The sequence below is a fragment of a genome, unplaced genomic scaffold (assembly GCF_019419815.1).
Source record: "Pyrus x bretschneideri cultivar Hongxiangsu unplaced genomic scaffold, Pyrus_bretschneideri_v1 Contig14, whole genome shotgun sequence".
Classification (NCBI taxonomy): domain Eukaryota; kingdom Viridiplantae; phylum Streptophyta; class Magnoliopsida; order Rosales; family Rosaceae; genus Pyrus; species Pyrus x bretschneideri.
The window spans coordinates 4915216-4967060 of record NW_025999435.1 but is presented as its reverse complement, the minus strand read 5'-3'; the positions used below and the strand labels follow the sequence as shown (position 1 = coordinate 4967060).

Sequence of the window (51845 nt, the reverse complement as noted above, 5' to 3'; positions counted from 1 at the left end):
TAGACATAGGAACAACCAAGCATGTGACGCGAGATAAAAAGGGGTTCGAAAATTATCAATGTTTTCCAGCAAAGTCACACTGGGTGTACATGGGTAAAGGAAGTCGTACAAAAGCTTTGGGAGTTGGTTCATATCAACTTCAACTAAGCATTAGGTGTCAACTACCCCTGCATGATGTCTTGCACACCTCTGGAATGCAATTTAATTTACTTTCAGTTACTGTACTTTTATATGAAGGAAATTGTTTTTACTTAAGCCCATCTAAACTTGTGATCTATTTGAATCAAGTTGAAATTGGATGTGGTTCAATAAAGAACGATTTTGTTTGCTTGGATTTGATGGATTCTTGTTCTTCTACTTATTTAGTAACTGTTATTAAACACGTTAATTCTGAAACATGGCATGCTAGATTAGGGAAGATTGTAAAAGCTTTTCGCACTAATGGTGGATGCAAGTATTTGTATGACCAATTCAAGTTTTTTTTTCTTCTGAAAATAAGGGGATACACATACAACTTTTTGTTCCTTACATGCCACAACAAAATGGTGTTGCTGAAAGGAGAACAGAACTTTATTAGACATGGTCAGGCCTATGATGGCATAGGTAATCTCCCCATATCTTTCTGGGGTGATGCATTATTGACTGCGTCGTATATACTTAACCGTGTGCCTTCAAAGACGGTTCCCTCAACCCCATATGAACTTTGGAATGATGTAAAACCCAATTTGGGTAATTTGCATCCTCGGGGTTGTGCTAGATTTGTTCCAAATCAATCACATAAGTTTGGAAAGTTGGGTCCTAGAGCAAATAAACATATCTTTATAAGATATTGTGAAAACTCGAAATGTTATGTGATGTATGGTGAACATCCAGATTGAGGGAGAACCGAGATTGATTCACGTGATGTGGAATTCATAGAGAATGACTTCCCAAAACTTGACGATACTGTCCAATACCTTGATCTCCATGAATTGGAAAAAGATGAAGAACTTGTAACATCTTCAAGTGAAGAAGGGGAATTAATTTCCAATCTGATGGTCGCTAAATATGATGTAAGAGGACTTGATCCGAGTGGTAGTACATAACCCAGTGGGACTAATGTATCCAAAAATACTCAAGAGAATACGCTCAATGATGGGAGAGTACCCTCTGAAATTCAAGGTCACAGAGTTCAAAGAAGCAAGAGAGGCCACATTCCTAAACGTCATTTTGAGGTTGATGGGGAGGCCTACTTTTGGATACCTTCAGAGGAAGATGAACCTTCTTCTTACAAAGAAGTGTTGTCTTCAACGGCCAAAGAAAAGTGGATAACTACAATGGAGGAAGAGATGAGCTCCATGGACAAAAATACTGTTTGGGAGTTAGTTGACTTTTCGCTTGGGCATAAAACCATTGGAAACAATTGGGTTTTAAAAATCAAATGCAAGGCGGATGGTTCAATTAACAAATATAACGCATGCCTTGTGGCGAAAGGATACACTCAGCAATTAGGAGTAAACTATGAAGAGACATTCTCCCCTGTGGTGAGGTTTGCCTTTATTGACCTCATTTTAGCTATTGTTGCTCAACTAGATTTGGAACTTTACCAAATGGATGTTAAGACATCATTTCTCAATTGAGAACTAAACGAGGAGATATACATGGATTAACCTCTAGGCTTCGAGGCCAAGGGACAAGAGTGCAAAGTTTGCCGCCAAAAACGTTCCATATATGACCTCAAGCAAGCGTCTAGACAGTGGAACATTAGATTCCATAATTCAATCACTTCATCTGGTTTTGAGATGATTGAGGAAGACCAATGTGTGTATCTTAAGAAATCTGGGAAAAGTATTCTCATACTTTCTCTGTATATTGACGACATCCTAATAGCAGGAAATGACAAAACCTCTATAGAAACCACGAAAGCGTGGTTGTCATCCCATTTTGAGATGACAGATATGGGTGAAGCACATTATGTGCTTAGAGTTAAGATCACGAGAGATCGCTCAAGGAACTTCTAAGTTTGTCTCAAGAGACTTACATTAAGAAGGTACTTGAACAATTTAAGATTGAGAACTCCAAACCTATAGACACTTCTATGGAAAGATGCGCGATATTGTCCTTAGAACAGTGTCCAAAGACTAAGAAAGAGAAAAAAAACAAATGGCAAACATCCCCTATGCCTCTGCAAGAGGAAGTCTGATGTACGTGATGCTTTGCACGCGTCCAGACATTTGCCATGTCGTGGGCATAGTAAGCCACTATTAAAGTAATCCTAGACAAGCTCATTAGCAAGCCGTCAAGAGGATTATGAGATACCTGCAAGGAACAAAAGATTTAACCCTATGTTACCAAGGATGGGATCTAAAGTTGAAAGGATATAGTGATGCAAACTTAGCAAGTGATAGAGATGAACGCAAGTCCACCTCAGGTTATGCTTTTGTCCTTGGAAGTGGAATTGTTTCTTGGTGTAGCAAAAAGCAAACTTGTATTGCTCTGTCCACAATGGAGTTAGAATATGTTGCCATTGGATTAGCTGTTCAAGAAGCTGTTTGGCTTAGGAGGTTTAAACGACGGATGGGAGTTACGGCTTATGCTCAAGAATTTGTACTTGTTTACTGTGTTAGTACTTCAGCCTTGGCATACACTAAAGATCCTAAGTATCATGGCAAATCTAAGCACATAGATACATGATATCATTTCTTTAGGAACAAGGTTACCAAGGGTGAAGTAGTGTTGAAACATATCTCGACCAGCAATTATGAGTAAACCCATAATTAGAAACTCGTTTTTGACTCATGTAAAGAATATAGGTTTATGGAGGGTTAGATGTGTTTTTCTTTGTATTTGACATTATTATTGAATAAAAAGGCATTGAAGTTTTTCATTTCATATTTATTTTTGAAATGATTGTTTACACATCTTAACAAGTGTCACCAAGCTAGAATCGATTTTTCACACGAATGATTCACCCTAGCGCTGAGATAGCGAGTAAGATGAGACATTTGTGTCCTCGATCCATTGGACTGGGAGACCGGACACGTGTATGTTAAACGTACCAATACACACAAGGTAAACGTCGCCTTAGAAATGTCTAAGATGAGACTTAACAGAAGTTGAACATGAGATTTGTTTCATGTTGAAGCTTGTAAAGCTAGATATGAGTATCTAGGTGGGCGCCAAGAAGGGGACTAGGCTAGAAGACTCAAGTTAGGCGCTTGTGTAGCGACTAGACTAAGATTCGTATGGTGTATGTCCAATGGACATATGATAGGCTCATTGAAATGAGGATACACCATAGCATACAAATCATACTGTATGTGCTATAACTGACTGATAGTGGGAGTGATGAATTGATCCTTGTTTTAATCACTGTGTGAACCACAAGGAATCTATACAATTCCACCCTTATGCCCTTTGAACTAAAGTCTACGTTAGAAAGATGAGGTATAATGATCGCTAATTTAACATGTTTATCTAAGATGGTCAAGTTAGCTATTGTCCCAAGAGGCATGTTTAGGCAAGCAGTTAAATCAAATTAGACTAACATGAGAGCTTAAGGAAGACAGTTTGAAGATAACACCACGTCATGTGATTCATTAGATGCGTGGCGTCTTTTGATATTTGTTATCAAACATAAGATATGGATGCATGATACTTGTAAGACATGACATTGTTTTTAGCAGGGGATAAATAATGTCAAGTCTGGTATGTGACGAACAGTCTGGGGCATAAAGCGATGAACTTCCAAGTGATGCACTATTGTTAGTTTAGTGATAGCTTAATGGCAATGCTCCTGGTTATGTAAATTCGTTCTTGCGAGGTCGTGCGTCCCATTTCCTGTATGAGGAGATAGACTAGAATGGATGTGAACTAAGTGTGTTGATTGAGACTATGCCACAACCTATGTGGGTGAGTGGGAGATGTAGGATTTATCTTATGGGATAAATAAATATCAAAGGATATTCCACCCACATGAGGATATTAACCTTCTAATTATCTATGTGATAATTAGATGAAAATCAAGAGATATTCATATTAGAATATACTTGGGATTTTCATGGGCTTTTCAGTCTTTGTACACTCTTCCCAACCATTATATAAGGAGGCTTTGGGGAAGAGAGAAAATATAAGAAACACAAGCTTTTCCACAATTCAAATATTTTAGTTAGGTCTTTAGAGCTACCACTTTCGGCTCTAGGTCTTGGGAGGCGAAAAAGGTACACACGTCCTTTCGAATTTATTTATAGTCTTCCAACAGGAACTAAGATTAAAATGGAATGACACCAAAACACAATTGCAAAATATAGAGTTGGAAGATAAAACAGGAACAACTGATCAATTTCCTTCTCTCGGTACTTCTTACTCACTAAAACCACACACACACACACACACAAAACCACTTCCTCATCCGACACAAAGGCATAAGCTAAATTGTCAATGTGTATGTAATCATCAACAACTCGTTATGTAAACCCATTATGTAAACGTAACACCCTTGTATATGTAATCTCAATTTAAGACGTTTGACCCCTCCCCAACTTTCTTAGTAGCTAAACAAAATCTTTCAAATGTGTTTTTGCAGTTAAGCTTTTATACCAAAACCAGACCTTTTCTGGTGTAACAAGTAATGTCACCTAACCATTCCCATCCAGATGAAATTCATAAAAGAGTGCAAAAGAAAATTGAGCATTTGCTACCCCTAAAAGTGCCTTCATTTCGCTGCTGGATTGTTCCTAGTACTTTTTTTGTACCCGAGAAATGCAAGGACAAAAAAGGCTGTAAATGTAACCGCATCAAACAGACCATAATCGAGAACATCTGCCAACCCAAGTTTTGCAAGTTTTGAACTCATTTTAGCGGAATTTGCCTGATGAAAAATGTCGAATTATGAAGAGGATTATGAAGAGGAAAATCCAATTTATACGACTAGGAGGTTCATATTCTTGTGCATCCAAGAAATTAACAATTCACTTAAAAGGAGAAGTAATATCAGTAAAAGTGTTGAAAATTTGTATATTCATGTGAAAGCAAAGGGAGACATTAGAAAAAGTAGGGCAGAAGCCTTCTACGAACGAAATTCTGGAGATTAACATTCCAAGGACTGCATAGAGTTCCCAAACAACGACTTAGTTAAACGAACTCTTTGATATTCCAATCTGATTTCTTGGTACAACTTACACTTTCTACAAACACGAATTCCTTCTATATGTACTTGATCAATCACCTGTTCCTAAACATTCAGTTTGATACGAAAATTGTCTCTATGCATACATGTATCATTAAGTTCACTCATTATTCATACAATATATCACCAACATTCAACTCACACCTCCAATTAATTAATCTTGCATTCACCAATGTGTTAAGCTTTACGGGAATACAATGTGAGAGGAGGGGATGAAAAGAGGAGGGGAGAGAATCCTACTCCTTGATTTAGAGAGCCAAAGCAACCCAGATAGACAGCCCGCTCAAAACAACCCGACCCGCATTCAAACCCGAAGCAGACGATTCATCGCTTGATGGACCCTAGGCAGCACTATCCGGTGACAGACTTGCCGGTGCCGGAATCGTTGGGCTACCGCTTGATGGGAACATTCCCGGGGATCCTGCCGGTGTTGCAGAACTCGAAGGAATGCCCACTGTTAATGATGGGGTCGCTGCAATCGCCACCCATCATTTCTTAGCATCTGCAATCAATAAGATATTTAGTATGTGAACTTGGTAGAATAGATACATTTGAAATCAAGCGAAACATTCCAGTCAGAACCTTAAAACTTAGAATCTTACGAAACATGCAAAACAGCTTCATGACAAGACAAAATTGAAGCAACGGGATCATAACCATCTCTAAGAGCAGTGTTGCAGTATCCAGCTGTACGTAAGTTCAGCAGGCTGTGCTATCGTCTGGTACCACCAATATATTCCACCAATTTTAGCGGCCAATAGAATAGAAGTTTGCTTATTTTCTTGATATTTCTTCAGACTGTTAACTGCCTTTGCAAGAATATCATCTGCATGATGGAGCGACCTACCACTGTACCATTCATACAACGAGTCAAGCCATGTATTGCATGATAGGGAATTTAGTGCAGTTTCTTAATTGTCCATAGTTTAATTTTCCACTTATGCTCCATAATTGTCCCTAATTTACTAACCAGCACATAGTATGTTGGTTCGGAGACTGCACTGTCCCAAATAGTTCAACTTGTTGAAGCTCCGCAGCTTGCCAGAGCACTTGTTCAAAAACTAGCTGACCAGAGTCAAAGCTGTTTATTCCAACAGTGAGTTTTTTTGTTTAATCATCAAACTTTCTATATCGCATTCCTGCTTCCTATAAGATAAATTAATGAGTACCTTTTTTTAGCGGGTGAAGTTTTTTTTCCCGTCATACTTTCACCAAAAGCAAACTAAAACTGAAAATTGGATATGGACAAGTATTCAATGCACTTAGCTGCATCTGACTGTCAGCAGGAGATCTTTTTCTTAATGAAAATGCCATTCTTGATTTAAAAGCTATATTCTAGGGGTTGCTTTTCTTCTTTTCGTCATTTAAGGTTTCTCGTCATTTCATTTCCTTTATATATATTTGGCTTCTTTCCTATTCTTTTGCTTAGTTTTCCGCTTTTGAGCTTTTTATCCAATAACTTTCGAGCTTTTTCTTTCCCAAAAATCATATTTTGTTTTAAAGTTGAATTTTGTTGCGTGACAAATTGGGTAAATGGTAGCTGGAGGCAAAGTACACCGCGTTCTATGACAATTTTTCAATTGCATAATCAATTACTTTTTCTTACATCAAGTTGTCATTGTAGCATCTTTGACATGGCTTGGATGGTTCATCCCTGGAGAATTTGGTCTTTTCCTCGAAAACTGGATGCCAAAAGGCACGGATAAATTTGAGCTGGCATTACAGTTCAGCATCTTAGCGTCAGCAGTTGCTTGCCCTTGCGCCTTGGGACTAGCAACTCCTACAGCAATAATGGTTGCAACAGAGAACGGTGCTTCGCAAGTGTTCTTATCAAGGGTGGAAATGTACTCGAAAAGGCTTATAAGGTAAGACCACCTTATCATTGGAAACAAATTTCTTTTTTAATTTAGAATCTGGTTTTCATGCATTTTATTTTCATGTTGTTTTTGCTGGTGTGTTTAGTTGCTTCATTATACTTGTTCCTACTTACTTTTCCTTCCGAGGATGTAGAAAACCTGTTTGTTTTGGTATTAGTGAAAAACAATTACTGATTAGATACTATCTATATTTGTCTTGAGGATGCAACTGTAGTTTTTTTCCTTGTCTTTCCTCCGTTACAAAGTTGCTCTCCTCGTAATATTGGTCTGGTCATTTCATATTATCACCTATGCTACCAACATATATTATGTTGATGTTCCGTATTATAACAAGTTATGCACTTCATTTCTGACCAGTAAAACGCTCTGCCTCCCTTCTGTCAACGTTTAGGCTCTTGACATAAAACTAAATGCAATCTATGTCATTGGGTATGGATGATGTTCTTTCTGCATATATTGGGATTGAACATGCAATTAATATTTCACAGTTAGAATCTGTCCCACTGATGACAACTTCCACATGACCCTTTGGTTCTTGACGATTGATGCCTGTATGCACCTTGTCCATGTCACCAAGCCATACGAGCCAAGTTTTAAATACCCATTTCTTTTAGATGACAACTCCCTTTTATAACAAGGCTTATAATTGTTTCGTTCTTTTTGGTTTCTTCTTTCGTTCCAAAATTAAAAGTTGAACAAATGGGTATGGACATTTACGGACGTGTTTGATCCTTGCAGGTGAAAACAGTTGTTTTTGATAAAACAGGGACTCTTCTCCAACTAGTATAAAAGTTTGGATCAACCAAACGTGCGATGGAGACCAAGGACTTTGGGGTGCACACAGGAGGTAACGTTAGTGGAAGTGTTGGTGACAAAATGGTTTTGGTTGGGAACAAGAGGCTCATGCAGGAAAACAATGTCGAGGTTGGTCCCGAGGTTGACAAGTATGTTTCAGAACATGAGAATCTGGTTCGAACGTGTGTGTACGTTCATTGCCATAATAATCAGTGGCGAAGCCAGAATAAGTGAGGGGAGGAGAGAAATTTAAAAGCGTAAATAAAAAAAAAATACGCAACCAAATCCTTTTACATGTTAGACAATATTATTGTCATTTATAATGTATCAATACAAAGAAATATAGTTACAATTCTGCGGGCAAGATTTCAAATCATAAAAATGTGGCATGATAAGTTCATTATTAATAAAAGCAAAAACGTCTCTTTCAATATATAAAAAACCAAGCTACCACTCAACAATGGATTTCCATTTTGCTGTGCAGTGGTGTTTTAGAATATTTATAACACTGTTTCTTATAGTTTTGTTCCATTATGTAACTGTATAATGAAAAAATAATAATAATAATCTTCCATTACGTAACTGTATATTGAATAATAATAATAATAATAATAATCTTAGACTCTTAATATTATAGTATACTCTACTATATGACTAATAACTAATTAAACTAACAATTTAATTAATCAATATCAATAATCACATAAATTATTTATAATCATATAAGCTATTCAATAATCATTAATTCAATTCATCAATAATAAACCATTTCATTCATGATTATAATTCATATCAATAATTAATAATTAATACCATGAGCTATAATTCCATATCAATTAAACACAATTTAATATTAAATTATCAATTAGGAATTTAAATTTAAAAAAAAACTAAAAATTTAACTTAAAAATTGGCTTTAAAATCCGGCTGAGCAGCTTCTTGGTTTGAACTGGAAGCCGCTGGCTAAGGCTTGGCTTGAAGGTTGGAAAGGAAGGGGGTAATCTGGCCAAAATAACAGATTTGGGTGAGGGGATTGGGAATTTGGGACCGAGTATTATTCTCTCTCCTTCTAATCTCTTTCCCCTTCCATCTCATCCTATTTAAATGATTGCGATTACGCCACATCTACATCTACATCTTGTTTTAGATTTTTTATATAGAGACTAAGACAAAAAGAAATATATGAGAGGAGGGGATGTAAATGGATGATAATAGGAGCGGAGAAAATCCTACTCCATTTAGAACTGGGAGAATGAAGCATTAATGGGGCCGAGTGGTCCCCATATTGTATTATACATTTTTTCATTGAAAAAACCACGCTGGGGTTAATGGGGCGGTCCCCATATTGTGTTATATAGTTTTTTTTTCATTAAATCAAATGACGCCGTGTCTTCCTTTCGCTTTGGGCTTGAACATTTCAGAAAAAAGAGCCACCACGCGCAGCAGCAGAAGAAAAAATAACACTCACCTGGAGACTTTCCAATGGATTAGAGGGGCGGCTACTCGCTCATGGGTTTCATTTCTGGCGAGAGGAGGGGCGGCTGCCCCTCCTTGCTCCTATGTAGCTTCACCACTGATAATAATTACGTATCAAATTTGTCATCAAGGGAGTTGAACTTAAAGCCTCTTATCTACAAATAGAGAGGAATGTCATTTGACCATAGTTCTAGTGACTACCATGTTTATACAAATTTACACGCCGTTTGCTAACCATTTTATTTTCAGTTTTCATTTATTAAAGAAAATTGTAAACTTCTTTGGTAACTACTTTCTTGAGTTTTCAAAATTTAGCCTTTAGTTTTCAGTTTTCATTTTTTAGGAAACTGAAAGTACTTAGAAAAAAAGTTTCAGTTTTCAAAAAAAATAAAAGCCGAAAGAAAAAAACTAAAAACGAAATGATTATCAAAAGGCTCCTTAATTACAAAGAAAGTAAGAAATTGTAATAAACTTTTTAAGTGAAGATCACAATTCTCTGTTGTTTGTTTTGATCGAGTGTGAACTGAAGACTACAATTCCACATTTGGGCATCTCCAGCTGTGCAGCACAAACTACCAATATTGTTAAATTTCAATGATGATGTTTCACCAAAAGTAAAGGTGAATGAAGATGACATCCTTACCGCTGATTGCTCCCTTCCAAGTTGCAACTGGGTTGGTGTTACTTATGGTGTACGCCACCTTCTTGTCATGCCCTTGAATCTCACTTACATCGGTCTCACTGCAATCACCGTTCTCCCTCACCTAGCTAAGCTATCAGCACAAAATGAAGGCTTATTTTTAGCCGCACCTCCTTAAATTTGATTTTGATCTCATTTTGCCCTTATTGCTTACGATTTTGATTTCATTTTGCCTCTATAGCTGAACAATAAGAAAAAAATGATTGGTGTTGTTATATGTAAAAATTCCAAATTACAAGTCTTCTAGTCTAAGTTTCGTCACTTCGACGTAGAAGCTGGGCAAGTCGAAGTCGTACACAAGTCTTGGTAAGACCAACTTGTTTCCCTTTTTATGTGATTGTAATGAGTTCAAGTTTTCTATCGAATTAAAACCAAAAGACGAAAACTACTACAATTAAGGAGAGCATATATATACTACGTATGGAGACAAGTCGTTTCCTACTGCTGAGAATGTTGTTGATGATACATTACTTGTGTTGTATCAATATGATGATTATGGCTAATTACTTAAGTGTGTGCATTAGGAATAGCTCATACCATTTTCAGCACAGATCAGTCAGTGCTTCTTGCTCTCAAAGCTCATATCACTAGTGACCTTCAAACATCTTGACCGCCAACTGGTCGTCTGCCTCCAATTCCAACATTTGCAACTGGATTGGCTTTAGCTGTGGTGCTCGCCACCACAAAGTCAGGGCCTTAAATATTTAAATAATAGAAAATGATGTAAAATCGACAATGTGTGTATAGTGGAATAAATAAAACAAGACACAAAATTTACGAGGTTCCTCTACAGTCAGTGTGACTGGAGTACGTCCTCGGGCAGCAATAGTGTTTTCATTATAATTTGGAATAATAGGAGTACAAAGATAACTCTATTTATTCCCTCCTCTCCTCTTCCTCTCTTTCTCTTCCCTCATCTCTTTTTCTCTGTGCTCTATATTGAAAGCATACGGAGTGCTCTATTTATAGAGCAACTCCAAGTACACATCTTTAACAATATAATCTTTCTTCATCTCCCAAGTCAAGATTAATTTTATGGGCATTGAAAATCTACCCAATGTCTTCAGTTTCTATGTGGGCATTCATTACCCACTAGACTTTTCAACACTCCCCCTTGGATGCCCACATATCAACATGAGTTGCCTCGTTAAGATCTTGATCTATTTTTGGATGCTCCCCCTTGAGGAGTATCTCCCCCTGATTTCAAATTATTTAGGTTGATCATTGATCCTGCTGCTTTAGTCTTTTAGCGGTGATAGTTGTCGAATGAGGTGTTTCACTTGTTAACTTTCCACAAACTTGCTCTTGAACTGGGTTGAAGGGCCTTCTGCTAGACTTCCTCCAAAGGTCTGAATTTACCTATTTTATCTGAAGCTGAATTTGATTCAAGGGTGGTGGACCCTTGATCTTGAATCGGACTTGTGATTTCTTCAAAGGCCGTCTAGGCTTTTTCTTGAATGAAATTGGACCATGAGGAGTTTCATGTGACAAGTGATCTTAGACCTTGTCAGGGATGAACTAACATATGTTTGTTGTGCTTGTTTCCACATGCTTCAATGTATCATTTTCACTTGCCTTACTTGCTCCCCTTGCAGAAATGGTATTTTCCTTATGCAGGTTTGGCATCTTCTCTTGTAATATTTGCTCATTGATGCAGGAGTTAAATGCAAACCTTGCATTTGAATGGACCATCACTTCTTGGTGGCAGCGAAAGTTTGAGTGGGGGTTCCGACATATTGCTTTCTTTGTCCTTGTCTTGGCAGGTAAGAACAAGGGCAAAGGAAAGGACAGGGAGATTGCATGATATAAGATACTCTTGCTCTCGTCCCTGATGATATGAGATACTCTTACTCTGGTGTGACTTGTTTGTAGAGGTATTCTCGAAGAGGAAGAAAACTGAGTATTTCGAGATACATTGTGAAAGATGCATTCTCGGAGATGAGGAAGAGTTAGATATTTTTCAGTTCTGCCTTGCCATGGAGGACAGAGGTTGACATATATATGGATTTCCCAATAGCAGGTAGTAGTGATGTGCCTTTACTCTTGTCAACAACTGTGGCGTAATTAGAACAGTAAGATTCACGCGTTTTCAACTTTATCAGAGATCTTTGACAAAGTTGTACGTGATATCCAAGAGCTGAGATTGCGTCTGAGAAATGTTGACAGACGTCATGCAGGGAAATCCAACTTTTGAAATTCGAAAATCGATGTCTCTTCGATTTTTGAATAAGTGGTCCTATTGCCACTCCTTTTATAGAGATATCAATTTTGTTCAGAAACACTCAGAAAATTGTTGCCTGCAGAAATTTCCCTTTCTTGCACTTCTGAGATTTTATCTGACTTCCTTCATCATTTCTGAAAATGGCTTGCCCATCTAACATTTGGTTAGATTTGAGTCTCAAGATTGATACAGACGAGCAGCGTCAAGATAACATATGGCGCCCGTCCTTCTCATCTTCTAATGGTCCTCTTACGGTTGGGGACTCTGTGATGAAGAATAACATAACCGATACAGTGGTAGCCAGGAATCTTCTCACTCCAAAGGACAACAGAATCCTTTCAAACCGGTCTGATGAGGCGGCTGTTCAAGACTCATTGGCTCTCAGTGTTCAATGTACGGGCTCTGTATCCAATATGGGTCAGCGCTTACTTGCTTGAACTCACCAAGTTGACTCATTAATGGCTGAGGTGGCAAGTCTTAAACAAGAGATTAGAGGGCTCAAGCATAAGAATAGAGTGTTACACATGCTTGCAAATAATTACTCTACAAGCATGAAAAGAAAGCCCGACCAGCTACTAGAATCCGAAGGTCGGACTCAAAATGACAATCGGGACTTCGAGTCTTTATTCCAAAGACATCCATTGTCTTAGCTATCTGGAGTTCCACCAAGTATTGAGACTCCAAATAATCAACTTCTGGTGTCTTCCCCTTCTGGGGTACTTCCGAGTACTGAGGCTTCACATGAGTAACCTTTGTGAAGGTTCCCTTCTGTTTGTTTATTTTAACTCATGTGTATGTAATTTCTCGGAGATATTAATATATAAGCTTTATTTCATTCAGTGTATTGTGTTAAATACAATAAAGCATATATTTCACTAAGATGTGGTACTTCTAGACCAAATATCAATTTATCTTTACCCTCGCGAAGATAAATGAACATTCTTAGTGTCTAAATCATTTGAGTATTCAACTCATAATCTTCAATCCATATGATTCTTTAATGTCATAAACATCATGGATAAGATTCGTGTTGGCATATTGTTCGATTCTGCAGTTCGAGACAATATTTCTCTCAATCACTTTATAATCTTTCTTGACTCTTCAGGAGTCCCAATTTAATATCATCAACTCTTGCAAGAGATTTTAGTATGTTGCAACAATACCATAATGAAAGTACTCACTAAGGCAATTTATACCATCCATTGGTATTGAGTACATATTTTATGTTTTACCCTTCGGGGGCTTTCTTCAAGCAATTTGAATCCTTCAGGGATTTTCTACAGTTCATGACACATTTTTCTTTAGAATTTATATAGAGCAATTCGCTTCCATGTATATTTGAGGGATTTACTTATGGAGATATGATGTGGGCGACTCATAACCCTTCGTATATAATTCTCCATTTATACAAACTTGTTTCCAACCTTGTGTCATATCATGTGAGTGTATTTCACGGTATTACAAATGCACATATGTAACCTTCTAGGTTCAACATCTTTTGGCTATTTGTATTGTATCCAAGTATATAGGTCTATTTTTCCACGTTCTTACAAAATTGTAATGGATTTGCCTTTATCCATTTTGGCCCATAATTTTGTTGATGGAAAAAGAACGGGACTCAATATCACCACAGCTCATTGATGAATTTAGTAGCTACTTGTAAAAACCAAAATTACAATTGGTTATCATCAATCTGTGATCTCATATTCTCATGTGCATGCGCATGCATAAAAGCTTTTCATTTCTTTTGGGATATCCATTGCCTCTTCAAGGGCATTATAGAGCTTGGATTTTAATCTCCACTTCGAGAGTTGAGTCATTGGAACCTATACGTCTATCATGCTTCATGCATGAGACATCAATATTCTCATGTCCGCGGATTGACCTTTTCGGGACAAGTATCTTTGCGGCAACTGTCATGCGTCTGGCATGCGACAGTTATGCTTCGAGAATGCAATAGTTCAGTAATGCCATATTCTTCTTCTTTCGAAGGACTAAACCTTTTGAGTTTAAGGGTCTGCCACGCTTCAGGCGTGCAACAGATAAATCATTTGTTGTCATATTATTTTGTCCAACAGGGACATTAATTCTTGTAGGCACATTTGCAACAAGTATATGTGATTTTATCACTTTCGTTGCATCATTAAATGCATCTGGCATTTGATTTGCATATCGTTGCATCATTCAATTATTCTCACTTCGTTTGTATATTGATTGCTTCATGAATCAAAATAAGACAAATTCTCTTCGTTCTTCTGGAACGGATTTTTTTTTTCTCATCATTCTTCTGGAATGATATTTGTTCATCGTTCTTCTGAAACGAAGTTATTTTCTCCCCCTAACGGCGGGAAAATTGTCTTATCAAAATGATAGTCCACAAACCACGCGGTAAATATATCCCCAGTCAAGGGTTTTAAATATTGAATGATAGATGATGTTTAACATCAATGCCTATTCCGCAATGATGCTTCATTTCAGTATGTTGTGGCAGTGCAATAGGCACATAGATAACACAACCAAAAACTTGTAAATGTATAATGTTTGGCTGGTTTCCAAACACGAGTTGTACTGAGAAGTATTGATGGTTATCAACAAGTCTCAACCAAATCAATAATGCATCATGTAAAATGACATGTACCCATGTAAAAATTGGCAATTTTATTTTCGTGAGCAGAGCGCGGATAATCTATTTCATCCGCTTAATAAATGCTTCTGCTAAACCATTTTTGAGTATGGACATAAGGAACTTCTGGTCCTTATTTAATAGTCTATAGACTGAGACTCTTATGGCTTTTATTGCAATTAAGTTGAGGCACTGCAGCGCTTCAAACTTAAGATACTTATCAAGGAACTTCATGTCCTGATCTTGAGGATCAAGGGACTTCATGCCCGATCTTTTTGTTTGATGGAACTTCAGGTCCAATCATTTTTTATATGATGAGGATCAAGAAACTGCAGGTTCTGATCTGATCAAGGAACTTCAGGTCCAGTATGTACTCATCGTAACAAAAGAAAGTACAATAAATAAATTAAAGCAATAGGCGGTAATTCCAGCCATAATGAATAAATTGCATTTATGTAAATAAAGCTTGTGACAAGGGCTTTAATTCAGCACCATTCACATAAATCAAAACTTAAAGCAGTAGGCGGTAAAACCGTTCATGATAAATAAATTGCTTTAAAGTAAATAGAACTTGTGAAAGGGTTTTAAACCAACACCAATTCACATAAATAACAAGAAGTATCATACCTCATTTTATTTATTATTTTTCTTTCTTTTGTCAGCACTTATTCAAACCTTATTATTGTTACTTTTCTTATTTCTGCAACATGGTGCCATGCACCAACAGAAACCTATTTATATTATTTTGACTAAATGGTGTCATGCACCATTCAAATCCTTTTATATATATTTTTTCTTAGGTTGCAGTCAACATCCCTTTTTTTTCTTCTTCACATGTGCCTTGCCATTCCATCAATCCCCCTTTTCTATTATTTTTCTTCCTTTTCTGTCTCTGCCAGTCTTGAAATGCAGGGCCAGCTGGGTAGTTGTGGAGGTTGCCCAAATTCAATTCAATCCAAAAAGCTACTAGAGACTAGCGATGTTCTTGCATGACCCAGGGAACATGGCATCGTTAAGCAAGAACCTTCATACCGAGACATAGATGACAATGGGGTTGACGGAGGCACAAGAGAGGGAGGCATGTGTGGATTCATTCTTGCCATCACCATCTCAAACAACCAAGTATTCATGGGAGTTCTCAAGATCCGTCGAAAACAACGTGATCTGGGTTTCCAAGTCTAATGAGATTCTTCTGGATCTCTGGAAACCAATTGTCAGGTACGAGTTTTCTTATCTCGTGACGACTTCAGGTCGTAAATTTCAATTCTCACCGGAATTCGGTGGGGCGCTTCTGGCACAGTGGAAGAGACGAAAAATGGACATACCTTTTTATTCGGTGAGATTTTAGATGACGGAGGTGAGAGGTGGATAGTGCTTCACCGGATATATGGCGTTGTGCTTTCCACCGACATGAGAGCTTCTCGTACTGATAACGTGTTGTAAAATTGACAATGTGTGTACAGTGGAATAAATAAAACAAGACACAAAATTTACGAGGTTCCTCTACAGTCAGTGTGACTGGAGTATGTCCTCGGGCAGCAGTAGTGTTTTCATTATAATTTGGAATAATAGGAGTACAAAGATAACTCTATTTATTCCCTCCTCTCCTCTTCCTCTCTTTCTCTTCCCTCATCTCTTTTTCTCTGTGCTCTATATTGAAAGCATACGGAGTGCTCTATTTATAGAGCAACTCCAAGTACACGTCTTTAACAATATACTCTTTCTTCATCTCCCAAGTTAAGATTAATTTTATGGGCATTGAAAATCTACCCAATGTCTTCAGTTTCTATGTGGGCATTCATTACCCACTAGAATTTTCAACAGAAAACAATTTTTAGTTTTATATAATTAAAATTTTTAAAATAAAAAAAGAAGAAAAAAAGAAGAAGTAAATGAATAAATTGGGATTCAAGCTTCAAGCTTGTAGCTTTCTGGTTCGTTGTTCGTGCTTGGTTTGATTGAAATAGAAAAATATTATGACGGAAGCCTCACATTGATTTGAGACACTCAATTTCAATGACTATTTAATTACAGGCTATCTGATATCCATTTCTTTTTCATTTTTCATTTTTTTCCACTTTTTATTAAAATTGAAAATTGTAAACTTCTTTGGTAACTGCTTTCTTGAGTTTTCAATGTTTAGCCTTTATTTTTCAATTTCCTTTTTTAAAAAAAAAAACATTAAAAGTAGTACAATATAAAATTTTTAGTTTTCAAAAAAATGAGTATATAAAAATAAAAATAAAAATGAAATAGTTATCAAACAAATTCTTAATTATCAAGAAAACAAGAAATTTTAACTTACTTTTTTTAATGCATTGTAGAGATCACAATTCTATGTTGTTTGTTTTGATCTAGTGTGAACTGAAGACTACAATTCCACATTTGGGCAACTCCAGCTGTGCAGCACAAATTACCAAAATTGTTAAATTTCAATGAAGATGATTGCTCATCATGATTTTTCACCAAAAGTAAAGGTCAATGAAGATGACATCCTTACCGCTGATTGCTCACTTCCATGTTGCAACTGGGTTGGTGTTACTTACGGTGTACGCCACCTTCTAGTCATGCCCTTGAGTCTCACTTACATGGGTCTCACTGCAATCACCATTCTCCCTCACCTAGCTAAGCTATCAGCAAAAAAATGAAGGCTTATTTTTAGCTGTACCTACTTAAATTTGATTTTAATCTCATTTTGCCCTTATAGTTTATGATTTTGATCTCATTTTGCCTCTATAGCTGAGCAATAAGCAAAAAATGAATGGTGTATTTTATATGTAAAAATTCCAAATTACAAGTCTTCGTTCAAATAGTCCAAATCTCGTCACTTCGACGTAGAAGCCGGGCAAATCTAAGTCGTGCACAAGTCTTGGTAAGGCCAACTTGTTTCCCTATTTATGTGAATGTAATGAGTTCCAAGTTTTCTATCGAATTAAGACCAAAAGACGAAAACTACTACAATTAAGGAGAGTATATATATACTGCGTATGGAGAGAAGTCGTTTCCTACTGTCGAGAATGTTGTCGAGGATACATTGCTTGTTTTATATGAATATGATGATTATGGTAATTACTTTACTGCAAGTGCATTAGCAATAGCTCATCCCAATTTTAGTGTAGATCAGTCTGCTCTTCTTGCGCTCAAAGCTCACGTCACTAGTGACCCTCAAAACATCTTGACCGCCAACTGGTCCTCTCCCTCCAATTCCGACATTTGCAACTGGGTTGGCGTTACTTGTGGTGCTCGCCACCACAGAGTCATGACCTTAAATCTCTCGTTCTTGGGTCTTGCCGGGGTTATTCCTCCTCATCTAGGAAACCGCTCATTTCTCATTGAGTTGGACCTTAAGAATAATAGTTTTCATGGCCCCCTACCCCAAGAATTGTCTCGTTTGCGCCGGTTGAAGAAGATTAACTTTGGAAACAACAACTTTATGGGAACCATTCCTTCGTGGTTTGGGTCCTTCGCTAAACTTGAATCCTTCAAATTGCACTCCTACAATTTTTTACATATATGACGCATTTTTTGGGTCATGTTAAAAGTTTAATGACATAAGGGTTTAGCGTCATCTTTGGGGTTTCATTAAAGATATTTTTTATGACATTGAAAGAGTGTCATGTATTACTTTTAAGAACGCCTAACAAACGTCATTGAATTAAGAACTTGTGCCATCTATTACCATTTAAGACGCGAAATAAGTGTCATAAACAAAGGAATAAGCGTCATGGTAAACTAAACATGACATATGCAGAATGTCATGTATAGCTTCTAGAGACACCTAATAAGCGTCATTGAATTAAAAGAAGCATGTCATTTATTTCAATTTGAGATTTGGAATATGTGTCATAACAAAGGAATGAGCATCATGGTATACTAAACATGACATCTGTATATCGTGATGTGGCATAGCATTGAAACCATTTGCAACGTCATTAAATATTAGCAACCACGCACAAAGTGTGTCATAAACCGTTCAATACATGTCCTGAAATATATTTGATGACATATGTAATGTATTTTTAATTTGAAAACAAGACCTACATAATCCATCCAGAAAGCAAGATGCTTACCTCAAATAAACCAGTATTGATTCATAAATTTGTAATTCATCCATTACTAAAGTATTACAAAAGATAATCTCACATTCAACACATTTAATAAAATGTGTAGATCTTTCCTACTAAAATAAAACTATAAGTTTACTTAATTTAAAATTTCACTCACCAGCTAGTCTAATGTTTTATCTATTGGGATGAAGTCATCAACATACTCAACCCACTCTATTCTTAATGCATCAATTTCATGTTCAGTGAATGTAGCTTTTTCTTTGAACTGCAACAAATCACAACCAGAGAAAATGTGTCATGACAAAAACTAATTTCAATCATACATAATTCAATATTAATTTTTACAGTTTATAATTGTCAATGATGATTTTATTGCAGAAGCAGGTATCCCTTATCAGCATCCCTAATTGCAGGTAGTGCATGTCCAAGTTCTTGAACTCACTAAAATATAACCCTTACCATTTTATACACATATGTTAATTGAAAATAATTAGTGATTAAGACAATATTCTGAACACCTAGTTTTCAACAATGTTAGTGATGAGGCCCAACCATGATATATAAATTATCAGCAGTGACCAAAAAAAAAATGTCAAAGTCGAAGAAACTTATAGTTGATTGATGTATAGAGTTAAATACAATCAAATAGGTTACTCATTAGGTCAGAAAGAAGTTGGAACAAAGAAGGATGCTCAATCAAAAGTATAATTATTTTAAGAAGAATGCTTAATCCACAATTAAATATAACAAAGAAGCTATGATAGAAATTACTTATCATGGTCATAGTTATTTGCTTGGTACGCAAACTATCTTCAAGGTCCTTTCAAATGCGATCAGTGGATCATGTTATGTCCACTATCCGGTCATTAACTATTTTGTAAATTAATTTCTACTAAACAGTCGTTAACTCTCTCTCTCTCTCTCTCTCCAGTTCACAATCCATGCCCCTATCTCATGATCACCTCTCTATCTCTTCACAGTCACACAAAACAACCCAAAATTAAAATTCACAATCTAGCCAAAATTAACATAGCAACAATCTGACAGAAAATTAGGAAAGAAATAAAACAACTTAGAAGTGGAGATGCTAGTAAATGCAAATTTCCAAGCACTGCATTAGAACCTAACTAATAATAATTTAATAATCCAACCACAAAAATGCATATACGTTGATACATAGATATGCACATACTCAAATAAATATATGTACAAAGATTAGGGTTTGCAAAAGTTAAAGCGCATACCTTTAAAAGGCAAAAACCACTAGAAGAGAAAACATAAGCTTAAATCAAGATTAATTTTTTGAACACCTGGAGAGAAGGAGAGGAATCACTGCAAATTCCTTCGTTTTCAGAACCACACACTTCCACCCGCAAATCGCAAGATAAAAAATCAAATAAATTAAAAGAAAAAAAAAATTGCTGGCTGGTGGTTTGACGATAATGGGATGGAATAATTTGACAATATGTTGATTTGGGTTTTTATCCTTTCATGAAGAGTGTGTCAAATTGATAAATATGATTGGAAATAAGATAGCATACTTGAAAGAATTAGAAGAGCACTGAGCTTTTAGGGTTTGAGGAAATAGAGATTTGAGACGGGGTAAAATGATAAACACCACGTTTATTTTTCACTCACGTCTATTTTTTTTCCTTTTTTTTTTTTTTTTTAGCTTTTTCAATAATTTTTTTTTTAGTTCCGATTTTTTTTTCTTTTTTAAGTTGTGTCATAATAATATTATAATAACATTTTTACTAAAAAAATGTCATTAAAATTTTACTAAGTGTCATAAAAGCCCTATTTTGTAGTAGTGTTGTACGGTAATGGCTTCTCTGGTTTCATACCAGCAACTATCTTCAAATCACTCAAAATAATTTATCTAAGCAGGAACCAACTATCAGGTACATACGTAGCACCACTACCAACCAGCTAGGCATATAAATTAGTGTTGCTTGCTTCATTACATTTAACATCTTTGTTACATTTTAACATCTATATTATAAAATGTATAACAATCATCTCGTTTGTTTTTTCCCTTCTTTTTTGTCGGCATACATGCACATATTTAACAGGTAGCATACCCAGAGAAATCGGCAACTTAACAATGGTGAAGGGCATATACCTTGACGACAACAAGTTCGAAGGTATACTGTATGACTTAGGTTTTGTCATATATATATATAAGCCCCTTCTTGGCTGGGATCTTGTTCAACTTCATCAAAAAATGAGATGAGAGGACTATCGTATGATCGTATATTTACCTTGTAAGACCCTCGTATTCTAGAGCTAAAAAGAGATCCTATATAGAGTGAGTACATGGTCCTTAGAATGTATCCCACTTTTGCTATGGTACAATGGGATTCCCACTAAAAAGCTGCTCCTATATATGTATACATGATTTTAACAATATAAACGGATTGATTTTATAGAACTTCCAAACGAGATAGGCAGTTTAGGTCTACTGGAGGAGTTGTTTGTGCAAGACAATGCCCTAAAAGGCTCTGCTTTTGTGCTTGTCCTCAACATATCTTCTTTAAATGCTTTCTCTCTATTCAGGAACGGCATGAGTGACAGTCTTCCGGACAATATATGTGACCATCTTTCGAGTGTTCAACTAATTAATTTGTGTCAAAACCAGTTTGACGGTCCTATTCCCTCCAAACTGTGGCAATGCAAAGAGCTTCGTGAAATCACATTTCAGTCTAACAATTTCCGTGGAAGCATACCCAAAAGTCTTGGTAATTTGACCTACTTAAGCAAGATTTTCCTTTCCGACAATAATTTAGAAGGTAATAAATTTGAGGGCGTTTTACAATCATTTGGTTTTTATTTTTTAGTTAAACTGAAGTTACAAAGTTAATGCAAACGTGATGAAATTGTGACAAGTACAATACCGGATGAGATTTATGATCTTCCACAGTTAGAGAATTTGGCACTGGGGATTAATAATCTCAATGGTGTTATCCCATTCAAACTCTTCAATAACACCACGATAAGAGAAATATCGCTTGTTTTTAATCAGCTATCAGGTGGCCTCCCAGCAAACATAGGTCTTAACGTTCCAAACCTAGAATACCTTGGTGTAGCCAGAAATAACCTCGTGGCCGGACTACTCCCTAACCTCTCCAATGCTTTCAAGCTCACGGATTTATAAATGAGCGAAAACTCAGTTATCGGGTTTCTGCCTAGCACACTCTGCTCCTTGGAAAACCTCGAGTATCTTTCCTTGGCCTCGAACAATTTGACGATTGATGCTTCTACTCCACAAGCTGAAAGCACTCTATCCTGCTTGTTTAATCTTAGAAATTTGAATGGATTATACTTGTACATGCGGTCGTGATTAATAATTTAGAAGCATAAGACCGTAATTCTTGGACCGTTTGCGTATCATCTTTGCTTTGTTCTGTTCAGAAAAACTAATTAGCCAAGTTTAGATGATTTTCGAATCCGAAGAGTGTTCAACTAGAGCTTGATTATATGTAAATGTCGTCGAAAACATTTCATCCGGAAGAATGTAACTATCATGTGTTTGGTCACATTTGCATTTACATTTGAATCAAAATGTATGTCATCAGTAAATATCAATCTTGAAATTTATGGTGTTGCTTGTTTTGATGGTGAACTGAAGACTAAAATTCCACATTTGGGCATCTCCAGCTGTGCCCACAAAATGGACAGAACTTTGTTTCCTTATTTATGTGAATGTAATGAGTTCTAGTTTTCGATCTAATTTAAAAACAGCTTATTTTCATAGTTTTGGATGAATAAAAGCTGAAAATATGAAACAGTAAAAATGAGCTTATTTTCACAGCACAGCAGAAGCAATTTTTTTTTCAAAGCACATCAATATCAAACTAGCACTAGGAAAAGCTGATAGAATCAAAATGTATTTAAGTGAATGGTGTATTTGCATTTTCATTTGAATCAAAATGTATGTCATCATTAAATATCAATCTTGTGTTGAAAATAATAGTGGGTAATGAATGCCCACAGTATTGAAGACCTTGCCATAGCATTGAAAACATTGCCACAGCATTGAAAATCTTGACAGAATATTGATATGTGGAGATCATTTGTCAAAGGTGTGGTGTAATTATTCAAAATGTAATAATACGAAGTTGCTCTATAAATAGAGCACTCCGACTACTATCAATTGAGACAGAGCACATAGAGAAAGAGATGAGGGAAGAGAAAGAGAGGAAGAGGAGAGGAGAGAATAAATAGAGTTATCTTTGTACTCCTATTATTCCAAATTATAATGAAAGCACCACTGCTGCCCGAGGACGTACTCCAGTCACACTGACTGTAGAGGAACCTCGTAAATTTTGTGTCTTATTTTATTTATTCCACTGCACACACACCGTCGATTTTACAACATCTTGAAATTTATGGTGTTGTTTGTTGTGATGGTGAACTGAAGACTAAAATTCCACATTTGGGCATCTCCAGCTGTGCCCACAAAATGGACAGAAGTCGTCGGCCATTGATTGCTCACTTGAAAGTTGTAACTGGGTTGGCACGCCACCTTCAAGTCGTGGACTAATGGTGTGTGTTTGATATGTTAAAAAATCCAAATCACATGTCTTCGTTGGACTAGTCTCAGTTTCCGCACGTTGACGTAGAAGACGGGCAAGTCCAAGTCGTGCACAAGTCTTGGTAACACCAACTTGTTTCCCTATTTATGTGAATGTAATGAGTTCTAGTTTTCAATCGGATTTAAACCAAAAGACGAAAACTACTACAATTAAGGAGAGAAGTTGTTTCCTACTGTCGAGAATGTTGTCAATGATACACTGCTTGTGTTATACCTATATGATGATTATGGCTAATTACTTAACTATAGGTGCATTAGCAATAGCTCATACCAATTTCAGCACAGATCAGTCTACGCTTCTTGCTTTCAAAGCTCACATCACTAGTGACCCTCAAAACATCTTAACGGCCAACTGGTCCTCTGCCTCCAATTCCAACATTTGCAACTGGATTGGCGTTACCTGTGGTGCTCGCCACCACAGAGTCACGGCCTTAAATCTCTCGTACATGGGTCTTGCTGGAATTATTCCTCCGCATCTAGGTAACCTCTCATTTCTTGTTGAGTTGGGCCTTCAGAATAATAGTTTTCATGGTCCCCTACCCCAAGAACTGTCTCGTTTGCACCGGTTGAAGGCGATTAACTTTCAAAACAATAGCTTTATGGGAACCATTCCTCCGTGGTTTGGGTCCCTCCCTAAACTTCAAACCTTCACATTGGCCGATAATGGCTTCTCTGGTTCCATACCCGTTGCCATCTTCAACTTATCTGCACTCAAAATAATTATTTTGAGCGGGAACCAACTATCAGGTACGTACGTACCACCATTACCAACCACCTAGGAATATAAATAAATGTTGCTTGCTTCATGATTACATTTTAACGTCTTCTTTTCATTTTAATATCTATATATAAGATCTAGGGTAACAATCTTCTCTTTTTTTTTTTTTTTTTTCCTTCTTTTTCGTTGGAATGCATGCACATATTTAACAGGTAGCATACCCAGAGAAATAGGCAACTTAACAATGGTGAAGGGCATATACCTGGACAACAACAAGTTCGAAGGTATACTGTATGGCTTAGGTTTTGTTACATATATATATACACACACGCACACACAAGCCCCTTCTTAGCTGGGATCTTGTTCAACTTCAGCAAAAAAATGAGATGAGAGGACTATCATATATTTACCGTGTAAGACCCTTGTATTCTAGAGCAAAAAAGAGGCCCTATATAGTGAGTACATAGTCCTTAGAATCTATCCCACTTTTGCTACAGTACAATGGGATTCCCACTAAGAAGCTGCTCTTATACATGTATACATGATTTTAACAATATGCACATATTGATTTTATAGAACTTCCGAACGAGATAGGCAGTTTACGTCAGCTGGAGGAGTTGTTTGTGCAAGACAATGCCCTAAAAGGCTCTGCTTTTATGCCGGTCCTTAACATATCTTCTTTGACTACTTTGGCTCTATCTATAAACAACATGAGTGGTAGTCTTCCGGACAATATGTGTGAGCGTCTTTCGAGTATTCAACGATTTTATTTGAATCAAAACCAGCTTGACGGTTTGATTCCCTCCAAACTGGGGCAATGCAAAGAGCTTCGTGTAATCGAATTAGAGTATAACAATTTCCGTGGAAGCATACCCAAAAGTCTTGGCAATTTGACCTACTTAAGCAAGATTTTTCTTTCCGAAAATAATTTAGAAGGTAATAAATTTGAGGGCCTTTTACAATTATTTCATTTTTAGTTTTTAGTTAAACTGAAGTTACAAAGTTAATGCAAACGTGCTGAAATTGTGACAGGTACAATACCGGATGAGATTGGTGATCTTCCACAATTAGAGGTTTTAAGACTGGGTATTAATAATCTCAATGGTGTCATCCCATCCAAACTCTTCAATAACTCCATGATTAGAGTAATATCCCTTGCTTTGAATCAGCTCTCAAGTGGCCTCCCAGCAAACATAGGTCTTAACGTTCCAAACCTAGAATTCTTTTCTATAGGCACCAATAACCTCGTGGCCGGGCCACTCCCTAACTTCTCCAATGCTTCCAAGCTCAGGGACCTAGACATGGACACGAACTCATTTACCGGGTTTATTCCCATCACACTCTGTTCCTTGAAAAACCTTGAGCGTCTTTTCTTGTTCTGGAATCATTTGACGATTGATGCTTCTACTCTCTCTTGCTTGTTTAATCTTAGAAATTTGACAGCATTAGACTTGGGAGGTAATCCATTAAACATCACGATTCCAACTTTTCGTGGGAATCTCTCTACGCCACTCACATATTTTGATTTAAGCATTTCCAACATCAGGGGTAACATTCCCGTTGATATTGCCAACTTGAGCAGCTTGATAGAACTACATCTGGAAATCAATCAGTTGAGTGGAGCAATTCCAACATCAATACAGAGGCTAAAAAATCTCCAAGGTTTGTTTCTGTATGATAACAAACTGCAAGGACATATCCCGTATGAACTCTGTCAACTAAACAACCTAGCCGTGTTAGGTTTGGGTCCTAATCGGCTCTCTGGTTCTATTCCTTCCTGCTTGGGTACCTTGGCAGTAGCTCTAAGAAATCTATCGTTACACTCCAATTTGTTAACTTCAAAAATACCATCTTCCTTATGGGAACTCAAGTATATACTGCACCTAAACTTGTCATCCAATTCTCTAGTTGGACCACTCTCAGAAGACATCGGAAAGTTGAAAGATGTGGTGGATATAGATTTATCAAATAACCACTTCTCCGGAAACATTCCCGGTAGCATTGGTGGTCTTCAAAATATGATTAATTTGTCCTTGGCAAACAATTATTTAGAAGGCCCTATTCCCAGTTCATTTAAAACCTTGCTAAGCCTAGAATTCTTGGATTTGTCCAACAACAATCTATCTGGAGTGATCCCAAAGTCATTGGAAGCACTCTCGTATCTCAAGCATCTGAATTTGTCTTTCAACAAACTCCAAGGAGAAATTCCAACCGGCGGGCCTTTCGGAAACTTCTCTGCTGATTCATTTGTATCCAACGGTGCACTCTGCGGTGCTTCCCGACTCCATGTTCCCCTGTGCAAAAATAGAACAAAAGTTAAGCCAAATTGGAGGAAAGCTAAATATATCATCTTGGGGGTCATACCAGTAATACTCCTAGCAACCACTGTATTGATTTTGATACTATGCAAGAAAAGGAATGTCGAAGTTGTAAGAGAAACTGCCTTGCTACATCAAGTTCTTTGGAGAAGAGTTTCGCGCCTAGAACTTGTAAAGGCGACGAATGGATTTCACGAGAGTAACTTACTAGGCACGGGGGGTTTTGGCTCAGTATACAGAGGAACACTTTCATACGGGATAGACATTGCCGTCAAGGTTTTCAATTTACAGCTAGAAGGGGCATTCAAAAGTTTTGATAGGGAATGTGAAATGTTAAGCAATATCCGTCACCGGAATCTTATTAAAATCATAAGTTGCTGCGATGAACTTGATTTCAAAGCCCTGATACTTCAATTGATGCCTAATGGAAGCCTCGAAAAGTGGTTGTATTCTCCAAACTGCTCCATGAACATCTTGCAGAGGCTGGACATAATGAAAGATGTTGCATTGGCACTGGAATATCTTCATCATGGTTACTCGATACCTATCGTTCATTGTGATGTGAAACCAAGCAATATACTACTAGATGATGATATGGTTGCACATGTTGCTGATTTTGGCATTGCAAGACTCATCAGCGGTGGAGATTCATTGACAGAAACCATGACCCTAGCCACAGTTGGATATATGGCTCCAGGTGATGTATTTTTTCAATTTTGTATATGTTGGTCTTATTAGGAGTTATAATTTCCTTTTTATCATATATAACTAAATTCATATACAAATTTTGCAGAGTTTGGGATCGAAGGAAGCATTTCTACGAGTGGAGATGTGTATAGTTTTGGTATTGTACTCATGGAGACATTCACAAAAAGGAAGCCAACGGATGAGATGTTTGATGGGGAAATGAATTTAAAGCAATGGATTGTAGATTCATTATTTCTAAATGCTGCTATAGATGAAGTTTTGGATGCCGATATACTTGGAACAGAGGAAGATGGTGATTTCCTGAGCAGGAGGGATTGCTTATCATCCGTTATGAGATTAGCTTTAGCTTGCACTGCAGCATTGCCGGGAGAGAGGATTAACATGAAAGATGTTGCAATCACACTCACCAAAATCAAGACTAAGTATTTGAAGGACTGTGAAGGAGTGAACTCTTAGTTCTTTTCGTTCTCTATATTTTTGGATCCATTTTCTTATTGTTTTTTGGATCTGCAAAGACTACATTATTTTCGTATAGGCCCGTTCCAAGCCCATGTTGAACCTAGAGACCCTGCATGACCTGCTGTGACAAGCACAACTACATGGGTTAGTCTTACCTAACGTAAAAGCTTGAATTATACAGATAAAATTTCTGAAGTAATTTCAAAAAAAGTACAAACAAAGCAACAAGCTAAGGAAGCGTTATTAATTAACAGGCCCCGTAACTATTGGAGTAATCCTTCTGCACTGTACATGTTGGAGTAATCCTTCTGGACTGCAAAGATAGGATGCCGGGTTATCACTATCCATCATTTCTAAGCTGCTGCAATAAAATATTTAGTACGTGAACTTACTAGAATAGATACATTTGAAATCAAGCGAATGTGTAAGCAACCCTAATTATCAGGTTAGACAATGAACAAAATTCCAGTCAGAACCTTAAAACTTAGAATCTTACGAAACATGCAAAGCAACTCCATGACGAGACAAAATTGAAGCAACATGATCATAACCTTCTCTAAGAGCACTGTTGTAGTTTCAAGCTGTCAATTCAGCAGGGTCTGCTCTCGTCTGGTACCACCAATTTTAGCTGCCAATAGAATAGAAGTTTGCTTCTATTCTTGATATTTCTTCAGACTGTTAACTGCCTTTGCAAGAATATCATCTGCATGATGGAGCGACCTACCACTGTACCATTCATACAACGAGTCAAGCCATGTATTGCATGATAGGGAATTTAGTGCAGTTTCTTAATTGTCCATAGTTTAATTTTCCACTTATACTCCATAATTGTCCCTAATTTACTAACCAGCACATAGTATGTTGGTTCGGAGACTGCACTGTCCCAAATAGTTCAACTTGTTGAAGCTCCGCAGCTTGCCAGAGCACTTGTTCAGAAACTAGCTGACCAGAGTCAAAGCTGTTTATTCCAACAGTGAGTTTTTTTGTTTAATCATCAAACTTTCTATTTCGCATTCCTGCTTCCTATAAGATAAATTAATGAGTACCTTTTTTTAGCGGGTGAAGTTTTTTGTGTTTTTTCCCGTCATACTTTCACCAAAAGCAAACTAAAACTGAAAATTGGATATGGACAAGTATTCAATGCACTTAGCTGCATCTGACTGTCAGCAGGAGATCTTTTTCTTAATGAAAATGCCATTCTTGATTTAAAAGATCAACAGACTATATTCTAGGGGTTGCTTTTCTTCTTTTCGTCATTTGAGGTTTCTCGTCATTTCATTTCCTTTATATATCTTTGGCTTCTTTCCTATTCTTTTGCTTAGTTTTCCGCTTTTGAGCTTTTTATCCAATAACTTTCGAGCTTTTTCTTTCCCAAAAATCATATTTTGTTTTAAAGTTGAATTTTGTTGCCTGACAAATTGGGTAAATGGTAGCTGGAGGCAAAGTACACCGCGTTCTATGACAATTTTTCAATCGCATAATCGATTACTTTTTCTTACATCAAGTTGTCATTGTAGCATCTTTGACATGGCTTGGATGGTTCATCCCTGGAGAATTTGGTCTTTTCCTCGAAAACTGGATGCCAAAAGGCATGGATAAATTTGAGCTGGCATTACAGTTCGGCATCTTAGCGTCAGCGGTTGCTTGCCCTTGCGCCTTGGGACTAGCAACTCCTACAGCAATAATGGTTGCAACAGAGAACGGTGCTTTGCAAGTGTTCTTATCAAGGGTGGAAATGTACTCGAAAAGGCTTATAAGGTAAGACCACCTTATCCTTGGAAACAAATTTCTTTTTTAATTTAGAATCTGGTTTTCATGCATTTTATTTTCATGTTGTTTTTGCTGGTGTTTTTAGTTGCTTCATTATACTTGTTCCTACTTACTTTTTCTTCCGAGGATGTAGAAAACCTGTTTGTTTTGGTATTAGTGAAAAACAATTACTGATTAGATACTATCTATATTTGTCTTGAGGATGCAACTGTAGTTTTTTTCCTTGTCTTTCCTCAGTTACAAAGTTGCTCTCCTCGTAATATTGGTCTGGTCATTTCATATTATCACCTATGCTACCAACATAGATTATGTTGATGTTCCGTATTATAACAAGTTATGCACTTCATTTCTGACCAGTAAAACGCTCTGCCTCCCTTCTGTCAACGTTTAGGCTCTTGACATAAAACTAAATGCAATCTATGTCATTGGGTATGGATGATGTTCTTTCTGCATATATTGGGATTGAACATGCAACTATTATTTCACAGTTAGAATCTGTCCCACTGATGACAACTTCCACATGACCCTTTGGTTCTGGACGATTGATGCCTGTATGCACCTTGTCCATGTCACCAAGCCATACGAGCCAAGTTTTAAATACCCATTTCTTGTAGATGACAACTCCCTTTTATAACAAGGCTAATAATTGTTTCGTTCTTTTTGGTTTCTTCTTTCGTTCCAAAATTAAAAGTTGAACAAATGGTTATGGACATTTACGGACGTGTTTGATCCTTGCAGGTGAAAACAGTTGTTTTTGATAAAACAGGGACTCTTCTCCAACTAGTATAAAAGTTTGGATCAACTAAACGTGCGATGGAGACCAAGGACTTTGGGGTGCACACAGGAGGTAGCGTTAGTGGAAGTTTTGGTGACAAAATGGTTTTGGTTGGGAACAAGAGGCGCATGCAGGAAAACAATGTCGAGGTTGGTCCCGAGGTTGACAAGTATGTTTCAGAACATGAGAATCTGGTTCGAACGTGTGTGTACGTTCATTGCCATAATAATCAGTGGCGAAGCCAGAATAAGTGAGGGGAGGAGAAAAATTTAAAAGCGTTAATAAAAAAAAAAAAATATGCAACCAAATCCTTTTACATGTTAGACAATATTAATGTCATTTATAATGTATCAATACAAAGAAATATAGTTACAATTCTGCAGGCGAGGTTTCAAATCATAAAAATGTGGCATGATAAGTTCATTATTAATAAAAGCAAAAACATCTCTTTCAATGTAAAAAACCAAGCTACCAGTCAACAATGGATTTCCATTTTGCTGTGCAGTGGTGTTTTAGAATATTTATAACACTGTTTCTTATAGTTTTGTTCCATTATGTAACTGTATAATGAAAAAATAATAATAATAATCTTCCATTACGTAACTGTATACTGAATAATAATAATAATAATAATCTTAGACTCTTAATATTATAGTATACTCTACTATATGACTAATAACTAATTAAACTAACAATTTAATTAATCAATATCAATAATCACATAAATTATTTATAATCATATAAGCTATTCAATAATCATTAATTCAATTCATCAATAATAAACCATTTCATTCATGATTATAATTGATATCAATAATTAATAATTAATACCATGAGCTATAATTCCATATCAATTAAACACAATTTAATATTAAATTATCAATTAGGAATTTAAATTAAAAAAAAAACTAAAAATTTAACTTAAAAATTGGCTTTAAAATCCGGCTGAGCAGCTTCTTGGTTTGAACTGGAAGCCGCTGGCTAAGGCTTGGCTTGAAGGTTGGAAAGGAAGGGGGTAATCTGGCCAAAATAACAGATTTGGGTGAGGGGATTGGGAATTTGGGACCGAGTATTATTCTCTCTCATTCTAATCTCTTTCCTCTTCCATCCCATCCTATTTAAACGATTGCGATTACGCCACATCTACATCTACATCTTGTTTTAGATTTTTTTATATAGAGACTAAGACAAAAAGAAATATATGAGAGGAGGGGATGTAAATGGAAGATAATAGGTGCGGAGAAAATCCTACTCCATTTGGAACTGGGAGAATGAAGGATTAATGGGGCCGAGTGGTCCCCATATTGTATTATACATTTTTTCATTGAAAAAACCACGCTGGGGTTAATGGGGTGGTCCCCATATTGTATTATATAGTTTTTTTTTCATTAAATCAAATGACGCCGTGTCTTCCTTTCGTTTTGGGCTTGAACATTTCAGAAAAAAGAGCCACCACGCGCAGCAGCAGAAGAAAAAATAACACTCACCTGCAGCCTTTCCGATGGACTAGAGGGGCGGCTACTCGCTCATGGGTTTCTTTTCTGGCGAGAGGAGGGGCGGCCGCCCCTCCTTGCTCCTATGTCGCTTCACCACTGATAATAATTACGTATTAAGTTTGTCATCAAGGGAGTTGAACTTAAAGCCTCTTATCTACAAATAGAGAGGAATGTCATTTGACCATAGTTCTAGTGACTACCATGTTTATACAAATTTACACGCCGTTTGCTAATAATTTTATTTTCAGTTTTCATTTATTAAAGAAAATTGTAAACTTCTTTGGTAACTACTTTCTTGAGTTTTCAAAATTTAGCCTTTAGTTTTCAGTTTTCATTTTTTAGGAAACTGAAAGTAATTAGAAAAAAAGTTTCAGTTTTCAAAAAAAATAAAAGCCGAAAGAAAAAAACTAAAAACGAAATGATTTATCAAAAGACTCCTTAATTACAAAGAAAATAAGAAATTGTAATAAGCTTTTTAAGTGAAGATCACAATTCTCTGTTGTTTGTTTTGATCGAGTGTGAACTGAAGACTACAATTCCACATTTGGGCATCTCCAGCTGTGCAGCACAAACTACCAATATTGTTAAATTTCAATGATGATGTTTCACCAAAAATAAAGGTGAATGAAGATGACATCCTTACCGCTTATTGCTCCCTTCCAAGTTGCAACTGGGTTGGTGTTACTTACGGTGTACGCCACCTTCTTGTCATGCCCTTGAATCTCACTTACATCGGTCTCACTGCAATCACCGTTCTCCCTCACCTACCTAAGCTATCAGCACAAAATGAAGGCTTATTTTTAGCCGCACCTCCTTAAATTTGATTTTGATCTCATTTTGCCCTTATTGCTTACGATTTTGATTTCATTTTGCCTCTATAGCTGAACAATAAGAAAAAAAATGATTGGCGTTTTTATATGTAAAAATTCCAAATTACAAGTCTTCGTTCGACTAGTCTAAGTTTCGTCACTTCGACGTGGAAGCTGGGCAAGTCGAAGTCGTACACAAGTCTTGGTAAGACCAACTTGTTTCCCTTTTTATGTGATTGTAATGAGTTCAAGTTTTCTATCGAATTAAAACCAAAAGACGAAAACTACTACAATTAAGGAGAGCATATATATACTACGTATGGAGACAAGTCGTTTCCTACTGCTGAGAATGTTGTTGATGATAAATTACTTGTGTTGTATCAATATGATGATTATGGCTAATTACTTAAGTGTGTGCATTAGGAATAGCTCATACCATTTTCAGCACAGATCAGCCAGCGCTTCTTGCTCTCAAAGCTCATATCACTAGTGACCTTCAAACATCTTGACCGCCAACTGGTCGTCTGCCTCCAATTCCAACATTTGCAACTGGATTGGCTTTAGCTGTGGTGCTCGCCACCACAAAGTCAGGGTCTTAAATATTTAAATAATAGAAAACAATTTTTAGTTTTATATAATTAAAATTTTTAAAATAAAAAAAGAAGAAAAAAAGAAGAAGAAGTAAATGAATAAATTGGGATTCAAGCTTCAAGCTTGTAGCTTTCTGGTTCGTTGTTCGTGCTTGGTTTGATTGAAATGGAAAAATATTATGACGGAAGCCTCATATTGATTTGAGACACTCAATTTCAGTGACTATTTAATTACAGGCTATCTAATATCCATTTCTTTTTCATTTTTCATTTTTTTCCACTTTTTATTAAAATTGAAAATTGTAAACTTCTTTGGTAACTGCTTTCTTGAGTTTTCAAAGTTTAGCCTTTATTTTTCAATTTCCTTTAAAAAAAAAGACATTAAAAGTAGTACAAAATAAAAGTTTTAGTTTTCAAAAAAATGAGTACATAAAAATAAAAATAAAGTTATCAAACAAATTCTTAATTATCAAGAAAACAAGAAATTTTAACTTACTTTTTTTAATGCATTGTAGAGATCACAATTCTATGTTGTTTGTTTTGATCTAGTGTGAACTGAAGACTACAATTCCACATTTGGGCAACTCCAGCTGTGCAGCACAAATTACCAAAATTGTTAAATTTCAATGAAGATGATTGCTCATCATGATGTTTCACCAAAAGTAAAGGTCAATGAAGATGACATCCTTACCGCTGATTGCTCACTTCCATGTTGCAACTGGGTTGGTGTTACTTACGGTGTACGCCACCTTTTAGTCATGCCCTTGAGTCTCACTTACATCGGTCTCACTGCAATCACCATTCTCCCTCACCTAGCTAAGCTATCAGCAAAAAATGAAGGCTTATTTTTAGCTGTACCTACTTAAATTTGATTTTAATCTTATTTTGCCCTTATAGTTTATGATTTTGATCTCATTTTGCCTCTATAGCTGAGCAATAAGCAAAAAATGAATGGTGTATTTTATATGTAAAAATTCCAAATTACAAGTCTTCGTTCAAATAGTCCAAATCTCGTCACTTCGACGTAGAAGCCGGGCAAATCTAAGTCGTGCACAAGTCTTGGTAAGACCAACTTGTTTCCCTATTTATGTGAATGTAATGAGTTCCAAGTTTTCTATCGAATTAAGACCAAAAGACGAAAACTACTACAATTAAGGAGAGTATATATATACTGCGTATGGAGAGAAGTCGTTTCCTACTGTCGAGAATGTTGTCGAGGATACATTGCTTGTTTTATATGAATATGATGATTATGGTAATTACTTTACTGCAAGTGCATTAGCAATAGCTCATACCAATTTTAGTGTAGATCAGTCTGCTCTTCTTGCGCTCAAAGCTCACATCACTAGTGACCCTCAAAACATCTTGACCGCCAACTGGTCCTCTCCCTCCAATTCCGACATTTGCAACTGGGTTGGCGTTACTTGTGGTGCTCGCCACCACAGAGTCATGGCCTTAAATCTCTCGTTCATGGGTCTTGCCGGGGTTATTCCTCCTCATCTAGGCAACCTCTCATTTCTCATTGAGTTGGACCTTAAGAATAATAGTTTTCATGGTCCCCTACCCCAAGAATTGTCTCGTTTGCGCCGGTTGAAGAAGATTAACTTTGGAAACAACAACTTTATGGGAACCATTCCTTCGTGGTTTGGGTCCTTCGCTAAACTTGAATCCTTCAAATTGCACTCCTACAATTTTTTACATATATGACGCATTTTATGGGTCATGTTAAAAGTTTAATGACACAAGGGTTTAGCGTCATCTTTGGGGTTTCATTAAAGATATTTTTTATGACATTGAAAGAGTGTCATGTATTACTTTTAAGAACGCCTAACAAACGTCATTGAATTAAAAACTTGTGCCATCTATTACCGTTTAAGACGCGAAATAAGTGTCATAAACAAAGGAATAAGCGTCATGGTAAACTAAACATGAGATATGCAGAATGTCATGTATAGCTTCTAGAGACACCTAATAAGCGTCATTGAATTAAAAGAAGCATGTCATTTATTTCAATTTGAGATTTGGAATATGTGTCATAACAAAGGAATGAGCATCATGGTATACTAAACATGACATCTGGATATCGTGATGTGCCATAGCATTGAAACCATTTGCAACGTCATTAAATATTAGCAACCACGCACAAAGTGTGTCATAAACCGTTCAATACATGTCCTAAAATATATTTGATGACATATGTAATGTATTTTTAATTTGAAAACAAGACCTACATAATCCATCCAGAAAGCAGGATGCTTACCTCAAATAAACCAGTAGTGATTCATAAATTTGTAATTCATCCATTACTAAAGTACTACAAAAGATAATCTCACATTCAACACATTTAATAAAATGTGTAGATCTTTCCTACTAAAATAAAACTATAAGTTCACTTAATTTAAAATTTCACACACCAGCTAGTCTAATGTTTTATCTATTGGGATGAAGTCATCAACATACTCAAACCCACTCTATTCTTAATGCATCAATTTCATGTTCAGTGAATGTAGCTTTTTCTTTGAACTGCAACAAATCACAACCAGGGAAAATGTGTCATGACAAAAACTAATTTCAATCATACATAATTCAGTATTAATTTTTACAGTTTATAATTGTCAATGATGATTTTATTGCAGAAGCAGGTATCCCTTATCAGCATCCCTAATTGCAGGTAGTGCATGCCCAAGTTCTTGAACTCACTAAAATATAACCCTTACCATTTTATACACATATGTTAATTGAAAATAATTTGTGATTAAGACAATATTCTGAACACCTAGTTTTCAACAATGTTAGTGATGATGCCCAACCATGTTGTATAAATTATCAGCAGTGACCAATAAAAAAATGTCAAAATCGAAGAAATTTATAGTTGATTGATGTATAGAGTTAAATACAATCAAATAGGTTACTCATTAGGTCAGAAAGAAGTTGGAACAAAGAAGGATGCTCAATCAAAAGTATAGTTATTTTAAGAAGAATGCTTAATCCACAATTAAATATAACAAAGAAGCTATGACACAAATTACTTACCATGGTCATAGTTATTTGCTTGGTACGCAAACTATCTTCAAGGTCCTTTCAAATGCGATCAGTGTATCATGTTATGTCCACTATCCGGTCATTAACTATTTTGTAAATTAATTTCTACTAAACAGTCGTTAACTCTCTCTCTCTCTCTCTCTCTCCAGTTCACAATCCATGCCCCTATCTCATGGTCACCTCTCTATCTCTTCACAGTCATACAAAACAACCCAAAATTAAAATTCACAATCTAGCCAAAATTAACATAGCAACAATCTGACAAAAAATTAGGAAAGAAATAAAACAACTTATAGAATGTATGTCATCATTAAATATCAATCTTGTGTTGAAAATAATAGTGGGTAATGAATGCCCACAGTATTGAAGACCTTGCCATAGCATTGAAAACATTGCCACATCATTGAAAACCTTGGCAGAATATTGATATGTGGAGATCATTTGTCAAAGGTGTGGTGTAATTATTCAAAATGTAATAATACGGAGTTACTCTATAAATAGAGCACTCCGACTACTATCAATTGAGACAGAGCACATAGAGAAAGAGATGAGGGAAGAGAAAGAGAGGAAGAGGAGAGGAGAGAATAAATAGAGTTATCTTTGTACTCCTATTATTCCAAATTATAATGAAAGCACCACTGCTGCCCGAGGACGTACTCCAGTCACACTGACTGTAGAGGAATCTCATAAATTTTGTGTCTTATTTTATTTATTCCACTGCACACACACCGTCGATTTTACAACATCTTGAAATTTATGGTGTTGTTTGTTTTGATGGTGAACTGAAGACTAAAATTCCACATTTGGGCATCTCCAGCTGTGCCCACAAAATGGACAGAAGTCGTCGGCCATTGATTGCTCACTTTAAAGTTGCAACTGGATTGGCACGCCACCTTCAAGTCGTGGCCTAATGGTGTGTGTTTGATATGTTAAAAAATCCAAATCACATGTCTTCGTTGGACTAGTCTCAGTTTCCGCACCTTGACGTAGAAGCCGGGCAAGTCTAAGTCGTGCACAAGTCTTGGTAACACCAACTTGTTTCCCTATTTATGTGAATGTAATGAGTTCTAGTTTTCAATCGGATTTAAACCGAAAGACGAAAACTACTACAATTAAGGAGAGAAGTTGTTTCCTACTGTCGAGAATGTTGTCAATGATACACTGCTTGTGTTATACCTATATGATGATTATGGCTAATTACGTAACTATAGGTGCATTAGCAATAGCTCATACCAATTTCAGCACAGATCAGTCTACGCTTCTTGCTTTCAAAGCTCACATCACTAGTGACCCTCAAAACATCTTAACCGCCAACTGGTCCTCTGCCTCCAATTCCAACATTTGCAACTGGATTGGCGTTACCTGTGGTGCTCGCCACCAGAGAGTCACGGCCTTAAATCTCTCATACATGGGTCTTGCTGGAATTATTCCTCCGCATCTAGGTAACCTCTCATTTCTTGTTGAGTTGGGCCTTCAGAATAATAGTTTTCATGGTCCCCTACCCCAAGAACTGTCTCGTTTGCACCGGTTGAAGGCGATTAACTTTCAAAACAATAGCTTTATGGGAACCATTCCTTCGTGGTTTGGGTCCTTCCCTAAACTTCAAACCTTCACATTGGCCGATAATGGCTTCTCTGGTTCCATACCCGTTGCTATCTTCAACTTATCTGCACTCAAAATAATTATTTTGAGCGGGAACCAACTATCAGGTACGTACGTACCACCATTATAGGAATATAAATAAATGTTGCTTGCTTCATGATTACATTTTAACGTCTTTGTTTCATTTTAATATCTATATATAAGATATATAACAATCATCTTTTTTTTTTTTTCCCTTCTTTTTTGTTGGAATGCATGCACATATTTAACAGGGAGCATACCCAGAGAAATAGGCAACTTAACAATGGTGAAGGGCATATACCTTGACGACAACAAGTTCGAAGGTATACTGTATGGCTTAGGTTTTGTTACATATATATACACACACGCACACACAAGCCCCTTCTTAGCTGGGATCTTGTTCAGCTTCAGCAAAAAATGAGATAAGAGGACTATCATATATTTACCGTGTCAGACCCTTGTATTCTAGAGCAAAAAAGAGGTCCTATATAGTGAGTACATGGTCCTTAGAATGTATCCCACTTTTGCTACAGTACAACGGGATTCCCACTAAGAAGCTGCTCCTATATATGTATACATGATTTTAACAATATGCACATATTGATTTTATAGAACTTCCAAACGAGATAGGCAGTTTACGTCAGCTGGAGGAGTTGTTTGTGCAGGACAATGCCCTAAAAGGCTCTGCCTTTGTGCCTGTCCTTAACATATCTTCATTGACTACTTTGGCTTTATCTATAAACAACATGAGTGGTAGTCTTCCGGACAATATGTGTGAGCGTCTTTCGAGTATTCAACGATTTTATTTGAATCAAAACCAGCTTGACGGTCTGATTCCCTCCAAACTGGGGCAATGCAAAGAGCTTCGTGTAATCGAATTAGAGGATAACAATTTCCGTGGAAGCATACCCAAAAGTCTTGGCAATTTGACCCACTTAAGCAACATTTTTCTTTCCAACAATAATTTAGAAGGTAATAAATTTGAGGGCCTTTTACAATTATTTCATTTTTAGTTTTTAGTTAAACTGAAGTTACAAAGTTAATGCAAACGTGCTGAAATTGTGACAGGTACAATACCGGATGAGATTGGTGATCTTCCGCAATTAGAGGATTTAAGACTGGGTATTAATAATCTCAATGGTGTCATCCCATCCAAACTCTTCAATAACTCCATGATTAGAGTAATATCCCTTGTTTTGAATCAGCTCTCAGGTGGCCTCCCAGCAAACATAGGTCTTAACGTTCCAAACCTAGAATTCCTTTCTATAGGCGCCAATAACCTCGCGGCCGGGCCACTCCCTAACTTCTCCAATGCTTCCAAGCTCCGGGACCTAAGCATGGCCATAAACTCATTTACCGGGTTTATTCCCATCACACTCTGTTCCTTGAAAAACCTCGAGCGTCTTCACTTGTTCTGGAATCATTTGACGATTGATGCTTCTACTCTCTCTTGCTTGTTTAATCTTAGAAATTTGACATCATTAGACTTGGGAGGTAATCCATTAAACATCACGATTCCAGCTTTTCGTGGGAATCTCTCTACGCCACTCACATATTTTGATTTAAGCATTTCCAACATCAGGGGTAACATTCCCGTTGATATTGCCAACTTGAGCAGCTTGATAGAACTACATCTGGAAATCAATCAGTTGAGTGGAGCAATTCCAACATCAATACAGAGGCTAAAAAATCTCCAAGGTTTGTTTCTGTATGATAACAAACTGCAAGGACATATCCCGTATGAACTCTGTCAACTAAACAACTTAGCCGTGTTAGGTTTGGGTCGTAATCGGCTCTCTGGTTCTATTCCTTCATGCTTGGGTACCTTGGCAGTAGCTCTAAGAAATCTATCGTTACAATCCAATTTGTTAACTTCAAAAATACCATCTTCCTTATGGGAACTCAAGTATATACTGCACCTAAACTTGTCATCCAATTCTCTAGTTGGACCACTCTCAGAAGACATCGGAAAGTTGAAAGATGTGGTGGATATAGATTTATCAAATAACCACTTCTCCGGAAACATTCCCGGTAGCATTGGTGGTCTTCAAAATATGATTAATTTGTCCTTGGCAAACAATTATTTAGAAGGCCCTATTCCCAGTTCATTTAAAACCTTGCTAAGCCTAGAATTCTTGGATTTGTCCAACAACAATCTATCTGGAGTGATCCCAAAGTCATTGGAAGCACTCTCGTATCTCAAGCATCTGAATTTGTCTTTCAACAAACTCCAAGGAGAAATTCCAACCGGCGGGCCTTTCGGAAACTTCTCTGCTGATTCATTTGTATCCAACGGTGCACTCTGCGGTGCTTCCCGACTCCATGTTCCCCTGTGCAAAAATAGAACAAAAGTTAAGCCAAATTGGAGGAAAGCTAAATATATCATCTTGGGGGTCATACCAGTAATACTCCTAGCAACCGCTGTATTGATTTTGATACTATGCAAGAAAAGGAATGTTGAAGTTGTAAGAGAAACTGCCTCGCTACATCAAGTTCTTTGGAGAAGAGTTTCGCGTCTAGAACTTGTAAAGGCAACAAATGGATTTCACGAGAGTAACTTACTAGGCACGGGGGGTTTTGGCTCAGTATACAGAGGAACACTTTCATACGGGATAGACATTGCCGTCAAGGTTTTCAATTTACAGCTAGAAGGGGCATTCAAAAGTTTTGATAGGGAATGTGAAATGTTAAGCAATATCCGTCACCGGAATCTTATTAAAATCATAAGTTGCTGCGATGAACTTGATTTCAAAGCCCTGATACTTCAATTGATGCCTAATGGAAGCCTCGAAAAGTGGTTGTATTCTCCAAACTGCTCCATGAACATCTTGCAGAGGCTGGACATAATGAAAGATGTTGCATTGGCACTGGAATATCTTCATCATGGTTACTCGATACCTATCGTTCATTGTGATGTGAAACCAAGCAATATACTACTAGATGATGATATGGTTGCACATGTTGCTGATTTTGGCATTGCAAGACTCATCAGCGGTGGAGATTCATTGACAGAAACCATGACCCTAGCCACAGTTGGATATATGGCTCCAGGTGATGTATTTTTTCAATTTTGTATATGTTGGTCTTATTAGGAGTTATAATTTCCTTTTTATCATATATAACTAAATTCATATACAAATTTTGCAGAGTTTGGGATCGAAGGAAGCATTTCTACGAGTGGCGATGTGTATAGTTTTGGTATTGTACTCATGGAGACATTCACAAAAAGGAAGCCAACGGATGAGATGTTTGATGGGGAAATGAATTTAAAGCAATGGATTGTAGATTCATTATTTCTAAATGCTGCTATAGATGAAGTTTTGGATGCCGATATACTTGGAACAGAGGAAGATGGTGATTTCCTGAGCAGGAGGGATTGCTTATCATCCGTTATGAGATTAGCTTTAGCTTGCACTGCAGCATTGCCGGGAGAGAGGATTAACATGAAAGATGTTGCAATCACACTCACCAAAATCAAGACTAAGTATTTGAAGGACTGTGAAGGAGTGAACTCTTAGTTCTTTTCGTTCTCTATATTTTTGGATCCATTTTCTTATTGTTTTTTGGATCTGCAAAGACTACATTATTTTCGTATAGGCCCGTTCCAAGCCCATGTTGAACCTAGAGACCCTGCATGACCTGCTGTGACAAGCACAACTACATGGGTTAGTCTTACCTAACGTAAAAGCTTGAATTATACAGATAAAATTTCTGAAGTAATTTCAAAAAAAGTACAAACAAAGCAACAAGCTAAGGAAGCGTTATTAATTAACAGGCCCCGTAACTATTGGAGTAATCCTTCTGCACTGTACATGTTGGAGTAATCCTTCTGGACTGCAAAGATAGGATGCCGGGTTATCACTATCCATCATTTCTAAGCTGCTGCAATAAAATATTTAGTACGTGAACTTACTAGAATAGATACATTTGAAATCAAGCGAATGTGTAAGCAACCCTAATTATCAGGTTAGACAATGAACAAAATTCCAGTCAGAACCTTAAAACTTAGAATCTTACGAAACATGCAAAGCAACTCCATGACGAGACAAAATTGAAGCAACATGATCATAACCTTCTCTAAGAGCACTGTTGTAGTTTCAAGCTGTCAATTCAGCAGGGTCTGCTCTCGTCTGGTACCACCAATTTTAGCTGCCAATAGAATAGAAGTTTGCTTCTATTCTTGATATTTCTTCATAATGTTAGCTGCCTTTGCAAGAATATCATCTGCATGATGGAGCAACTGACCTCCGTACCATTCCTACAACAAGTCAAGCCACTGTCAGATCTGTTAGACGAAGTCAAGCTCAAGCTGTTCTTGTTAACCCAAGTATTGGAAGAAGGACAGAAGGCCAAGCTGTACAGACAGCACAGCAAGCATTTGCTGACTCATGTGTGCTGTCCGAAGTCTTCCCATGCGTTCTTGGTTACTGTTAAAGCTTTTTCCCATGTGTGATGTCAGAAGACAGCAGATAGTGCTGCTGCATGTGTGTGTGCTGTTACCTAGTAATTTAATGTGTAAAGGTGTATAGATGGTGCTGCGACATGTGTGTGCATGCGGTCACTTACAGTTTAATCTGTAAAGTTGTTGTTGTGGTGTATATATCAAAGCCTTCCCGTAAGGCCTAAGGTGTAGAGATTTTGAAGTATTATAATTGAGATCAGAAATTCTTACAAGATCTCCTAAGCTCCACATTGTTTTCCAATAAGTTTAATTATGCTATGCCAAGTATTGCATGATAAAGAACCATACATAATTTAAATTTCCACTTATACATCCATAATTGTCCTTAGTTTACCAACCAGTACATCCTATGGTGCTTTTTTTTTTCTTTCCAGAAGACAAGCATCAATGCATTTCATTCTTAATCAAATTGCATCTAACTTAGTGCAGTTTCTTAAGAACCCATTCCATTGTCATGACTTCATATTAAATCATTAAAACATATCTACTTTTAATCATGTTGTGCAAGAGTATTTAAGACTCCACTAGCAAACAGTCTGCGAGTATAACCCCTTGAAGCAAATAGAGTTAGTTATAAGAAAAGTTCCACTAAAGATTGAAAATATATATTGTAGGCCCATGCTGTTTACAGGCACCTACACAGAAGTGTTTCCTGGCTAAAGAAACAATGTGGTAGTTCGAGGATGAAATACAAACAATGATTTCGTGCAATTTACACTAAGCTTCAGTTATGCAGAAATTTTTCATGGGCAATAATAAAGCAAGCTACTTCCATCAGTTTCATACAAGGAAAAAACACCCATAATCAGAAAGAATGTTTTCCTCTCCCTCTTCAAAGAATGGAACTTCAGATGGGAGACTGTTGTAACAGCCAGCATTTTTTGGTCCCTTCCCTCCCCACTAAGGCTTTCCTTCCTTGCCTGCAGCCATCTTTAGGTCGCCCATCCTAAAAGGAACAACGTTGTAAATAGGAAAAGCTCAATAGCAACCAAATTTTCTGTCACAGGAATGAAAGATTTTTAGCATACATGCACTTGTCATAGCACTGGAATTCACCGATTCCAGGAAACTTCTATCTACCATCACCAAAAGGATGTGCAGGATATCTATGTGAGCAATGTAACAATGTTGCCTAAGAAATCATTGGACTGGCTTCATACTTGTGGTTCTAGTGTAACAGTAACATCCAAGACCAACAGTAATTTCTTCTATCACAGTTCCAACTAAGGATTCAAATTTCTTAGCAAGTGAAGACTAACATCAACCAACATACGTCGTACATCGTAAATGAAGACTAACATCAACAATTAATATATATATATATATATATATATATATATATATATATATATAAGAATCAACAAAATTACACATTTACTATAATACAATAATTTCATAAATAATCATATTGTCAAAATAGGTCAAAGATTTACAACAATTAAGATCCAAGATCTGACATGGTAAATCTACCCAAAGACTTACAAGGATCCGCCTTAATGGAAAGCCCGACCCCTTCTGAGAAATCAGGAGAAAAGCTCACAAATAAAGACTTGCAGGCTACTATGATGGCTGTGATAAGGAGCATGGAGAGAAACTCTCTACAAACAAGGGAGGTAGTAAGCAGACTCTGTTCCTTAACAAGATATCTGCAAAGAAGGCTGGATCCGGAGTACCCTGCCCCAGAAAATGATCGTGCTAAAGAAACCATGAGGGAAACTAGCCTTGTGGAGGAACCAGTTATTCCTCTATTTCCTTCACTTGAAGAAAAGAGGAATAAAGGAAAAAATAAGGAAGAATCTGGAGCTAGTTAGTCAGTATTGGAAGAAATTCTGGAAGCAGAGTTACCAGACCCCTTATTTTCACTAAATAGTAAGGGGCAGAGTAGGCAAGAAAGAACGAAGTATAGGATGCCCCAGTTGATCAGAGAATCTAGCGAGAAATAAGAGCTTACCAAAGCAGACAAGCTTCCTCCTTATAGGCCACCACCAATGGCTGTTAAAGGATGAGAGTTCAAGTGGAGAAAGCCCGAGCCAAGAAAGGAGATTAACATAGGCAACGATCGTAGCCCGAAGTGGGAACTGCCTCCTCATACTCTGCCTAATAATACAGCTAACTAACAACTCAAAGATGAATTAGCTGAGTTAAGAAGGATGGTGGTGAGGAATGCCCAGCCACAAGCTTTCTTGCTGTATAGAATCACTTATCAGAAGCCCTACCCAGAGTTTATTGATGAGCAGAATCCCTTTCGTCTCAACTTCAAGATGCCCGCATTCCCAACATTCAGCGGAGAAGATAACAATGTGTCTTCCAAGGATCATACCTTCAAGTTCTCCAACCACTGTGTGGCATTTAAAGACAATCCCAATTATAAGTTGAGGTTGTTTGGGAACTCCATGTTAGGCTTAGCATCTCATTGGTACTCTTTGTTGCCCCCAAATTCCATCGCTGACTGAAGGCAAATGGAGATGGCGTTCCACGAGCAGTTTTACAGGATGAAGCTAGAGATGACCATCAACGATCTAGTTGAGGTATAACAATACGAGCATGAATCCACTGAATACTTTATTATGAGATTTAGAAGAACAAGGATGAGATGCCAGTTTCCTATCAACCATGTCCAGCTTATAGCTATTGCTTAAAAGGCCTTGAGACTACCCTTGAGAAAGAAATTTTATGATGTGCAGTTCAATGAGTTACAAGAGTTAGTGATTGTAGCCACTAAGTATAAGAAAATGTTGCTTGAAGAGCAGCAATTAAAGCACTCCTTTAAAACACCACCTTTCTACAAAAGTAAAACTGTCATCCACCAAATGGAATTTGAGGGAGAGCCAAAAACAACAGTCATAGGAGAGAAACGATAGACATGTGTGCAACAGACATGACCACTCCCTTTAAGCCTTTGATGGTGAAGGGATTGGTCCAACCAGTCAAATATCAAAAAGTGGTGATGAACAATGGCGGATTTATCCCTTGAAACCCCCAAAGTACCAGAGCTATTCCTTTGACTTAACCAAGGCTGTAGAAATCTATAAGGAATTGGTACAGGAAAAGTAATTGTGCCCGACAACACCAAAAACCTCTCTAATCCCAAGGAGTTCAGAGGAAAAAAGTATTACAAGCTGCATTACATCTTCAATCATTCCATCACCAATTGTGTCCAGTTTAGAGACTGGATACAAGATCTCATCATTAAAGGAAAACTGCTACTGGAGAAACCTCAGACCAACATGATGATTGACACGAATCCCTTCCCAGAAGCCTAATAAATGTGATCAACCTAGCATGAGCAAAGGGAGGAAAATGGAAAGCCACGTGGGAAGAAAAAACAGAATGAAAGATCTACAAAGGAAACTCTAAAGATGCCCGAAAAATCCAAAACAGCCATAATAAAGTTGCTAGCAGCAGGAACCATCCGTGATCAAGAGATAATCAAGGAAAGAGTACCAAAAGCTCGTAGAAGTGTTTTATGGGCAACATAAAAATTATGAAGGGATCGTTATCAAAAAGGTTTTAAACAAGTTACTAAGGGCGGATATGAGTTCACATTGCTAAAAATCAGAGAAATCAAGTTAAAGTCGGAAAAGGAATTCATTTCATGAAAAAGACACAGAAGTCTTAGTCCAACAATTTTACATCTTCGGCCAAAGCAACTATTCTAGAAAAATAAATTTGCACGACGGTGAAAATTTGGCTTGGTTCTCCTAAATACATATTGCTATTCACAAGTTAGGTTTTGGAATCCTCAACTTCTTGAGAAATCTTCGCCATTTCTTCTACTTTTTGGGAGAGGTGGTTGGTAAGGGTTACTTTCTCGGCTTTAAGAGAAGACAATTGCTCTTCCAAACGCTAGATTTCGAAATCAACCACAGCAATCCTTTCTTCCATCGCTAACCCTTCTTCCACCAACTGCTGAAGTGCAGTTGTACCCTTCACCTGTTTTTCCTAATAGCACTTCACTCTATTAGCCACCGGCTCCACCTTCTGATGCTGATCCCTTAGTGCCCGTAAGTTCTCAAAAAAACTCAGGAAAGACTCGTACTAAGTCTGGGACAGCAACTGAGCTTGGTAAAGTTCAACAAGAGCCTTTTCTACATCATGAAGGATTTTAAAACTGAAAGAAATGGTGAAGTCCTTTTCATCCAGTCCTTGAAGATTTGACGAGCATTTTGAAATAAAGGAGATTCAGCAGATGTTGGAGGTGACTGCAGCTTAGTCTTAATTTGCTCTAATTTCTTTACCAGGTCGGGCAAGGATGATGTTGGCAAAATGGAAGGTGCACCTCTTGCACCTTGAACTGTAACAGTAGGGGTAGTCTCAGTTAGGGGAGCATGAACGATAACAGGAGCAGTAGTAGAAGCAGAAGTGGAAGTAGCTGTTGCAGAAGTTTTGGTTTGCTTACTCGCAGGCTCAGGAACAGAGATCCCTGTGGTACCAAAAACAGAAGGAGGACATGGAAGATCTTTCTTGCGCAACACGCGCGGTAGGGACTTGCCCGAGCCTTCTCCAGAACCTTGTTGCAAACAAGACAAATGTGTTAAAAGAGAAATTTACAAAGTCAAAAGAAGACAACATAAATATTCTTGAGTTGAGCCTAGAACCTTGGAAGGAGGTGGAAGGGGAGTCACTTCTTCTAATTGTTGAGGAGAAACAGTGTCCGAACCTTCACTAGAGACCTATAAATGGCAAAAAAGAAGATAAAAGTCAGTAATCAACTTATGAAGAAGAAAAGTAACTGGAAGTCTAAGTATTGATATACTTGAGGGGGAACCTGAGGTTGAGAAGCAGACACTTCAGAGGCTTCGAATACATCAGTAGGAGTTGCCCGAGAAGCCGGCGGATCAGTTACCTCTGAAACCACGGGACTCTCAGGAACTATGGGCTCCCCGAAAGCAGAAGCTGATGTTTGGTGGAATTCTTGTGTTCGAGAAGGCTGGAAAATGTAACGATACGTGTTTATCCATTTGCGTGGCACGTCATGATTAATGGGGGACAGTGTATCTAAGAGACCAACGGCGGGGTAAGCAAAGGAGAGATCGGAATGGACGGCCCTCCAGGCGGTGATCTCCGATCTGTGTTCGGTTTGCCATGGCAACTTTGACACTCCTTGTCAGGCCAATTGCTCTCACTGGTTTTCCGGTATCTTTCTTCCTCCCTCACTCTCATTCCTATTTCCTCGCTTACATTTCAGTCAGTCAACCAATGTTGTGATTGGTTTTGTGCAATATAAACGAACCCTAAACCCAATTTGTCTTCAATTTCTCCATTCAACTGTATTTTATGCATTTGCGAGAAATCGCTGTAGATAGTCATTATCATTTGATGTCATAGAAATCGGTCATATTCATTTTGGACTGTTAGTCTCTTGATCTTATTGATATCAAGAGAAGTCAAAACAGGATGTCATTTTGTACATGTAATTATACTCTGCAGAGTTCTGTAAATAGGAAGCACACGTTTGTGTAGGTTTCCAAGACTTGCATCTTAAAAATGTTGAAAAGGAAACGCGTATATGTAAAAAAATATTCCCCTTCTCCGCTCCCAATGTCTGTTTCATTCCAAGTAGAATGGACTTGATATTCTTGGTCCGCCTATCATTTAACGTCTGATATAGCCAGTTTTTCCAAGCACAATTCCAAGTCTGGTTATAAATCCCGCGGATGCCCGTGGTGCCTATATATATATATATATATATATAATGATCATTTGAACTTGATGATACAGCTCCTTAACTCATTCATCATTCATAGAGGCCTAATGCTGTTTTGAGCTTGACTCTAGTTATAGAACATCTCTCGCTTAGGCTTTAACCTTATGTTTGGATGAGAGATTTTCGAGTACCAAGGAAATTTAAGCTCTATTGTTAAAATGCATCACAAGAACATTACCAGTGAACTACTCAAGCACTGTTAAGCTACTACTAAAACAACTTTAAATGACACCTTCAAGGAGTTATTTGAAAGTTCTATCAAATGTCTTGCATATGGTGATTTTCAAGTCCCTTTATCTATTTTTTGTAGTGCATTCTTAACAAATTTATCATACGTTACATGGAACTTAAAAATCCCCTCTCCAAGTGCACCATAATGACTTTTGATGTTTGCAAGTTTACTGCTTCTAATGGGTAGTCTTAGTTTCTGGTTCCTTACTGGAATACGTGATGCAGGACATTAGGAATAAATACGAACAGGGTAGATATCTGGACTTACCCCGACCTTTGGTATCACACCAAAAGGGTATTGGAATCACTGCAATAGAGTTTTTAGATAAATTCCAGCATTACACCGACCTTCGGCATCACAACTGATTTTAAATACAGATTGAAGGGAAACAATAAACAGTAACGCTGAGTTTGGATTTGTTGGAACTTATGTTTTCTGTGGGATTTGGAGTCCCACATCGCCCAAACATCATTCTTGTTAAGTCTTTATAAGTGAGTTCACTCACTTATAGTTTGAAAAGAATTGGGCCAAAGCCATGGACCTTGGGCCAAGCCTGTGACTGCAATATGTATACATTGTGACAGCATGGCTGCGCAAGGTCGAGCCAAAAATGCTGAATATAATGGGAAGTCGAGACATATAAGGCGACGACATAAAACCATTAGACAACTACTCAAGAATGGAACTATTTCCATTGATTATATTAAATCTAAAGAGAATATTGCCGATCCTTTGACAAAAGGCCTATCCAAGGATCAAGTGGCATTTACATCAAAGGGAATGGGTTTAAAGCCAACTCAATGAGTTATAACTTGACGGAAACCTAACCTAGCTAATTGGAGATCCCATGGTCTAGGTTCAATAGGCAAACTAGTTGAGGAAAACTCAAAGGAAACAACACAATCTTTACTCATTCTTATGATGGAACATAGTGTGTTGCCTGTTAGACGGAAAGGGTGAATAACTATTCTTAATAATGCTAATATCTTATGATTAAGATGAATAGAACAGGATATTCCTTATTAGCATTACCTATATGAGATTGATGTGGGGTCGCATCTTTGAGAATTGGTATGGCTACAATTCTCTAAAGGTCTCATGAAACCAGGATATGTTCAGGACCAAAATGAACACAACCGTATGAATTGACGTGTGTCAAGATGTGATATGTGTGATATTTATTGTTTCGATTTTACTACAAGAATGATCAGTTCAAGATAGTAAATTCACTGCTTCATTAGGTAAAACCGGTAAGTACTCACTAGAGAAGGTTCAAGTCCAAAAGACACCTATCCCGATGCGTATCATATCTAAGTTCTCTGGAAGTACATTACTAAGGTAGCTAGTATCTTATTTTAAATTCAAATGTGGGATATTGCTAAAGTTTGAATAGAAAATGTGGGGTATTGTTGGAACTTGTATTTTCTGTGGGATTTGGAGTCCCACATCGCCCAAACATCATTCTTGTTAAGTCTTTATAAGTGAGTTCACTCACTTATAGTTTGAAAAGAATTGGGCCAAAGCCATGGACCTTGGGCCTTAGAATTGGAGAGTTTGGGTGTATATATTAAATGTCAAAGATGGGCCTTGGGCCTTGGGGCTCTTGGGCTCGGATGGACGAAAAACACAAGTTACGTTTTTGATTTTTTGGATTCAGTTTTTTAACAGTTACGATCAGTTTTATTGAAAAGTTGCATTCGGTTTTCTTTTTACAAAAACTGATAAGGATGAACGGTTGGAGAAGTTCAACTGATGCCATTATATATATGGCAATAAAAATCAGAAACGGAAGTCAAGTTTTTCCAGATTCATTCCTTCATATTTCGCTGAGAACCACACAACCAATTCGCCAAGAATCCAAGTTCGAGTGCAAGAACTTGGATTAGATAGTTGTATCTTACAAAGATAGACGTCCATACGAACTACTGCACTGGTGTAGGGGCGTATTTCTGTCTTAGGAGATTGCTACTGCAAGCCTCTATCTTCCTAATCAAGTCAGTGTTTTGTGATTCATTAATTCAGTTTTGTAATTGTTTATATTGTGAGATATATAGATATATATATATATATATATATATATTGTTTCCTTGTGAAATTACTATTCGAAATAAACTGTGCAATTGTTGTATAATATATAATACTTAACGTTTGATTGATTATAACAATCTAAGACAGAAATATGGATCAATCAAATGTTGGTATCGTCAAGCAACACGTTGAGAAACCTGAGAAGTTCAAGGGAGTTGATTTCAAACGTTGGCAACAGAAGATGTTGTTCTACTTAACAACTCTGAACTTGAGTCATGTGATTACTTCTGAGTCCCCCAAAGCACCAGAAGAGGGAGACATTCCTGCCGAAATTCTGCAGGCTATAGAAGCCTGGACTCACAGTGAATTTCTATGCAGGAACTACATTCTGAATGCTCTAGATGACTCTCTGTATGATGTTTATTCATCATATAAGACAGCGAAAGATCTGTGGGAGTCTCTGGATAAGAAGTACAAGTCTGAAGTGGCAAGTTCCAAGAAGTTTGTAATTGGAAAATTTCTGAATTACAAGATGAGTGACAACAAGTCTGTTATCAAGCAAGTTGAAGAACTCCAAGTGATTGTTCATGAGTTAGATGAAGAAAATCTTGGTCTGAAAGAAGGTTTTGTGGTTGGCTCTATCATAGAGAAACTGCCTTCGAATTGGAAGGACTTCAAGATTTATCTGAAGCATCTAACTGAAGACATGAGCATGGATCAGTTGATTCTCAAACTGCGTGTGGATGAGGATCATCGCAAAAATGAGAAGTATGATGTCTCATCGCTGAAGGCAAAGGCCAATGTTGTGGAAGGAGGTGACTCACACAAGGCAAGGCACCATCAGAAAAACAAAGGCAAGGATGCTGCAAAGAAAGCAATGACTGCTGTGAAAGGGAAAACCTTCAAGAAAATCAAAGGAGGTTGCTGGGTTTGTGGAAAGACAGGTTATAGGGCAAAGGACTGCCGCCATAAGAAGGATCAGAATTCTGGAAGTTCCAATCAAGCAAATGTTGCAGAAGACACATTTGTTGTTGTTGTCTCTGAAGTCAATTTATTGACTAATTCAAATGACTGGTTTGTCGATACAGGAGCAACAAGGCATGTGTGTGCTGATCGAAATTTATTTGTTACTTACCAATCTGTTGATGGTGGAGAAAATCTGTACATGGGAAATGCAACTGCGTCTGCCATTGCAGGGAAGGGAAAAGTGACGCTCAAACTCACTTCCGGAAAAGAGCTTTCACTTACCAATGTTCTGCATGTTCCAGATATTCGTAAGAACCTGATTTCTGGATCACTTCTGAGTAACAAAGGTTTCAAAATTGTGTTTGAATCTGACAAGTTTGTAATCACCAAAGGTGGGATGTATGTGGGAAAGGGTTACCTGGCTGAGGGGCTCTTCAAAATGAATGTACTTTCTGTTAATGCTATGAATAATAATAACAAGCCAAGTGCTTCTTCTGCTTACTTGATTGAGTCCTCTACATTATGGCATGCAAGATTAGGTCATGTTAATTTTCGTTCTCTTCAAAGAATGGTTAACTTAGGCCTATTGCCAAAATGTTCCATGAACAAAGTATCTAAATGT

The 51845-nt window shown here is 37.2% G+C and overlaps 3 protein-coding genes across 3 annotated transcripts; all 3 read left to right on the top strand.

The window, feature by feature from the left end:
* The first annotated feature begins 23598 nt into the window (after positions 1 to 23598).
* LOC103953414 (putative receptor-like protein kinase At3g47110) lies at positions 23599 to 27796 on the top strand. Its single transcript, XM_048579907.1, has 5 exons — positions 23599 to 24267; positions 24451 to 24522; positions 24815 to 25174; positions 25271 to 27253; positions 27350 to 27796. Exons 1-5 carry the CDS (start codon positions 23619 to 23621, stop codon positions 27718 to 27720), a joined length of 3435 nt encoding a protein of 1144 aa, XP_048435864.1. The 5' UTR covers positions 23599 to 23618; the 3' UTR covers positions 27721 to 27796.
* A 2510-nt stretch (positions 27797 to 30306) lies between these two features.
* LOC125475317 (putative receptor-like protein kinase At3g47110) lies at positions 30307 to 34870 on the top strand. Its single transcript, XM_048580032.1, has 2 exons — positions 30307 to 30437; positions 34438 to 34870. Exons 1-2 carry the CDS (start codon positions 30307 to 30309, stop codon positions 34868 to 34870), a joined length of 564 nt encoding a protein of 187 aa, XP_048435989.1.
* Positions 34871 to 36903: 2033 nt separating this feature from the next.
* Positions 36904 to 41422, top strand: LOC125475264 (putative receptor-like protein kinase At3g47110). The gene is made up of 5 exons (XM_048579906.1): positions 36904 to 37914; positions 38080 to 38151; positions 38441 to 38800; positions 38897 to 40879; positions 40976 to 41422. The coding sequence occupies exons 1-5, from the start codon at positions 37266 to 37268 to the stop codon at positions 41344 to 41346; spliced, it is 3435 nt and encodes a 1144-aa protein (XP_048435863.1). The 5' UTR covers positions 36904 to 37265; the 3' UTR covers positions 41347 to 41422.
* Positions 41423 to 51845: the final 10423 nt, after the last annotated feature.

Excerpts from the sequence above, each read along its gene's own strand:
- LOC125475317 (XM_048580032.1), top strand. The coding sequence starts at position 30,307 with ATGGAGACCAAGGACTTTGGGGTGCACACAGGAGGTAGCGTTAGTGGA. Across the intron at positions 30,438-34,437 it reads GTTGGTCCCGAGGTTGACAA|TGCATTAGCAATAGCTCATA; the intron begins GTATGTTTCAGA and ends CTTTACTGCAAG.
- LOC125475264 (XM_048579906.1), top strand. The coding sequence starts at position 37,266 with ATGAGTTCTAGTTTTCAATCGGATTTAAACCGAAAGACGAAAACTACT. Across the intron at positions 38,152-38,440 it reads TGACGACAACAAGTTCGAAG|AACTTCCAAACGAGATAGGC; the intron begins GTATACTGTATG and ends TTGATTTTATAG. Across the intron at positions 40,880-40,975 it reads AGTTGGATATATGGCTCCAG|AGTTTGGGATCGAAGGAAGC; the intron begins GTGATGTATTTT and ends CAAATTTTGCAG.
- LOC103953414 (XM_048579907.1), top strand. The coding sequence starts at position 23,619 with ATGAGTTCTAGTTTTCAATCGGATTTAAACCAAAAGACGAAAACTACT. Across the intron at positions 24,523-24,814 it reads GGACAACAACAAGTTCGAAG|AACTTCCGAACGAGATAGGC; the intron begins GTATACTGTATG and ends TTGATTTTATAG. Across the intron at positions 27,254-27,349 it reads AGTTGGATATATGGCTCCAG|AGTTTGGGATCGAAGGAAGC; the intron begins GTGATGTATTTT and ends CAAATTTTGCAG.